This window comes from Pholis gunnellus (assembly GCF_910591455.1).
Source record: "Pholis gunnellus genome assembly, chromosome: 24".
NCBI lineage: Eukaryota > Metazoa > Chordata > Actinopteri > Perciformes > Pholidae > Pholis > Pholis gunnellus.
Genome location: NC_136551.1, coordinates 1,351,669 through 1,423,757, shown reverse-complemented (window position 1 = coordinate 1,423,757; position 72,089 = coordinate 1,351,669).

Genomic DNA, 72,089 nt, shown 5'->3' with positions numbered 1-72,089 from the left:
CTGAGGTTCATCCGCGCCGGCTCAACATCAAACAGCCGGGAGCAAAGGACTCCAGCCCTGGGGGACCCCTCCAGCACTGCTGCCTGGATAGGTAGATACACTCCCAGTCGGATGAAGGGGGGAGGGAGGGAGGGAGGGAGGGAGGGAGAAGGAAGGTAAAAAAAAAAAAATCAAAAAAGGGAAAGGGGGGTGGGGGGCGCAGAGGTAGATGAAAAAAGAGGAAGATGGAGGCAGGGAGAAGTTGCAATGTATCACGATGGAAAAGCTGAGAGGAAAAGTGTGTCCACTGGTATTTGGTGCGTCACAACTTTAATTTAAGTCACTTTCTGTGCAAAAGCTGCTGACTCATCTCTGTTTTGTTTGTACTCATTCCTGCAGCACTCTGTTGCGTCTCTCACTCCTTCACCTTTCAACCCTCTTCCTCTTCTGCGCTGACTTCCTCCGTCTGTCAGAGGTAGGAGGTAGTTGATGCTCCTCTCCTCCCCTCTCATGCCTCTCTTGCTCTGAGGTGTGTGTGTGTGTGTGTGTGTGTGTGTGTGTGGAGGGGGGGGGTGTTCACCCTTCACCAGTCATGTTTCATTACAAGGCCTCAGTCTTTGCCCCGTCTGCCTGTCTCTCTCACTGTGTGTGACGTTACAAGGTTAACGTGGACAGGGCGTCCTGGGATGTGGCAGTTAAAGGGTTAAAGTGTATCATTCTGATTATGGGGCTTCAGAGGGGAAGCTTTATGTGATGTGGCAACACACACACATCTCCAGATGCAAAGTCCTTCTCTCCATCTCTGTTTGTACTCCGGCTACACAAGTATGTGGACACTCGTACTCGGATGTTTCTCTGCTGCTATAACAGCCTCTGCTCTTCTAGGGAGACTCTCTGCACACTTTTTGGAACTTGGCTGCAGGGATTTAGTCCCATTCAGCCACTAGAACATTTTTAGTGAGGCCCGACACTGGCTTGTAGTCAGCGTGTCAGCTCATCCCGAAGGTGTTAGATGGGGTGAGGGCTCTGTGTGCAGCCCAGTAAAGTTCTTCCTCACCAAACTTTAGCTGGAAAGCCATTTCGTTATGTGCCTTCCCCACCATGTTGTCACACAGCTAGACGGACGCTATTTATCTTATTTTTAAGTAGGAATAAAACAGCCCCAAAGCCATGCACGCAAATGTACGTGAACATACTTTTATCCATCCAGTGTATCACTTTCATGTCTCTAATTGCAATATTTTAAGATGTTTGGCGATCTTATTGTTATACCCTTTATCAAAGCAAAGAGAAAAAGCACAAAAAATCAATACTGGCAGGGAAGTGCTGCAGCTAATACAGTAGCCCACGTAATAAGATGCACCAGGCTGAATGCTCCTCAATTAGCCGAGCAAAACTCTGGAGGATATTTACAGTAATCAATGTACAATCGTCAAGTCAACATTTTATAATTAATTCTCTTCAGCAATTAACTCCCTCAATGAAAAGAACACCCACAAAAACAGACCTCTCTTTGTGACATTAAGCTTACTGTCTCATTACCCTTCTTGGCTGAAACAAACGAGTGTGTGTTTTCAGTCTGTCGGCTAAAAAAAACAATTTTTCTCTCGGTGTGTATTCGCTCACCACGGATGGATTTCTGAGATAAAATGGGTCAAACTCGATATTAAGTTTTCGTCGCCTACCTCTCCTCCCACCATCCATACGGGCTCATGCATATGCATGCTCTGGACAGGTACGCCCAAAAAATGGGATTTTTGTTCTTTTGTTGTTGTTGTTATCCATAGATCCACAGGTCTGTTTGACTGCTTTTTAAAGCGCTGCTCGTGCGGTGATGAATTGCACGGAGGCGCACCGTTCCGTGGACGGCGGAACAAATGGAGTGGTTCATATCAGTCAGAGGGAAACAATAATCTCGATTTGTCGTCGCCCGTAAATGATCGTGGCAATTACGCTCACATTGTGAGGCAAGCAAACAGAATTACAGTGAGATTTTCTCTGTGATTGGGGTGTCACCCCCCCCTCCTATTATTGTTGTGCCTCCTGATTGATCCTCTCTCTCTCTCAAATCCTCTCCTCTCCCTTCCTCTGCCTGTCTTGTTTCATCTTTTCCTTTGTCTCACTCTCTCCCTCCACCTCGTTCTCTCTCCGGCTCGTTCTCCAGGCTAATGAATCTGAAGCTGGGGGGAATAGTCTGGCCCCCGGTGAGACCTCCAGCTTGCTCGGGCCTTATTTCCTCCTCCACGACGTCTCCCCAGCCCGGTCAGCCGGGGGAATACAGCTGTCCATCACTCTTCCTCAGTTCCCCAGCTAACACTTTTACTACCTTTAAATTAGCCGCTGTCACCGCCAACCATGCCTTGGCATCACACGTATCCAGATGTTGCTGGGCTGCTTTTTTTTTTCCGAGGCTGCCGCTGTAAATCTTCCCTTGGAAAGTGGGAAGGCAGGCGAGAAATGGCCTGGAGGACGAGCACAGCTCACCTCCTCCCATCTGTTGGCTCAGGCAGTCTCAAAGTCTCACTCTTTATATGGTGGGCTATGAGGAGCATGTCGGCTACACAAAGACGCGTTTTCAGCTGTGCATCAGACGGTGCACGTACGGTGCATCGTCTGTCTGGACTCCCGACTTCTGGATCAAACGTCTGAACCAAACGTCTGGGCGGAGACGTCAAAGAACATTTATTTACACCTTTATTCCTGTTTACAATCATATACTGTTCGTTGAAGACATGAAGAACTGAGAGAGTAGGTAATCGGTAAAGGTCTGTGCTGGTGCCCCGAGATGAAAAAGTTCGACTCGCCAGTGCAACCAATGTAAAAGTTGATCTGGAGCTCTGCCAGGTTCTTGTTCTTGTTGTCCGCTATATTTACACTCGGCTTTTTCTCCGAAAAATAAGTAAAATAAACAGATTCTGAAGAAAAGAGAGCTTCATCTCTTCCATGGCGAGGACGGATTGTGACCTGATTGCTCTTCGGACTGATTTCCACCTACTGGTGTTCTTGGTTGGAGGCCGGTTCATAGGTTATCCTCCGCCTCGACGCTGTATTAGCAGCTGCAGCTCTGCACAGTTGCATTGGGAGATTGTTGGCAGTGAACAAAACATAAAGTACCACCGCGATGGAGAGCTGCGAGGTCTAAATAACCAGCACACGTTGAAGCCACGCCGTCGGGGCAGTTCCCACTTGTTGCTGCAACGCCGCCATGTTTTATAGAGATGAAGCCATCAACGCAGCGTGTCAGGATAGCTGTAAGCACCCGACATTAGGTCAGCGTCTGTACGTGCTGCAGGGAGCAAATTATCATCCCAGGACGCAGAGAAGAACAGAATCAACTTTTGATTCACGTGTTCTGTGTCGTGGTTGTTGGCCTTCTACGGGCTGTTTGTGTCTGTGTTCATGATCTAAAACCCCCACATTTAAAGCCTCTATCTATTCTAAAGTCTTATTATCTCAATAGAAAGTGACTTTTTTTAAACCTGGAGTAAATGAAACGAGCATGTACGGGCAACATTAAGAGAAGAGGTTTAAAATACACCATCAAATGAAGTAATAACGCTCATCTGTGTCTCCTTTTCTTTCTTATCTCCTTTCCTTCTCCCTTCATCCTCACTGTTCTCATTCTCTTCCGTCCTCTGAAGCTTCCCTCTCCCCCGCGTCCATTCATCCAATTAACAACAGCCCTTCAGTTTTGTGTAATTTAGAACAGAACACAGCGGTTGTGGATGTTATTAGAAGCAGCATCAATCAGTCCCGGGACAGTAAGGAGACATCCCTAATGCCCCGTCACACAGCTCGGCTCCCGTATTTACGACCAGGGGCCTCTACTGCACGGCTGGCATCACCCAGCCATCATATAATAAAATAAATCAAAACATAAGAGTTTTGTCTATTTGCAATTTCCTTTTCGGGGTCTTGGAATATGAAACCAGATGTTTCCGGTATCCCAGAGATTCTTTTCATCTGCCCTTCCTTTCCTTTCTTTTCTCTGTCTGTCTCTCTGTTTCTTGCTCTCCCTCTCTGCCTCCCCTCTGCTTTCAAAATTAATGTAAGCCCAAAAAAAAAGGCTTATAAAAAAAAAGTGAAATGTCCTCTTTGCCCAAGGAAGTAGTCTGTTTTGCATTGATAGAGAGGCACAGGCAGCCCCTGGCCATCTGAGCCTGAGCCTGTTTTTCCTCTGCGATATCCTGCCGCCACATCTCTGCCTCTCGAGTGCGCCTCCAAGTAAAGCGGGCGGGTCAAAGCAATAGCGCTCAGCCCCCCCTCCCTCCCTCCCTCCCCCATCCCTCCCCCCATCCCCCCCTTTCTCCAATCCTCTAATTGGAGGTGCTCAGGTTAAAGAATGTCCTGGTTATCGCAAAGCCAGCAGAGAAACACAATTCAGCACTATAATTCCGCTGATGAGTGACTTGCATTTTCAAACATTTAGCGTGGCTGTTTACACAAGCTGTGTGTCATTATCTCATTCATGCACATTCAAACGTCGACATGAGTTTATACAGGAGAATTAATTCCAAGTCAACCCGAATGGGATTTTTAATAGATTCTGGTTCTATGTGTGGGACGTTGCAGACGTTGATACTGTGTTCGTGTAATTCTCTCGGTGCAGCAAGTGTGGTCGCAGTCCTCTCCCGTGTGTTAAGAGGTTGCCTGTGTTATGCTTCTGGCCTCTGTTCATTTTGACAAACCGTGCATGCTTTCTGCCAGTCACTTCCAGGCAACCGCAGTTACAATAAACACCAGCCATTTGTTTTTTCTTTTCTCCAGCTCGAAGGTCCATGTTTGATCCCGAGCAGAACCCCGGCCAGCTCACTTCCTCCTGGGGGCTTGAAAGAGAGGCCCGAGCCCAAACAAACAGGAACTCCGCCGTACACGGCAGCTCACCGTGAGCCGTGCACCTGCATAGTGTTACAGCGGACTTAACGGCTCCAGGTTTCGCCGGCCATGCGTTTCTGTTTGCTGCTAAAAGTTGCAGACAAGCAGCAACGGTTTCCGCCGCCGAGGAACTCCCCAACCGACATGATTCACAGGCGATCGATGCGGCGATTCTGTTGGTTTTTGAATTCATATTTCAAAGAGAAACCCAGGAAACTGTCCCGGCAGAAACGCTCCTTAATAAAAGGAGCTCCGCTGTATTCTTTTAATCTTTTGAGACGGTATCTTGAATGCCAGCACAGGCAGGAGGGAAGAGAAAAGACTTTGATTAGTGACAATCCTCAGTGCCTCATTTGCTGTGCGAGTAGGTCTTAAAAGTCTTGACATTTCCACTCAGCTACTAAAGGCGACAAAAACATCCCTTAAGTCTACAGAAATGAAAAGAACTCCCTCCTTTTTCGGGGGGAACACAAAAATGTAACCGCTGACAACTAACAGCATTTTACGCCTACTGTTAAATACACGAGTCCAATTACGGTTGTCCTCGTTAACATGACAGGATGTCAAACAAGCACTTCCTGTTAACTGCCTCTTATCTTAATTGGTCTAGTCTCTGTTGCTGGCTATGGCCACAGAGTCTGCCTCTCGTCTGGCTCAACCCAACGCGCTCTCATTTTGTTGTCATCAAAAGCACTTCGAAATGTCGAACTTGTGCCAGGTGTACAAACATCAGGAGTTATCTGGGCCGGAGTTCTGATTTTAACTGCAGGAAAAGTCAAATCATTTTCAGACTTACGGACGCTGCTTATGATGCTTACGTTGAACAATTACTCACTAAAAATGAAATTCAGCGGTTACAGTAGAAGCCTTTCCCTTCTGCGTCCATTGCTCGATGTCACTCAGACGTCCGAGTCTCGCCTCCTCTTTGGGGTTCTTTACTACGACCGAGAGCTCTTAATAACACCCAAATGCAATCTCCCCCTAACCCCAATGAGATGGAGGGGCTGCTCAGCTCTCCCATAATGCACTATTCATGCTTTTTATTAATCTCCTTTTCCTCCAGCCGTTTTTCAAATCACTTCTTTTGTTTACTCATGAATATTTGTCTGCCTTGTTGAGAGAGAGGGAGAGAGAGAGAGAGAGAGAGAGAGAGAGAGAGAGAGAGAGAGAGAGAGGGAGAGAGAGAGAGGGACAGAAGGAAAAGGAGGAAAAAAAAAAATAGCGACCATAAGCATGGTGTCGGAATGGGCTGGTGGCGCTCCATCTGTGGGTAATTTGTGGCAGGGAAGCCTTGTATTTCATCATGGGATAATCTAACCTTAGAGGTGTTTTACAGACTGCCTCCGAGCCCAAAATAGGTCACTTAAGCAGGCTTAGCAGGCGAGGCCAGCCTGATACGAGGGCCCTGCACCCCGGGGACACCTAGCCGCGGTAATTGGTGGTTATGGCCCAGGGTTTTTATAGGCGATGAACAAAGTTGGACATCTAATGTCACATTTAGGACAACGGCGTGCTCACACCACCAGTCATAGCATGGGCTCATTAACAAGCTCCTAATTACAGACGGAGTGAGTGGAGAGACTGCACGGAGAACCGCTCATTTCATCCTTTTTTTGGGCGGATTTGCAGCACCTCACTCTGTGCGTTTGATGCAAAAGGGGGTAGTGATCATATTAGGCAGTCTACAAAAGGTACCCAGCATTAGGCTAATCTGTCACCCATTTCCATTTTTTCTGTTTTTTTTTGAGAGGGAAAGCGTGAGGTTGTGTGCGCAGGGGAGGGGCGGCGTAATGAAAAGGGCCTAAATGACAGTGGGTTGACAGTGGGATTGGCTGGTAAATGACTGCGGAGTGGCTTGCCTGCGGAGAGGGGATGGAGGAGGCTCCCAGTAGGCCTGATTAATTCCACTCTCGCCGGCTGCCAGGGGAGAGCCGGGGTTAGCGGCTGCTGGAAGAGGAGCCTATTACCAGTCCGCCGCTGAAACTGATATAATCAGCTACACAGCGACCCGGCCTTCCCCGAGACAAACTTTTCCAGGGCTCGCTCCCCCATTCGTTCCACACGGGGACTTAAATACAACTGTGGGGGGGAGAAGGGGGGGAGCGGGGGTTAAGGTGAGGGAGGGCATCAGGTTTGGATGAGGGGTACAAAGGATTTTCTTTTGGAGAGATGGTTAGGGGAGCTTTGTAAGAAATCCTCTCTGCTGTTCTGACTCGCTCTCTCTCTCACTCTTGACTGTACCTCTGTATCTCTTTATCCCTATCTCTCTCTCTCTCCCTCGCTGGCTGATTTCCTGCAGCTTTGATAGCGACAGACCCTCCCCTGTGGCAGCAGCTTTAAGTCTGGTCAGATATGAATATGTCACAGCTCTTAATCCCAGACGCTTCTCTCGCAGCGCCACAAACCGCAGCGAGTACGGCGCGTTTTATCTGATGTGGGCTTTACAATGTGAGCGTTCTCCTGAACCCTGCTGCCTGTGTTTTTTTGTGGGATTGACCTAGAATATTAATTGGGATAGCGTGACATGTGTTCATCTAACTTATAGGTATACGTCTCATACTGCAGCTGGAGCTACGTCTTTCCAAATGACGTGCCCGGTGAGGATTAAAGGATTTGTGAGAGGTGTTTGCTTGCATTTTCTGACTGCGTTCTGATTCCAAAGAAACACATTTTCTCGGCAAACCTCTTTGCGTTATTAGCTTTTAAAATAGCTCTGCCTCCACGCAGATACAATCAGGGGTGAGTAGGGTTTTTGTGTGTGGTGCTCAAAGCGTTCTGTCTTTCTGGGAAAGTCTTCTGATAATACTTGGACCTCACTGCATTGGAACTACTTTCTACCAAAGAAGTAGTCCCGTTTGAAATCTGCAAGCTTCAGGATTATGTAGTGTTTCAGTTACGCTACGCTAACATGTTCTCGTAGAAACCCAAAATACAAGTTTGATTTGTCTCCTTCAGCGTTACAGCCTTGATACCGTAACGTTACCTACGTCTGGCGTTCCTGTTTTCTGAGTTTGTTCAAACTGTTGTTGCATTAGCAGCCAAATGACTGAAGAACACATCCTGCTAACATGTCTAGATCACACATGCACATCACCAAACAGGCGAGACATTGGATATTGGAATGATTGATTGATTTTGGACAAATAAAAAAGATCTGCTGACTAGATTCGGCTTGAGGTGTTGGAAGTGAGAGAATATGTGTTTTTGTTGTAATTTGGGTGAACCAACCGTTTAACCATGTGCCTCTTGGCCCGTGGATGTGCTCCTGCAGTCGAGGATGCAGCCACTCACACACCCACACATGTACACACACACATACACACACACACACACGCAGCCCATTTCCATTTGTGTCCATTACACAGTGCTATTCATGTCCCAGATGGAGCAGGCCTCGGTCTGAAAAATGTCAGCCCTCTTCTCCATACATCCAGCCGTTCCTGCCTCCCTCCGCGCTGATAAAGGTCGTGAATAATACATATAAAGCACTGTACTGAAGGCCGTAACCGAACTGTTAAAATATTGATCTTGGCCAATCATAATAAAGAGAAATTACTGAAAGCGATCCATCACCATAAGCCAAGTGTCTGCTCCTACTCCAGGCTTAACTTGCTCAATTTCCCCCCTCTGTGTAGCGCCACATTATGGCTCAATAATAATAAAGATGATATCAGCGCCGCAATTGCCGCTGTGTGCGCAGCGAAAGGTAGTGTGTTGTCATGCAAATTAAGCGACAACAAATCCATAACGCCACTAAATATATTTGGAGGATTACGTGCCGTTCATCTGTGGAGAGAAATAAATACTTTCAATATTTGCCAGTGCTCGCTCATCTCTGCTCTCCAGAATCCAAATGGTGCATGACATTTGGGTTGGGACGTGTGTGTGTGTGTGTGTGTGTGTGTGTTTGTGTGTTAGATGTGCACAAGAAGGAGTGTTTGTATGTGCATGTTTGTGTGTGTGTGGAGAGAATTTGCGAGTAATTCCTCACACTGCATGAAGATGTATTGTACATGCACACAGTCTTTGCTTGTATGAAAGTGTGTGAAGAGGGATTTTTTGTTTGTGTACACGCGTGTGATTCCAGATTGTGTATAATATTGTCTTGAGTAAGCTGTGTGTGCGTGTGAAGGAGTGTCTGTTTATATATACAGTATGTGTGTGTGTGATTCCAAACAGTGCATGATATGAATGCATGTCTGCAATAGGTTTCCTGCACAGGCACGTGTGTGTGTGTTCGTGGGTTTACTGTGTGTGTAGGCGAGTATATATTTTTTTTAAGGTGAAAAGCAGCAAACTGGAGGTTGGAGTCAACTCGAAGCAGCTCTGATCAGATGAGCTGCTCCACCTCCAAACTGGAGCTCACGCTGACATTTCACATGTCCGTGAATAGCACCTAAAGGTGAACACGCAAGGCCGCCTGTCCAACCAAGCGAGACGTTCCCGCACTTAATGAGTTCTTAAATATTAAAAGCAGCACACATCGTCGTCACTACGGCGAGCTCTTAATTTACCAAGCAATTAGGCGCGGGCCCTCATTTATCAGCGTGTGTTCATTTGCTGGAAACCTAGTCACTTTTTATTAATCGATGCCATAGAAACGAAGCGAGGTGAAATTAATGTGCGCCCAGCGGAGGTCATGCGCAGCCGTGCTAGCTAGCTGCGGCTCGGTGAGACTGGAGATAAATAGGAAGCGTGCTCCGCTGGTCACACCGGAGATGTGTCGAGGCGTCGGCGCGGCGTGTACGCCGGGGGACCGGCCTCTGCAGCAGGGGACATGAGGAGAAACGCTGCTTTTTTGTGACAATCTGGGTTTTTTTTATTCCATGCCGGAGGAAAATTAACCGAATGCCTTTTAAAGGAAAAACAATTATAGTTTTAACCTTACCGCATCGGTGGTTTTCTCTGCTTCATTTCCACACTACCAGGACACTACTTGCTATTCATATAGAAAAGTGGGAATGAATCAGAAGTATTTTTATGGAGAGCCTGGTCTTAAACTGACACCATGCTCCGTCCTATATATCCATGTCTAATGGCTGCTGATATTCCATTCAACGTATGCAGTACTACCACACACTCTAACTCTTCTCCATAGGTTAGCACACAGGTTAATACGAGGCCTTTGTGAAGGGAAAACATTGGCCAGCCTCTTAACAGAGATATATATATATATATATATATATATAGTCTCACTTAAACACAATCAAAGCTGGTAATATATGATGAGACACCTGCTCGGCTCATGTTTACAGTGGCATGCTAATGTTAGCTCCACCCTGGGATAGCTATCCGCTGTGACGAGCACAGGTGTTGTTTGCCGCGCCGCCGCCGCCGCTGTGCTGTCTGTCAGACCGGCCAATGTGGGATTCCTTAATCTCGACCGCCGCGGGAGTGAGCAAACATACTGTACGCCTGCAAGATAATTCCACGGCCTCATGTTGACCAAGTAGCGTCAGTGTAGCCGGGCGGCTCTCATCTGGTTTGTTATGGCGCCTTGCTATGCCGCACTCCCAAGCAGTGGGATGCACTTTTGGCCAAAAGCATCTGATGTGAATCGGTAGGCTCATATTTGAGTTCACGCATCAGAACTCACGTTTGGCCTCGGGCTGCAAGTATTCTCATTAGCAATGAATCTAGTATATTCATCATCACAACAATAAACTACCGGGTTTGAAAGGTCGAGTGCGCAGGAAACGCCTCCCACCAACCTGAGTCAGTTCAAACAGTGATTGTGGGAAAACTAATGAGCGGAGAAGTAGAATTAGACGGTTTAATTTGACCAAACTTTAAAAAAATCTGTTTGAATATCTACGTTTGTAGATACAGTATGAATAGTGTTGAATAGCTTAAAAGTTGTGGATAAGTCTGGATCCATTTCCCCACCATCACTGCAGACCCCCACCCTCCTCCGTCCCGGTGTGCCCCTGATCCACGACCCCCCAAGGGTGTTTGCAGCAGACTGTGATGCTGCTGTGCCAGGTTGTTGCTGCTGCAGCCCCGGCCCGGCCCGTCCCGGGCCCGGCACTGCGCTAATATGTTCCCATTCCTCATCCAGACAGTCCGTAAAGCACTGGGGCAAAATATTCTGTCTCCCTGAGCAGCTCCTAATAAATTGTCCTTTCATCGACGCGCAAGACAAATTTTGCCTTCTCTCCCTCCCTCCCTCTCTCCCTCCCTCCCCCACTACACCTTCTCACTTTCACTCCATGCTCTGGAGCTCCCTCTCTCCCAGCTCCTCTGCTCCCTATGGTTTCGTGAAACTGGCACACTCACTCTACCGCTCAATAAACTACACGGGTGCAGCTCAGTTGGCCAGAGCCCTCTGCAAAAAAAAGGGTGATGGAAAAAAAGAGAGAAAGAGGAGGCAGCTATAAGGGAAGCAGGGAGGATTAACAACAAGGTAGAGGAAAAAAGATAAAAAAGACCTAAAGAGAGAGGGATATTATTGTGCACAATCCACTCCGCTCTTTGCTTCCCTGTCTGTGTCCTCCCCACGCTGCCACAACGCAGTGCCGCTTCCGCTTTGTAATTGCGCAATTAGTGCCACAGCCTGGTTTTCATATATCACAAATGGCTAGTTGCTGCTATTAAAGCAGCCCCAGCGCCGGGCTAGGGGGCACGGCTAGCCGAGGTGCATTAAGGGCAGCGTTTTGTAAAATGTGAGCCAATTTATCATGATCTGTTTTTCGCTCCCACCCACTGCTAAAACGCCCCTACTCCCTTGTCTTTGAGCCTGACCTTGTGCTGGGCTTGTGTGTGTGTGTGTGTGGCAGCGTGCGGAGGTTCAATTTGTTCATTGTTACTTGCTTGCATAATTTCAGGCGGCTGGCTGGGCACAGAGCCTCACACTGAGCCACGCACACGCCCGCAGTTATATACGCACACAAACACACAACGTCCGTGCGCACAGGCGCATGCACACACACGCACACCTCCGCAAAAACACGCCGGCCACTGATTGCTTGCGCCGCCACTTTGCCTTCCTCTGTCTCTCATTCCACTGCTCTCTTTTCGTTCCCTTTTCCTCTCCAAGCAAAATCCACTCATTTATATGCCGAGGCTAAACGGTATTCATTTGTAAGATGGCAAGCGGTGTAACACTGGTAATTCCTCCTCACCAATTTCCAGCGCACTTTCCCCTTTAGCTGTCATGAGTAGTGCATTAAGTGAGTGAGGCAAATCCGCTCCCCGTCCTGCGCCATCTCTCCCTCTCTCTCCTTCTTCCATCACCCACTCGTCACCCTCCCTTCTCCACGGTTGCATGTTGCTGCTGTGAAGATTTACAACGCGTGCCTATTCACTCTGCCCCCCCCCCCCCCCCCATCCTCTCTCTCTCGTTCCTTTCATTTCGCCGGGTTGGTGGAAGCTGAAGATGACACCCTGAGCTCATCAGAACCCTGCCGGCTTTTCACCCCTGAGAGCCGCCCTGAGCGTCGGGCGCAGCACGCTGCACTGCAGATACCTGCCCCACCCCCTGCTGGGTAGCCTGTAGCCCAGGGAGAGGCTGAGCCAGAGGGGGGGGGATGAGGCTCGGGGTGGGGCTGGAGGAGGCTGGATGAAGGGATTTGAAGGTGGGGTTAAAGCTGGGGAAGGGAGCGGATGAAGGAGGGGGGAACGGGGAGCTGGAAGAGTTGGAGCGGGTTTTTGAGGCTGGAGGTGCGGAAGAGCAGTCAGATGCACTCACAAGGGTGGATTGCGAGTTTGAATTAGCCGCGGTGTGCACCGAGACGGGGAACACATTCTTGAATTTGTGTTGCTCTGGCTTCAATAGAAGGTGTGAGGCCTGGAGAAGGAGTCGGGGTGCTGGAGGCAAGAAGAGGTCTGACTCTTCCTCCCCTCTACTTTCATTCCGTCTGTCACTCGAACACTCCCATCACCACTCCTGGGTTTTCTTCCTCCTCTTTCATCCTCGACCTTGTTCTCTGAGCTTGTCCTGAAGGCCCTTGCTCCCCGGATGAGAATGGAGGGCAGAACCTGCTCGCCCCTCTAGGCTAGAGTACATGATCCTACCCACCACCCCGGCTCCGGTTCCTGCCGTGAGCTGGTCCCAATCACCGCCCCGTGACGGCGTCCAGCTCGACCGAATGAATAAACTAATGCTGTGTGTTGACAGCCCCTCCATCACGTCGCCTGAACTCACCAAACCGTTTAAGTGTCTCTGCTTTTTTGTGGGTGAAGGAACACAATTGTGGTGTTGCTGACAGCATAATGATCAGGTAATTAGTGTTATTTGCAGATAACAGGTGTTAAAGTTGTCAGATGAACACATTTCACCGTGCTTTCCGCGAGCTTTTCAACAAACGGCCACTATCAAAAGCAAAATGGTGCAAAAACAGGCTGAAACATGTGCTGACCAACCCTCTGCCACTGAGCTACCATTTCTCCCACCTTGGCGTTAATGCGTTTGCCGCTACTTGTCAAACACCCACTTGTTTTGAATTTTCCACAAGAGTCTTGGCACCGCTGCCTCGCAGCGCCGGCAATACGGACAAGAGAGCAATCATTGTTTTGTTGTTTAGAGTGCCACACGAGCTGCTAACTTTTTTTGGAGTGCTTGGCAGTGGTCCCTTTTTTTTTCGCCTCACCCCCCATTTTGAAGATAAGTGGCCAACTACGAGCTCCGAACGAGGTCAACGCAGGCTAACGGACTCAACCATTTCCCCCTCAGACAGGGGTGCAAATTGAGCAACTATAGCTGTTGCAGCCATACATCTACTCACAGATTCAAATTGATTCCAAACTTAAATTACATGCGGGGAACATCACGGCAAATGATCTGTTTGTCTTCTATGAGCTCCGTCTCTGTGGCCTCTGCATGCCAGAGGGGTTATATAAACCGGTGTTTGGCTCCACCAGACATTGTTTTTTGAGACTATTAGCAATAATTATATGATTGCAATGTTTTTGTTGGTATTCCAGATCTTAAAATTGATCTTTCTCTCAGGCTGGGAAAGCCTCTGAGCACTGACAATATTTGGATTTCATGGGACGATGAAATCATTTAGCATTCCGGCCATTTGTTTTTGGACCTCCTTGTCATGTTGAAACAGGAATAATCGTTAAAGAGTTGAAGGACTGCATGTTGCACCATTAGGATTTGGAACAAACCATGAAAAACAGCCCACGAAAAAAAGGCACACAAATGCATCTCCAGAGTGCAGACGACACCTACTGATGAATATTCAATAAGCCTTTTGTTTGATGTCTCATTGCCTCAACACGACCCCGTGTGAGTGAATCTATATAGGCGGCAGTGAGTCAGTTGTGCGTTGCCCTCGCCCTGACCTGTTAAGACGACGACGCATCATTATTCTGCTCTCGTTCACTTCCACCCGGAGAGCAGAGGTCAGCCTTCGGACCGGTCGCCCCGCTAAACACACTTCCATGCCGGGACCGACTTTATCTGTTTGTGGGTGAACTGTGGAAATTGTTATTGTGTCTCTGCGCCGGTCAATCTGTCACAGTGGTTTCCACATGTGGACGGCACATTGAGGAGCTCTTCAGTTACTTTCAAGGTCCTGTTTGGTGGCATTTAAGGGGGAAACCAAATAAATGCAAACCAGATAACTGAGCTTGTTGAAGAGACACACCTCAGAAAGTGACACAGCAGATAATTGAAATGTATTCCCAATTATACCACACAACAAACAACCCTCCCCGATGTTTCTTCCCCTCCTTTTAGTTCTCACGGTCGAGGAGCGCCGATAGCAGCGCCGCTTTCCTTCGGGAGGACTTGAGCTTCGGCGCTGGCGTGTAACAGCAGAGAGAGTTAATGTAGCTTAAACAGCCAAACTAATTGTCCCTGTCTCTGTCATATTTGTCTAGTCGAACACTCCTAAATACCACAGCGATTAATTACCTCGCAGCCAGGTATACGAGGAGACGGTCTATTCCCATCCTCGGCTCTTTGTGTGTGTGTGTGTGTGTGTGTGTGTGTGTGTTCAAATAATAAAAACAGCCAATGTTAATGGAGGTTGCGTTGAGTTTTGCTATCATGCATTCACGATTGATTCAGTCAAAATCATTACATGGCAAAGGTGAATTGTAGCGTTGTCATGATGCGTTCAAATGTGTGGTAAAGTGTAGTTTTTGGACAGTTGTATGAAGGAGATGTTTTCACAGCAATAGGAAGTAGATTTTGGAGCTGGCGTGTTTGTTGTTTAGTTTTTTACCGTGGTATCGAATTGGGCAAGTCCTCCTCCAATCAGGAAGCGGATGGACTTCAAGACGGATGATGATGGATGGGATGTTCTTTTATTTACACATTGCTGCTTCTTTACTTTGTGTCAGAATAAATGGGAATAAACGATGTAGCATCTGCGCGGCTGACTCTGTAGGATCTGCTGCAGCTCTCAGTCTGTTTGTGAGTATTTTGTCGGTGTGTGTGTTTGTGTACAGGTGTGCAGCGACCGTGCCTACGTGTTGGGGGCTTGTTTGCCAAGATCAGAGGCAGGCGCCCCGGGTGTGTGAAGTGTTCCCATCATGCATCGCTCCATGCCTGGGCAGCCCACGCCCACTCATCATCCCCACATTAGCGCTCATCTCTCTCCCGCTATCTCTCTCATGCACACGTGCGCTCTTTTCTTCTTTTCTCGTCCTCTCTGTGTTTCTCTCTCTCCCTCTCTGTGATCTCTCTGTTTATCTTTGACCTTTTTGCCGTTCTGCACCAGCTAATGATGGTACAGGGATAGCAGGTGTGCCGCATTAGCCGACTTCTGCCGTGGCGGAACAAATTAGAGGTCCACCGCCACCGAAGGCCAACCTTTCACCGCCGATGCTCCCGTTAGTGGCAGACACACCCGCAGATGCCCACACGCTCTCTCACAACACCCGGGCAGATATGCAAACGCACTGTACTGTTCCAGCAACACACACACACGCATGCACGCACTGTCAGGTGTGTGCAATTTGAGCGAAATGACACAACCCAGCCTCATAATCTTCTCACCTGGAAAAATGGAGAAAAGAGGACGGGGGAGAACGTGGAGGCGAGATGGGCTGTATAATAATGCTTTGTTTGAACAGCTAGCCCGGGTTTACAAACACTATACTCTGCTGATTTTGCATAACTAGACGACAGAGTTGCTTTTTTTTATTCCCCCTGCAGGGTCGTGCTGCGTGTAGAATGTGAAGAGAGATCGAAAGACTGAAAGACATACTCAGAGGGAGAGATCACTCATCCTTCCCTACATTATAATACGACGCCTCGTACCCTCCAACTAGCCGCTCCGCTCTGACTTTGCAGAGCCAAATACAAACAAGCCTCCTGAAAATATCAAAGGGGAACATCAGCTTTATTTGGACCCCTGCTGCTGCTGAGGATCTGTGTTTGTAGGTCTTCATGAATGCAGATGTATGCACGTGTTGTGTTTGTGTTGGAGGAATGTGCTGTTCTGTGTGGGTTTAAAAAGTAAACAAGGAAAGACTTGAGCTGCATTCATTTAGTAAGTTAATTTAGTTGTTCCTAATAAACTGGCAACTGTGTACATCCCTGTTTATGGCTTCTATGACCGTAATACCTGGCTGAGACGTGATCACTTTATTAGGCCAACTGTACTATAACACCTGGAGGTGGGGGGACAGGAAGTCTCGTCACCGCTAGAATTTAAGAAAGGAAGCGTCTGTGCTCGCCTTCATACGTCTGACAAAAAGAATATTCCTGTTTTTGTGCGAGTATTGTGCAGTACCTGTCGAACACACAGTGTGAGTAAAGGAATTCCTGGCGATGTAACCACAAGTTTTGACAAGATAAAGAATCAAACCGGTGTATGTTGAAGGATTACTAGCAATGGCAGAAGGAAGGCCTCCAGCACAGAACTTGTACAATCAAGTGAGATGTTAACAGCAATTGTAGCCTTCACAAACACGCGGCCCGGAGAGACGAGTAAAGAAGGGACGAGGAAAATTAAACATACACTTGATGGAAGGGAAATTGGGCCCCGCTTGCGGTGTGTCTCAACCGTTTCACCTCGACAAATGAGTACCTTTAGCTGAGGGGGAAGAAGAGAGACCTTTAAAATAAAACTGTAAATCTTTTTCCTTATTTCCTTTTCTGTCAACCTTGGCCAAAGTGCCCTTCCGTCTGTCTGTCATCGGGCTGGCTCTATTACTGTCATTACGGCAATCGGCCCCCGGTGCTTAATGTGTTTGTCTATGTATACAAGTCGGTGACGGCCTCGCGGTTCAATGGCGCTCCAATCTACATGCAGCGGGATTGCCTTTTTGGTTCGGAGGGAAATGGGAACCGGCCCTCTTCCTCTTAATCAGACATGTTTGATCGATCCGCCCCTCCGCTGCTTCCCGCGCTCACACTTTTGCTGACTGACACGCGACGAAACACCTCTCCGACCTTACGCTCCTCTCGTAATAGCTATAAAGATGTGTTCAATCGTAACGTCGAGTGCCGAGGACAACTGCGGCTTGACAGGCCCGACTCTTGGCCTTAATGGGCAAACGCACATCGCGGGTGAACGCGTCCGCCTCTATTTTGAGCGTGACTCTGAACCGCAGGACCTCGCGGGCTTGGAGATGAAAGGCAAACGGCAAAGACGGGCTTGAGGGGGAGTCTTTCACTGCTCTTCTTCTACTTCTTGCTGCTTCATTCTAAGGTTCAAGTGGGACGTTCGAAGACCAGAGGGGGGGTGGATTCGCCTCCGGAGAGTGTTCGCAATAAAAGTGCAAGAATCATCTGCCCAAGGCTTCTTCTTCTTCCTCGGAAAGTTGATTCCAAGCAGACATAAGACGCTGCCCACACTGTGAGAGGGATAGTGTGTGGGGAATCCAGTCCCCGAGGACTCCAGGGTTTTCCAAGCAGACAAGTGGGCTTTCCACAGATCTGTGTGTATCTGTGTGTGTGTGTGTGTGTTCGCTGCGTTTGGGATATTTTTCATCCACGCTGGCCTCAGGAAGCGGTGGTCTGGCCGGGGATCAGCAGTGCCGCTCTATGGGAGCAGTGTTTGGCCAACGTAACGAGTCTCGCACACACACGCTTCGTTTCAGTTGCCACTTCACGTCCGTACACATTCAAACTCGCGCGTAAATACAATGATGGACATATGCACACACACACACACAGATTTACCTCCTGACCACCATCCAAACACGCGCACACACACATGCAGCCTGACCGCAAACCATATATCGCATTACAGCGCCTCGAATCTGGTCTGAGCCCCTCCAGAGGACAGAAGCATATGTGATCTGGGCACAGGTTAGCATGAGGGCCTCTGGGGTGGAAGCAGAGACCCCCCCCCCCTCTAACATAACATATCAAACACCTAATTGCTGCTAAAATAAACCTACGACGAGTCTCTTTCCCAGCAGTGAGAGGATATACAATGCTATAAATGCTGAAGACGCGACGTGATTGTGTGGCTCTTCAAGCTTAACTCTAGCCACCATCAACATTAGAATAATTAATAATGATTCTGGACAACATCCAATCAATTGCTTCACTCTGGAGAAAAGTGTGTTTTTTTCGCGTGCACGGCTGCATGTCAGTCCAACAGGGCCAACAGATGCTCCAACAAATCAATCCCATCCCTGCTTTGGCAAGAATCATGCAAAGTGGCAGGGTTGCTGAGAAAAAAACACAAATAATCAAAGAAAATATAGGTGAGAGATGAGCGTGCACAACAGGCACTTACGCTCAAAGCAATACCCGTGTTTGTCTTTCAGACTGAAGTTGAAGAGAGCAATTTCTCTGTGACGCTCATCAAGAATAAAATAAACTGCAGTTTGATTACTTTTGTCCTGCTTCCGCTACCTCAACATGCAAAACACAAATGCATGCACAGCCCCAATATTGACACCACGCAATTGATTTTAATGAAAACGTATGGAATGCAGCTGCAGCGGCACATTCGTCCACCTCAAATGAACCAAAGCCGAGCGAGCGAGCGCTTTGAAATTAAACGCTGTGATTTGTTTGCGGACGCGAAACGCAATCCGCCTGATTGTGTGTTTGCTCATGTGTGTCGAAGACACAGCTAATGAGGCATTACTGGCGAGGGGGAAACCCAATCGATGGCGTGCTGTCGCCGGACAATGCTGATCAATTGTACTGTATTGACTGCATTTCCCCCTCATTAGCTCTGATGAGGCGTGTGTGTGTGTGTGTGTGTGTGTGTGTGCGTGAAGCGGGGGAGGTGACGTGTGTTTCGGGTAAACACACTCAGGTGGCGGAGCAGGCCTGTGCCATGTCTCTGCTGTGCTATGTAGGCTGGTAGCAGGCATGGGGGCACTGATTACTCTTATTAACACGGAGGGTGTCGGGCGTTCGTCCAAACGGCGCCGCGGCGACTGTTAGCGCACACACACACACACACACACACATTAGCAGAGCCCGCTCGAGTCTGGAGCCTGAGCCAAGAGTCCCAGCTGAACCCTGCCGTTAGGCCCTGTGTGCTGCCATGAGCTCAGGAGGAGATCTGTGTAGTGAGCTGTCAGAGTCTGAACTACTCATATGTTGCCGCGTCACTCTCTGAAGCTGTTGTGTCCGATGCCATTCCAAAGAAAGCAGGAAACAAACACCTGCGTTTTGCCAAATCCTGTAAGGAATACTGCAACTCCCCCTTTTTATATTTTGGGTTAGGGCTCTTCCCTCCTCCCCTTTCTTTCCCCCCATCCTCCCTCCATCCTCCCTCCATCCTCCCTCCATCCTCCCCACCCGCAGCTGACCATTCAAAAACCAACCCGTGAATCCGTTTAGAGGCTTTTTGGTCCACGGCCAAGTTTCTCAAAATGCTTTCAACTCTGAATTCACAATGTAGCACTCAGCCCGGCAGAGACAGAGCCAGGGTTCACACATCCACACCGTTCATTGTGTTGATTTCTTTATTATTTTTCATAACTGGAGGGTTGAAGAGTGCATCGCTTCGTCCTCCCTGATCTCTGCTCTCACTTTTGCAGTGTAATTTAAACAGCTACACAACACAGCTGAGTTTCCTTTGTTTTATCCGGGTTTAGGAGGCGATGGTGCTTCATGCCGGTCCTCCAGCGTGGCCACATGGCCCCCAAATGATGTTTTATTAACTTCTGTCCACAGCTCCTTCCTCCAGAACCAGTCTCATTCTTTCCTGTCCCGTCTCTTTATTCCGGTCAGAGCTGATGGACATTTGTTAAAATCATATTAAACTAATAATTACAAGACTAAAGTAAATGTCGACAGCGGTAAATATGTCAGATTCTGGTGCTATGCGGCATTCGTGCCACGTCTGCAGAATGGGGAGAACAGGAAACACGAATCACTCCAAGGTAATGGACCCCATCAGCAGACATGTTGTCACACCAGATAGAAAGGATGCTTGAATTAGCTGTTAGCGAAATTAGCAGTCCAGATGTTCCCTTTTTTCCTTCGTTTTCGGGAGCTAAGTGCATCGCTAAGTGTTATCATTGTCATTGACACTTTGCCTCAACAGTCGATATTGTTCTCTTCTTCAGGCACTTCTGTATTATCATTACCTTGGTGTGAACCTCATTACGAAGTCACAAACTGGTGATTGTGGGGACTTCCATATGGCGTGAATGTGGAACAGGGCTTCTTAAGGGGGACTCTCACTGTAGAAGAAACTTACAGACAATAAACAAAGCAGCTTCAAGACAGCTTAAATCCCTTTGCCAACATATTTAATGAGTTATCCTGAACTCTTTCACTACCACTGGACTCACTGAAAAGATGACTGAAGCTTCCTAACAAATAACCTGGAGCTGGTGCAACAAGTCCCGGCACATTGATTGTTTTTGAAAGGCACTCTGGGAAATGTAGGAAATCACTATAGCTCAAGGAGAGCAAAGTAGGTACAGCCGAGATTAAGCTTCATTACGAAAATAACTGGGGAAGCTCCCAGCAGGAAGTGTGTGCATCCGAGTGTGAAGGAGAGAGTTGCTTAAAATCCAGCATTGCATCGCTCAGCAAACACTGGAGAGAAAAGAAAAGAAGTATAAGATGCGATGTTCACCGCCTCCTCCATGTTGGATCCATAGTGCGTGTATCAGGAGAGCCCAGCTCCCCGACTGGAAGATGATTGGCTTCCACAGAACTTATTAAACATAATTGCAAACTAATTAGTACAGCGATGGCTTGGCACCTCCGTCTAGTGCCAGACACTCAATGTGGGTTTACAACATGCATTTAAATTTTACACTAATTACCAATCCCTGATTAATTCATGACTGGGGTGTGCTTTGTAATAGTTATTAATAGGGCTGTATAGATTAGATTAAGAATTAATTTCCAAATAAAAACCTGGCATTACATGCATGGGGAAAGCCATGTGTTGCAGAGCGACCTGTGCACGCTGATGTATGTGTTGTGTCACAACGCATTGCCAAAGCACTTTGATTTAGCAATCTGGTTTGCTATTGTGGAGCGGCAATTTGTATGAAATCACTTGATCTAATGAGGATTTGCTTCAAACTGCTCGTCTAATGAGCGTTACTGTTGAATCTGCTATTGAAACAACTGACTGCACCCACAAAAACATTGCTAATAACGCAAACGCATTCTTCACACTATACCTGGAACGGACCGACTAATTATAAAAACACGACATATCGCTGCGTCTGACGCCGTCCTCCGCCCTCGTTAGTGTCAAAACCAAAAAGCCCGACTGGATGGTTGACCTGCGAGGTTCTCCATCCTGCTCCTGAGGGATTAGTCCTGGCCCCACACTCCCTGTGCTTCTCTCCAACAACTAATGGTCACAGCATGGACCTCACAATGCTTCCCTAATTTCCACTAATTGAATGGTCGTTAGCAGCCACGGGCCTTGGCACCAGAGCACGCGTGGGTGTGTGTTTGTACGAGCGTACAGCATGTACGCGTCTTCATCTACACGTTTGCCTCCACACGCGCGTGTATCAGAGTGTATTTGCTTCTGCATCAAATGGCCTGGCACCGTTCGGAGGGCGTGCAGGGCACCGGTGGCACAGGGAGATCATTAATTCGCCCTGCCTCTCTGCACGGCTTATTTTGATGTTTTTGTAATGAGCGCCTGCTAGGGAGGGTAAACAGCGAGACTCGTCGCGGCCCCTTTGATGTCAAATGATGTGAGAGGCGACGAGGGTGGGAAAGGCGTGGAGGAGCAGGTCTCGGGAAGGAGTGGATGCTGAGAGGCCCGCGAGGAGCGGCGAAGATGATGAGAAATCGCTCCCGGGTCGAGTGGCTGCTGGTGATTTCCTGTCACACACACACACACACACACACACACACACACACACACAGGGAGGTGTGAAGAAAATAAGTCGGGTGTGTGCTCGTCATGGTTTCAGGAGTACAAGTGTGTGTCTGTGTGAGCTCTGGCTTCGTGCCCGCTCAAACTAAAAGGAGCCCCAAGATATGTCGAAGCTCTCGGATTTGGAACATTTAGGTCTTCAGTTGCTTTTTTAATTGTAAAATACGACGTTTTTATTGGTCGGTGGAGCTAAGGAAAATAGTTTCACGTGGTCTTCATCAGCAGATGGAGTGATGAAGACCATGTGATGTGGTTGTAATGCCCTGAAAAACCTAGTAAGTGGACCTTGAGTTGAGACTGTGAAATTCAAACTCAAGAACATGTGTCGTATGTATCTAGAGGAGCATCGCGGCCCGTAGGTGTCGTGTGAAAACTCATCAAATGAATTTGTTGCTGATTCCGCGCACGTCCTCGCCTCACTAAATTCAAAGTTCCAGGTAAAATTGCGTCGTGCGCCTCCAAACTCTTCAAGTAAACAGCTGCAGGGTGAGCAATCATGATTACTTAGAGGGACAATTTTCTAATGTTAAATTTGTTTCATCCCTTTCTGAACCCAGACTTTGCATCGGCGTCTCAATGGAGTTTAATTTTAGGTCGGAGAATATCAGCGGGTAAAGTGGGCTCTTGAGGCCGGGGTGACTCACCGAGAAGGCTTGTGAGACTCGGCTCTCCTTTCAATCACTCGTCTCTCCAGCCAAACACTCCTTTTCTCAGACATTTTGCTTCTCATTCCTCCCTTTTGTCAATCTGTCTAGTGTTTTCACTCAGTCCACTTGTATCTTTTCTTCCCCGTCTCCTCGTCCTAACTGTGCTACCGCCCGACCACAATTAGACCCCTCCTCCGCTGCTTACCGGCGCGGCGTGCCGCGGCCCCGGCCGAGGGTGACATCTTGACAGTTTCCTGTTACACCGTAAACAAAAGGACCTTTTTGAATGATGAGCTGTTATTATGTAAATGGCCTCTGGCTGATACTGTCTCAGCGCGGCAGAGTCCCGGAGTCCAGTGGACGGCGGCGGCGGAGGCTGATGCCGTGATAGCGATCATTTTCATGATTGCGGGGGCCTCAGAGAGGGGCGAAGGGGGGGGCGGAGTGACCTGGGGGTTACGTTGGATGAGCAGGTCTGTTTACTGCACAGTGACTAACCCCCATATGGAAAACATAGTGCTGTTCTCTCATCGTAATGACTTTGAGCAGTACATTTCAGACTAACTGGGCCCAAGGTTAAGAAGTTTCTGGCAATTTGTGTCATGGAATCGCTTGCAGAGACGGGCCTTATAGACCCTTTAACGGAGGCTTTGTCCCAAATCATTCAGGCTTGTATTAAACAGTATCATATCTGAAGGGGAACATCATGCATTTCAGTGTGTGTTGTGCCTCTGGAGGAGCTCTGTCAGGTCAGGATAAAATAACCCTGATTAGAATAAATTGAGATGGACATTACAAATTTACGCGAACGCACAAGTTTATCTTTGCTATCCTCTTCGGTGGGGTCCTAATTCCAGCTCGGCAACCAATGCTGCAACCTTCGGTTTTTGGATCGAAAGCTAAATTTGCAGTTGAGTGTGCAATTAGTAAAAAGTGCAACTTCTCTAAGTAGCACTATGTCTGTTTCATGAGTCTAGAATGAGATACCTCAGTAATGATAATATCGTTGCTGCATTCCTGCGGGCGAAGAACAAGTTTTAATTGATTTTCTGTAAATAAAACGTGGGAGGCCCTTCAGCAAAGGCCCAGCGCACGAGGATGTGCGTGCATCAAAGTACAATCTATCCTTCTGTGTCTTTACTAATGTGTGTGTGTGTGAGAAAGTTCTGTGTGTGTGTGTGTGTGTGTGTGTGTGTGTGTGTGTGTGTGGGCCTGTGTGGTTGCAGTGACTCACTCTCCCTGACCTCGGTGCTGCCCACACACAGAAACATAGAGAGAAAGCCCGCCGCTAGCTTCGTGCTTTCTCATCAGCCGACCTTTGACCCCTGCCAGCAGCCTCTCCGACGCGGAGCTGAGCCGTATTAACCTGGACCTCTTCTGTTTCCAGGCACAATCATGCGTCCGCGTAACAACCGTGGCCGCCGAATCCGTCGCACCCGCCGCTTTCCCCCGCCATCACGCAGGGGCAGATGTGTAATAATACATGCACGCTCACACCCTCGCCGCTGTACGGCACACCTTCACGGGGAGATCAGAGAGGAAGAGAGGGGGCGGTGATGAATTTGAGGAAGAGGGGTGTGTGTGTGTGTGTGTGTGGGGAGGGATAGCGGGTGAGAAAGAGGTGTTGATGCAGACGGTGTGTGTTCATATTCTTCACTTCATTGGGTCTCATTATTCCCCAGCATGGGTGTTGTGAGCATGTCCATGTATGATTCATCCACAAGCACCTCAGCATGGCTCAGAGAAACACACACACACACACACAGTGCACACAATTACAATATGTTCAAGAAATACTCTGACCAGATGAGTCCAGGTGATGATTTCACATTAAATCTGTTCGTTAGATTCACTTAAGTGTACGTTAGACGTGATGTGTTTTAATCTTTTTCTTCTCCACACCTCATCTTGTTAAAATGAGATCCGTCGGTTTGTCTTTGTGAAGGAAACGTTCTCATGGTTGTTTGCAGTTAAAGCTGCCAGTGTGTCGGAAAATGAACCCGGAAAACAAACTAATTTGTTCACCGGCGCTGCCTGATTCCATGCAGAATAATACTAATAATGATGATATAATCACAACATCTCTGCTGCTGGATGGATCATCTTAATGTGACCGTACCTTAAATATTCCATTATAGCACATGCTTCATATTTATGACCCAGAACGTGTTACATTATGACAACTGACAAAAAACCCAAACTGACCGATCAAGCCATCAAAACAAACAAATCTTTATATTGACGCCGATCGACTCCGTCCCACACAATCACAGCACTCACCTGCCTCTCCTCCTCCGCTACACATCCTACACTTCTTAAATTCTAAAAGCACACATGGACCTGTGACACACACACACACACATATACACTCTGCTGGCCAGACCAGTATTTATGAAGCTGCCCGCCTGCCTATCTCTTCCCCGGCCCGGCGAATGATTTTCTTTGAGTGCTGTAACTATCATGTCACACCATGTTGTCATTATAGTGATTGCCGGCGGCCCTGATAACCTCCCTGCGGTGATTTGTACCATTGAGGAGTAGTTTCATTTTTCTCTCCCTCTCTCTCTCTCTCTCTCTCTCTCTCTCTCTCTCTCTCTCTCTCTCTCTCTCTCTCTCTCTCCATACTCTCGGTCTCTGCTCTCATCTTGATTGCGGCAGCTCCCATCAGCCCCTGTTTGTAGTCGCGGTGGAGGAGATCTCTCCTCCGTGTGCAACATTTCATCTGCCAGCCGAGAGGAGACGCAACTCCATCACCCTCCTCCGCTCCCGCCTCCCATCCTCTCCCGCGTCACTCTTCCTCTGTCTCCCCCTCGGCCTCCCCTCCTCACTAAACTCTCTACCCTGTACCTCACATTCCCTCTGTCTTTCTCCGTGTCCCCTTTTCATTTCACAGAAAGCATCAGCCATCTCCTGGCATGATACGGCTCGCCATCAGCACTGTTTACCGCCCGCCTTTGATAGAAGAATCAGCTCTCCCCTCCCTTTTCTCTCCCTCTTTCTCTTTGTTTTCTCCCTCCTTTATTTCTGCCTCCCCCACTCACGTAAGTTGTCATTTGTTGCCCATTGTCTCGTGGTATTTAGTGGCGGGGAGATTAGGCAGCTGTGAATGGACTGCAGCTGTCTGTGCTGGATTAGGGGAGTTTAATCAAAGTATTTTCTAATGCGCCTCGTAATGATGATCCATAGGGACGGAGGCTCTTTAACAGATAATGATAGCTAGGCTGGCTGCCGGAGATGACTCGCTTGGAAGCACCACAGTCGCCGTCTTATTGTTGCTTTATACAAGCCCGGCTTTGCTGTAAGAATGTGCTACATAACAGCCAGTTAGCCCCAATAGTTGCCTTTCAGGAACCAGCAGGAGTTGGGTGTCAGGAGCTTTGAGGCTTTTGTTTGGACTCATATTTAGCTTTTTCTGGTTAAATGTCACTTTTGATGAAGCGACACCAGGTGTTGATTGGCTCCTTCCAGTTATAACCCCGGTGTTAACGACATGCGTCCTTTCGCTTTACACAACCAAACTGTTGTCTGTGTGCTCGGCTTTCTTCTGGACGTGTGTTGGAGACAGTCTCATCCACAGGTGGCCTTAGTCAGCAACAATGCATTTATTTAAAACAGAAACAATGGTCATTTATTTTCACATTTGACGTAAAGGAACTGATGTGTGAAATATTTGGTTCCTGGAAATGCCACTAACATCTGATGTGACTCGGTCAGCTGAACCTGCAATGTTGAAACATACAATGAAGAGTCATGTCTCCAATAAACAAGGAATATTTTGTACGTTTTGAAAGGATCTTCCGCAGCTTTTCTTTCCAGGAAATCCGCCCAAAAATCAATTTAGAAACTCGACACAATTTACAAAAGTCAAACGAGAATATTCTCTTTGTTTTCCTGTAAATATAACAGTGTACCAAACGACTGTGAAAGTGCTGCGTTTCATGTACAACACGCTGCTCTTGCTTGTTTTTAAACCCCTAATTCTCTTGGTTGTATCTGAAAAACATCGACGGTTTCATAGCCCTCAATGTAAGAAGCGATTGTGCTTCGTGTTGATGTGTGACAGACGAGAACAGAAGGCGAGGTACACCTCGTGAAGGCCGGCAGACTCGCACCGCTCGTATTGGCATAAAACACAACATGTTGTCGTGCGGATTATTACTCTTTATTTGGATGAATGGCTCTGAAATGCCACTTTACTCATCTTACTGCAGCCTCGCACACAGTTACATCCACTGCTATTAATAGACTCGTCTACCTCTTCAATGACACTCGGAGTTGTAAACACTCAGGATTCTCTTCAGAGACCGATTGTCTTCTTTCAAATTGAGGTTGTACTTTTTTTGCAGCGAGTATGAAGCTCCTGTTCTTAGGACGGGTCGTGTTTTGCCTCAGAAAACTGCACAGATCAGAAACATGGTGGACTAAAATCCGCCCAAACTGTGACTTCATGTGGAAGACTTGATACCATAAAATACATCCAGTGTACTGGGTTTCTGAGAGTCTTCTCCAATCCGGTTTTCATTAAAATATCTGAGGGCAAAAGCAAACTATACATCCCCAACGAGCTCCAAACATTCCTCAAATCTGACTCGCCACTTTCCCGGCCCGGGTAAAAGTGGATGAAATAGCTCCCCGACAGAGCCAGCATATGGAGCTGATCATCTCACAGCCAGCTGACTTCACTTTGCACCTTTATTACTAATCATTACAGCTAAAGAGAGATAATATCTACAGCAATGGGAATGAAATGAGGAGGAAGCGGCCTCTCGTTATCTGTTTGTGTGCTGCACTCTTTACCCTTATCTGACCCATACTGAGACCCACAGACAGCAGAGCTGCTCATTTAAAACTGGGGATGTATACTCTTGTTTCCACTCTGTGTCTTCACCAGAAACAGAAAAGAGGTAACTAGTGAGATTCCGGACCAGCCTCCGTTCGACTATCTTCCTTATCTACCTCCAGTGTTTTGACAGTGCGGCGCGGTGTGCCTCAAAAGAAATTGCGTCTGTGCAAAGGAAGTGGCGGGGAGCTGGCGTGTCTGGTGCTAAACTCACAGCAGAGCGCGTCGTGTTGTGATATGACCCGCCGCTGACTCGCAGATGATGGAAGACAAAAAAAAACTCACACTGAGACGAAGGAGGGAGAGGAGAGGAGAGAGAGGGAGAGGAGAGGAGAGGAGAGAGAGAGAGAGGGTCTTTTTTAAACTCCAATGTTGCCTCCCAAATAATGAGAAGAGAGAGAGAGAGAGAGAGAGAGAGGGAGAGAGAGAGAGAGAGAGAGAGGGAGAGGGAGAGAGAGGGGAATCGGAGATGAAGGAAAGCCGCCTCTCCGTGGCTTCCTCCTCCCTCCCGTATGCACGGAGGCCCCATGCTGCTCAAGACAGATGCTGGGGGAAACAGAGAGGCATGTTGCTACTGTGGCTTGTTTCTCAATCAGAGGCTTAACTCACCAAACACACACACACACACACACACAGTACCTTGGCACAAAGATGAAATTTGTGTGCTCGTACACACTCACACCCACGCACAAACACACACACACACACATCCAGATAATATCCGTTGAGATGTGAGATTACAAACGCTATAGCTCCACCTGTTCTTTGCCATAACAGGTGCCTGTGATAATTATTTCACCTCTCTCTGATGAGCCCGGCTCACACTAGACGGCGTGCAACTGTAGCAGCCAGAACGTTTCATTAAACTATTGCTTTGTAATTACTCTATTTGATTTCTATTTCTCCCGCACAAATACAGTTTTCCTGCCAAGGAAGGAGATCTATTTCTGCCCGAGATGCCAACAGATGGTCAAGTGTCAAAGGTCACTGTTTGGCTTTGAGGTAACAGCCGCCTTTAGAGGGTCAATCTGTGTGTTCAATAAGCCAGAGACCCGGCGAGTGCGTAAAATTGATTCGGTCCTCTGCGGCACGCCGCTGTGATCCGCACTCCTGTGGCTCCCGTCCTGGTCTTGGTTATCTGTAACAGCTATCAGCGCTAATCGGGAGTCAGCCTGGTGCCCTCGCAGACAATAGGAGTCGTGAAATCAAACCCGGCGTGCAGAAGAAGACAAAAAGGTCAAGGTGTGGCTGTCTAAGAGCAAATGCATGCACGGTTGCTAATGCAAATAGTCATTAAAAGTCATGGAGCAGGTAGGACTTTCTGATGAAGTGTTAGCCTTTAGCTCCTTTCTAGCATCTATTCAAACATTCAAGTCATTTTAATGAATGTAGATCCAAACCCAAAAGGTTTTAAGTTAAGTTCTCTCTCTGTAAAGACTGCTCAAACATCTACATTAGGACTCTCTGGTGTGCTGATCCATTTGTTTTCCGACTCTTCATCTTTGCCATAGAGGAGGATATTTCTAAGTGAAATGGCTCTGGTTTCCTGCAGGATGAACAGAAATAACAAGGCCACGGCTGTGTTCTTCTCGCTGACCCGCCGTCCAACCCGCGACGCTCTGAATAGAACAAGACAAAGAAAGACGATTGCGTTGGTGGGAGTTTGCAAAAATAATCTCTCTCAGGGATGCTGTATCAAAAATAATGACACGACCGGTTCTCTCCCTCTCTGTCTGTCTCTCTGTGGGCTGATGTCTGCACTTACTTTTGACTTTTTGGCTTCTGATAGCTCGGTGTGCGTTGATAGATGACGCCGCCGTCGCTGGCTGGAAGTGCACTCGCAAAAAAAGGGGGAATTTTTGTTACAAGCTGTAGCGTTGATGATATACATTATAGGACTAAGTGTGTGTGGAGTATGATTCTGGTGCTGCCTCATTACTGCAGGATTACATGTGCATCCATCGGGAGGGGGGGGGGGGGGGGGCTCAATCACTCCCCCTCTACTCCTCTAATTCACAGAATGATGTAATTATCCCCTTTTTCCCTCTCTGACACCTCACACACATTCTCTCAAGCACAAAAACGTTCACGCGCTCAGTCGCAGGTATTTCCTCTGCCCCTCTCGGTCACACACACACACACACACACACACATGCTTGCAAAGAGAGACTGAAGGCCACTCTGTGACAAAAGAGGAGCATTTTGTGCCTTTGACATGATCTCCCCTCCCCACAGTGGACGAGGGCCCACAAAGCCTGGCGCTGAATGAGGGTCAGCTGCAGCCTGGCCCCTGGGAGCCTCCCGTCGAGCCTTTTAATGAATGTCATTTTCTTGCATTAACCACCCCGATTGTTGGATAATGGCCTCCCAACAATAACATTTAACCAATTCCCCTGTCTTTTGGGCTGGCTCATTTGGGCCACAGCAGGGGGTGGTAATTGATTGTGTAATTCCAATCAGAGCTGTAAACAGATTGGAGGTTCCTTCGGAGCCCCCTTTTTCCAACATGCACCCCCCCTCACACCAGATTACATCAAAGATTCTTGCAGAATAACCTCCTTTTCCTAAAAGGAAACTGTAAAACGCACATGCATGGGATGGAAGTTTCTTTAGTATCTTCAGTGCAAAAAAAACCCAAAACGTGGCTTGTGCGTGACCCCGGCTCTGTTGTGCGCTAACACGTTCCACTGCTCTTCTCTTACCTCCCCCCCTCCTCCCTCCCTCCCCCCTCCCTTCCCCCGCTCTTCTTTTTTTTCTTACATTGATTGTATTTCTCTCTCATCGTCTGCTGCAGAGATCCACAGACTTAGGAGCTGGCTGAGGAGGAGGTGAGGGGGTTAACTGCACTCGCCAATTTAGATTTACCGTGAGACACACACTGGTACGGCTGAGGGGGGGGGGGGGGGGCATGTTGTCTCCATGGAGATAAGGGAAAAACGGCACATTGTGTGTGTGTGCGCACATGCCCAGTTCAACTTATTGTCACCACATTTACTAATTGGTGTTCACAGTGTGTGTTTGTGTGTGAAACATGCACATTTCGGACCTCTTGTACATGTGATGCTTCTCTTTTCGCTCTGCGAGTGTGCAGGTGTGGTGCAACCTTGAGGGCTGTGAGATATCTGGTCTGAGACCTGCTGTTTGTCACAACCAATGGGTCATCCTGTCCCAATATGACGCGACGCAAGAGAGCGCGTTCCTCAGCCTGCCTTGTCTGCTCCACTCGTTCATTCTTGCATTTCCCAGGATGCCGTTTGTCAAATGTGCACTTGTTGCTTTCAGCTGTGAGGCCTCTCGGTGTGTTTTAGGCCGTTCCTGACTCCCTTACATTGGATTTCTCTTCCTGAATGATCACAAAGTTTTGGTTGATCACAGCTCATCATAGATGCGCTGTACATACCTTCACATCTGTTAGCAGGTGGACAGATGTGAAGGTATCTTTGTATTCATCGGGAGGAGTTTGGTTCAAGCATGAACATCTATTCTGCCTGTTTAGCTGATGTTTTGTACATTCATTGTTTCAGCGTTCAACCACACGTTCCTCTGACTGTGTAGGAGGCAAACATCAGTCAACCATCCAGATCCCTCCCAGATGCTTTCTGGGTAATGCTTTTCCTCACTCGTCATCAAAACACTGGAGTTAGGAGATCAGCAGATCAACAAAAGGCCGTCCTCAACTTCTCAAAGATGATTATATTATTTTATTACGCATGGAGGACTTGATGTGAGCCTGGAGATTTATTCCGGCACCCAATCTGCCGGCGCTTTAGTTGGATCTGGGTTCATTTCAGCCTCTGCCTCCGCCCGTCTTTCTGCTGACGCCGTGCGATCCGAGAAGGGCGAGTAAATCTAATATAAAGGCGTTATTGATTCGCAGGTCCTTAATCACTTTGATTTGGCCCAGTTTTCACTGACCCCCTCTGCAGCTCTGAGCTCCCCGGGGTGGGCCTTCAGCGCCTCAGACGGGCAGACACTCGGAGGCAAATGCAATTTTTATCCGATGCCAAAGAGATTTAGAAATCCTATCATCAATCATCTCATCACTAATATTTATACATGTGGTGTGGCGATCAATGCTTTTTTTTTTTTTCTTCAGCTCATCAGTGTGCTGGAGGAGCTTTATGCATGAGTCTGGTGTACGTGTGTGTGTGTGTGTGTGTGTGTGTGTGTGGAAGCTGCAACAACCTAAATGACTCCTGAACCAGAGGACAGTTTGGTCTGTTTTGAGATTTTTTTGGCTAAAAAAATAAGGTGATGGCCAAAAGTATGAGGATATTTGCACATTAAACCCATGTAAGGTAGCAGCTGATCACCTCATTCCAAAACCATAGCAGCCTCCACTTCTGTTTGAAGATTGGAGAAACTGGATTCAGGGATTTGCCTTTCAGCCACGAGAGCATAAGTGAGGTTGGGAACTGATGCCGGTTGGGAACCTACGATAAGACCCGGCTCACAGTCGGCATTCCAGTTCATCCAGATGGCTCTCCTCCACTGGTTTATTATCTGCTCCCGAACGTGGATCTGGTATATTTATTTATTAAGTATAACATACTTTATTTTCATACACGCTCTTCTGAATGTTTCCTCTTTTAATTGAATATTTAGTTTCTTTCTTTTTCTTCTGGAAATGTTGTGATTTCTTTGCTCTCTGAACTTCCAAATGCTTTTTTTCTACATATGCAGCATAGCATTAGTCCAAGCAGGGGTCTAAAGTTGCAGTTTTATTTATGCTTCACAATAATTAGCATTAAAGATTTCATGCATGATCAAGAGGGAATTAGTTCTCCAGTAAAATGATCTGTTCAGCAGAGCCTTTTCTACCAAATCTCAGCCTGTAACCCTTTGCTATAAGTGGAGAGTCAATGTATTGACATTTTTACGTGATGGAGCTGAAGTTTTTATTTATTTTTCTTCTTAAATCTGCTAAATACAAGAGTGTGCGTGTGTCAGGACTGCACAGTGGCTTGCAACACTATAATGTTCTGTTGGAACTTTATTTTGTGTCTCTATAGTTGCATGTATGTGCGCTCATGCATGGCTCTGGAAAGCATGTATTTTATTTGTCTAAGTGTGCATTAATCTATCTGTTAGCTCCCTGAGCACAGAGAGCATTTATGCAATAAATTATACTCCAAAATCTCAATTTTCCTTAATTTCAACTAAGGGTTGTGGCCCAAACCATCAAAAACTGCGACGCAATAAAAGTACACAATAACATATTGTGGGTAAAATATAATCTCGCACCCAAAACATTCACACAGGTATGTGTGTTGTGTGCTTCGTGGATCTAATAGACTCGTGCTGCTATGTGCTGGATATCATGAACCAACTGTGTCGCTTGGTAAACAATGCTAATTAAGAGAGACAGTGGGATTGCCTCGGTGACCCCTCTCCCCCATCAGTCTTTGTTTGTTTTTATTGTTCATGCTAATTAGGCTTAATCCCCTGTTCTCTCCGTGTGGACTCTGACCAGCGTTGGTCGTCCAGCCAATCAGGTGCGGCGATACTGCAGGGTTGTGATGTAGAGAGGAGAGGAGGGGGAGATGCTGAGCGGGTGCATGAAGTAGGGCGAGGAGGGGGAAGTTAAGCTTATAGCTGGACTGGTATGTGTGTGTGTGTGTGTGTGTGGTGGGGGCGAGGGGGGGGGTATCATGTCGGGTGGGGCCCCTGGCACCCGTTGTCTCGCAGTACAATGATACGGCTCACAAGTGAGCAGTGGGCCAATAATGAGGAGGAGGCCCCACTGAACAGCGTGTCCCTGCCAATTGTTCTGCCGCCACAGTGGGAGAATGGAGCTGTCCACACACACACACACACACACACACAGTACACATCTATACTCTAACACCTTCCTTGCAGTATGCATACTCCCACTCTCCTCTCTCCATGCCACACACACACACACACACACACTCCCCCCATCTCATATCTGTGACATGGGGAGTGTGTTCACTAATGGCTAATTAAAACAGGACTATTAATGAATGGCCAAGCAGCAGACATGATAAGGAAACTTAGAGGGGTGAATTAACACATCCTTAACATGTCATGCTAGCCAGCTGCAGCCCCGTGTGTGTGTGTTTGTGTGCACATAGCTTTTGTTTCACACATAACGTATCATTTAGACAATGGAATACATATAAAAACATATATAACACCAGCCGTGCTGCTCCTATATAGCAGGTTTCCCACGCGCCCTGGGAAACCTGGAAAACAATTATTTTCTCGTCATGGAAGACGCATTGAAAATGAGAGGAAAAGTCAAATGTCCTGGAAGAATATATACTTTCCTTTGGCAAAACATTGCATCTTGACATGGCTACGTCGTATGGAGTATGTTGACTCGACGGTTATGTTGTGGAGAAGCTGGGATCAAAACCCACGAGTCACGTCACACAGCACATGCAGGTTACAACGTAAATAGCTGAAACTCCGACTAATGTAAATATTAGACACTGCTGGCTGGTAACTAGTTTTCATTATTGTTGTTCTGTGGTCGGTTTTGCATGATTAATGATGATTTCATGGATAGGTTATAGCCATAAACATCTTTTGAGTCAGACTTAGAGAGCAACATATTAGTCCTTGGGTTTGAGGAGGTATAAAGGTGACAGTAATGGAGTATGTTTTAAAGCCGCTCACTCACTCAGCCTCGGGGGGCTGCCGTGCTGCGAGGACCGGGGCGAGCTTGATGGGGCGTGATGGGTCGCGGCGTGGAGCCCGAGAGGTCACCAGAAGCCATTACTGAGGGCAGGAAGTGGAATTATGCACGACTACCTGTGGGTTTGTCCCGGTGGCTCGGCAGCGGTCGGCGGGGGTCACTTCGCGCCTCAGTTGCTGCCCAGTGAGCCCCGTCTGCTGGACGTGGTCGTGATGAATCAGGATTGTGCGTGAAACGTAAAGGAGGAAGTGGTTTTTTCCAACTGTGTGTCACTGTTTATTAAGAGGAAATGCACATTAACAAGTCTGTCACCTCCGGGATTTAAAAGCTTTCCTCTTTTTTTGGTGGAATTGAGTGTTCCAGTTGAAAGAGCGGCACGTTTTCTGTCTTTTTTCTTTGCTGCCTGTGAGTGACACGTTGGGAGAAGCTGGTGACTGCTCTTCATATCGAGGCTGGCAGCAGGCGGTGCTTCCCGTTCTCAGAGCTGCTGTGTTGCACAGTGGAAGTACAACTCCTCCTCGCCGCTGCGTGAGGTTGTGATGGAGGGAAACGGCGAAGGCTGGGAAGCAGAGTTCCTTTTTTTTTTTTTTTTTTTTGGCGCACGCTCAGCAGATTTAGAGGTCATGCAAGGAGGTTCTCAGAGCAGAAATCCTGCTGCAGAGTGCACGCACACCAACATGCATGCACTAGTTTTTTTTCACACACACACAAAAAAAAAGGTAGGCGAGGGAGCAGGGTCAGATGGGGAGGAGTCAGGGTGGATGGAGTGAGAAAAGAGGAGTAAAAAGCGCTGAACAGATGAGAGGAAGATGTGTAATGATTAGCTACCGAGCCGGCCCGCATCAGGAGGCAGTTTGGGGCTTTATGGTCGCCTTCATGCTCCGTCAGCCCCTCTGAACGACAGGAAAGCCCATTTCCTAGCCTGTGGCTCTGTGACCAGTGGAGGACAAACTCACTCACAAAGAAAAATACACCTCACTACATGCTCTGCTAAAACATGATCTGTGTAGAAACATCAATGCATCATTGTCAAGTTAGTTTGTGGTACATTCAGGGACCATGTATACCGTAAAACTTACCGCAAAACTTCAAAAAAACACCGACATTCCCTCTTCTTCCAGCACCACGTTGTTGCTGAACTCCTGTTGCTCGTGTAGTTATTTCTCCAACTTGGTTCGTTACAATTTGAGAATTGTTTTTGTACTTTTAACGTAATGTCTGTAACAAAAAAAGAATTCTCAAGACAACATTTCACATAAATCGATTTAGTTTTCGATTTTTAGATCAGGCTTTAATTTCCAATATATGTCAGCGATAGTCTAATTTGTTTGCAGCAACTAATCAGATGAAATGCATTACGGTAGCACCTTTAAGCATGCATGCAGCAGGCCTGTGACTCATGCACACACACACAAGCTGACATACACACAAACCTGTCACACTTTCACACCTCATATCCCAAAAGTACACACTCCCACAAACACTAACAGATTGGCCGGAGATTGACGTGCACTTCTTCCTGATCAGTAAAGCTGATGGATTTAGGCGGGTGGCTCCCCAGTGGCTGTCCTGTGAGGTTCAGCTCAGCAGTATTAGCTGACTGGCTGTTATTCGGAGGTCAAAGGCCGCTGCTGTCTGTCTGTGCTCTCCTCAGCAATCTCCCTTTCCCCGCCGCGCGTCCCTTCTTCATATTAAATCACACTTGACACACCTGGAGCACTGAGGCGGCCTCATCCATATTTTATCCTCCGTGCCGTTTTTTTTTTTAATGGCGCAGCACTTTTTAGGTAACCGGTATATTTATTAACTGACCCGCGCCGTGGCTGCGTGCGCCATCGCGGGGGAGAAATCATCAGGTTTGTTCTGGAAATAAAATGAAAAGGGAGCTGTGACAAGTTTATGAAGTAAGCACAACGGCCCTTCATTACTCTCGCGAACCCCCTCCGGCGTTTTCCCGATGCCGGGTTGCGCGGCGCACCGGCGGCGCTGCGGTAAAGCGAGCGAATTGTCAGGGAGAATCTTCCTCGCGCTATAACTTAGCCCTTAAAGGCCTATTATTCCTGAGGAGGCCCGCTGCCGAAACCAGTTTACTGTCATAACTCAGGCAAGGAGGCCCTTCCTTTCAGCTGGCAGGGGGGAAATGTTTATGGAGGAGGTAAATAATTCAATCGGGTGCTTTATCGTGCAGGGGCCTCGCTGTCATTCACCCGTTTTTTTGGCTTTTTTTGGGGCTTCATCTCCACACTCGGAACAGTGAGAGAGGATGAGCATGTGAGTTTGCCCTTTTTTAACCACAATTTAGCAGAGCGAAGCCCTTTAAACATTAGTAGAGAGGCAGGGTTAAGTGGGGGAAAACAGTGAAAACACCCACTTGCGTGGTGTGTATTTGGTGTGTAAGGATACACACTTGTCACCTGCTCACACATCGTCACCCTCACAAAGTGCTTTTGGTTGTTTTTTTATATCTAAATATCCGGCTTGCATTGTTGCTCCCTGTGTTAACTTTCACAGATTGTACTCTGCTTCCTCAGCATGTTGAGTTGTTGTTTCTTTCTATTAATACAGAATGGTAAGTTTTTGCAAAGTTAAAGCCTGACTGACCTGTTTGACTAAAAGTGCGTGTAGAAGTAGGGACTTAACTGTATTTTATGACGCAGAAAGGTCACGTGGATCGGTTAATCAGCCACTAAACGGTGATTTTGAACCAAGCTTTCCTTCATTCATCCCCTGAGCTCTCATTTCCTCCCTCGCTTCCTGTATTTCATCTCTGCTCTCCATTCTACCCACGACTGCCCTTTACTATCCCTCCTCTCCGTCCCCACCACAGACTTCTCCTTCATTCCGCGTCTCTCTGTGGGGAAATATAACCAAATTAAAAATCCATAATCATTTAAGAAAGACAGTTTCACACACTCTGAAGTATGCTATTTAACAAACCAGCCCATCGAAGAGAGACCTCAGAAAAGCTTGTTTTCCATCTTTAATTTGTTTCCTTCCTGCTTATTCTTTGTCATATTTTCAACACGTCATATTGTGGCCAGCTGAAACAGTTATGTACTTTGTAGGACAAAGCATGCATCTGTGTATAGTATGCTAAAAACTACTATTACACTAAGATCTACGAAGCCTATGAAGCCTCCATTCCTCCTCCAGTCAGACGGGCAGGCTGAATTATAGAGAGTGTGTGTTGTGCGCCTCACCGTGCTGCCGTGAATGACTTACTGCCCCCACCAGGTGTGTCATCCTCAAAGCAAAGCGTGTGTGTGTGTGTGAACTGCTTCAGGTGCAGAGTGTTGCGCGTGGGCTACAGGCGCGCACAAAATTTATGAATGTGCGTCTGCGCGCATCCAAGAAGTGCCGGGAGATTGAGAGAGAAAGTGAGGACTGGCAGCTCCCGCCTCTCTCCAACAGTTCTCATAAATTGCCCGATAAATTGTGTCCGCTGCTCTAACACGGGCCCACGTTTGTACTTTGGCCGCTCGCGGTGCAGCCATCGAACTCTTATCAGGCCATCAGCTACTACTCTCAGGGCAAAACAACTGCAGGCATATTGGAACTCTTTATGTACTGTGTGTGTGTGTGTGGAGACACCGGAGAGTGAGGAGAACAAACTACTGGCCTGTGAGAAGGACAGAAAGACGCCGCCAAGCCGAAGCCTCGCTCTGAAGGGAAACGTGGCCGTGTTTATTAAAAAAAAAGAGTTCCAGACAAACAGCAGAAGGGGTCAACGGTGTTTGTCCACTTTTAAAATTCGTGCAAAAAGTGTGACCCAGCTGAGGCTCGCTGAAGGTCGGGGACGTTTGTCCTCTCTCTGACTCATCCTGTAAATTCTATCCAGCAACAGACTGTGTCAATCATCCTTCGTTCACTCCGTCCTGATTGAGCTAATCATAATGGCTGTGACGTTTCCTTTAGGTCATTAAACTGCTTGTCATCGCGCCAACAGAATGTGACAGTTTTGTAGTGAGATCCGGAGCAGACATGGGTTCACTTCGGCAGATTGTGGCGCTTTTGATTGTTCCCAAAGGATTTCTGGAGGAAATAAGAAGAGTGTCTGCAGAGACTGTGTGGATTAGGCTCAATATCCAACCTGGTTTGGTTGCTCCTGACTCATTTTAGAATCACAGTTTCTGCCAGATCATTTGTCGTTTGACTGCAGGTCCTTTCTCTCTTTCTTTCAACAACGTGGAGCCTCTGTTGAATGAACTTTATTGGGAAAAGGCGACAGACTTCGCCTCCACGTTGTGCTTCAACGGAGCTTCTGGCCGAGCAGTGAGGTCAATATAGAGTGAGTTCCTCCTTCCTTTCTCTCTCAGTATCCTTTTTCATTAAATTACTCTCACTTGAGTTACAAACCCTTGCCGAGTAGACTCATCGTGAACTTTCCATCTTGCCGTTTCTAAACGTCCCCTCTTCTCTCTGCCACACGTCTTTCTTTGGTTGACTTCTTGCACAAATCTGCAGCAGGATTCCAACCAGACCTGAAGGTGACACACTTGTTTAAACCCTCTGCTAACTGCAGCGGACAGCCGGGACCGAAGGGGGGTTGTGATGACTCTTTTTTTCCAATCAGCAGGCATTGATTAATTGGATTAACCTGAAATGATCTTAATCACTGATCAATTTCCATTAGACATCCTGAAATACGTCTAAATGGGATTGGAGGAGTATGAAGTGTATATGTGTGCAGAGTTGTGGTAAGATGTGTGTGTATAATGTGTTCGTTTATGTCACAATATATGACTTAAATTATAATTATTGGCTTGTGTACGAACTCCTGAGAAAAAGACGAGCCTGTTGGAATCTGCTTCTATCTCGTGAGGCCTACAGCATCACAGAGCGGGCTGAAAGTGAAAAAGGGGAATGATGCTTTATTTCATTTCCGTACATCTGTAACCCTTTGACTTGGGGCCGCGAGCATTACGCCACATTAATCACACCTGTGGGTGCAACGTCACCCTGTGCACACGTATATGTGTGTGTGTGTGTGTGTGTGTGATGGACTGCTGTGTGACGATGGATGGTTTCAGGTTCACTTTGGGTCATAAATCATCACGTCATGCTTTGTCCACATACTTTAGGCCATATAGTGTATCTCTAGCTAAATTGATGTTTTTGGGTCTTGTCATTAAAATGGAATCTCATTTTGTTTGCTGTACCTAACTTCAACTGTCCCTAGATACCATCCAATACCCACCTCATCTCTCCCTCCTCTTTTTCTCTCTCCCACTGTCTCTCCTCCCGCCCTCCCTCCCTGCCAGTTCCTCTGTGATCCCACTGTCTCCCTCTGTTGTTGTTGTTCTAAACAAGCAGCAGGGGGTTGTGGGTAGAGGCCTACACTCACGCTGGGTGTGTGAGTCACCGGAGGGGGTGATGGGAAGGGAGACGGCGAGGAGGGTGTGGAGCGAGGCTTCCCTGCATCAGTCCTTCCTTCCTCTCTCTCTTTCTCTTTGAGCCAGAGGTCACTCTGACTCACTGTGCACACGTCACATAAACACATGATGTTAAGACTTTTTCTGCAAGAAATGAACACAGGACAGGAGGCAGATGCACACTACTCACATCTGGCCATTTTATTCACACACTGAATAAAATCCCCTTTTAATTCACAAGTTTAATTGCACATATATACACATTACGCCGAGTGTAATCGGCCTCAAGGACACATTCATCAGCAGAGACACTCAAGCATAAAATAAAGCAACACGCACATACAGAAGAAAACCATAAAGCACCATAAAAAGCGCACTCGCACATAAATCTTCAACCTGGGAGCGCTCGGGCGTAAAAAAGATTCCTGCTCTGCCGTGTATCGAAAGAACAAATTCATATGCCATAACCCATAAACATGTAAACAAACTCCCACACATTATAAATAAACAAAGGGATGCATGTATGTGTACGTTTACATGCAGCCAAAGTGGGTTTCCCTGTGCTGAATATAGGCATATAAACCCTGGACGCACGCCTACATCCGGAAATCTGTGCGTTTATTGGCAGGGGAAGATATTCTCTGATGGAAGAGGCAGGCAGGAAACAGAAGGGGACCGATACTGAAGGAGACGGGGGGGGGGGTTGAGCTTAATTCGCGCTACATGGATGGAGATATATAGTTGTATCAAAGCTCTCTGTGTACAAGCAGGGAGGAAATGCGCAGCGTGGATCCCAGTTGTACGCAGCTGTACGGTCCACATCTCTGGTGGAATACTCAGCCGGGGGATTACGGGGCCGCCTCCATTTGCATAACTCCATTAAGGCATCTTTCGCTCCCTCTCTCTCTCCCGCTCTGCCTCTATCTCGCTCGCTCACGCAGAGACACCTGTGCGGGGAAAAAAGCCATAAAGACGTTACCGCTGCGGAAGGCAGAATTACATTTTCTTTCACGTTTGAGGAAGACATAATCCGGCGGCACGGCTGTGAAAATTGTGCAGTGATACAGAAAGAGAAGAAGTTGGCGAAGAATAAAAAAATGAAAACAACACAAACGTTTCTCAGATTCCGCTGCTCTGGCCCTGACCCAACATCAGAAGGTCGAGGGTTGAAATGCAAGGAAAAGTGACTGTTAAATGTTTCTCATATAGGAAGCGAGAGAAAAAGACTGGCTTTCAATTGGATGAAGTCTCAAAAAAGTGCCTTTGTGCAGAACCCGAGACCATGTGTAAGAAAAACCTTCGGTTGAATAGTCAAGAAACTGATGTCCGAGCAGGAACATATTCATTTGCCTTGAAAAGGAACAAGGATGAAGACGCTTGGTTCACCTTCAGCAACAGGTTAGACTTTGTATTTTGAGCACAGACGTGAAATAAAGTTGAACAATATTGTGATGAATAGCCAAGCCATTGAGAGAAAAGAACATTCCAGATCGCATATATTCTGATATTTCTGCTGCTTACGATTCCTCTGATGCTGCAGGCTTGACGATATTAACGTCTCTCTGTCTTCCTCCAAGACAATAAGATCAATCCGGCTGCGCCCGGCAGCTATAGATAGCCGGCTGTGTGTGGTGCTAAGGAGAGCAATGACCCTGAGGTCGCCTCCTTCCTCTAGTGTCTTTATACTGCCGGCCCCTGCAGTGTCCCCCTCCCTCCTCCTCTTAGCCACTTTCTCTTCCCCCTCGCCTTTCTTACTTCCCCTCTCTGCGTCTGTCCTTCTCTTCTTCAGTGGCGTGAATCATGAAAGCGAGTCCTGTGTAGTCGATGGGCCTTTTTCCTCGGCGGTGCCTTGTTGCAGAGAGAGAGACAGAGAGAAACGGGGGAGAGATGCGGTATTGATTTGAGAGCCTATGGGAGCAGAACAATGGGTCCTTTACCGAAGCCACTCAGAAGCACAAACACCTTCCCTGCAGCCTCTCGGTGCCACAGAGACACCACAGAAGAAGAGAGAGCAGTTTAAAAAAAAAGGCTTTGCTTTCTTTCGCTCCATCTCTCTGCACTTGCAGCTGATTGTTAATAGCCCGGAGGAGAGGAAGGATGAAGGGGGGGAAGAGGAGGAGGAGGCCAGACCTTGGCACTACCTAATTCCCTCTGGACCCACTAGCTGCACGGGTCGGGACCCCGAACCCTCTGAACCCTGCCTGCGCAGAACTGTGACACGCAGCAGTTCTCCGGTTCAAATCCAATACTTGGACGCCTGAAGGCATGCTGAACTTTCTTGGCATGTAAACCCAACCCGCCCCAACTCAACCCCCCCCCCCCCCGCTCACCAACACCCACCCGCGAACATCTTCAGTCCGGACTCGACTGTTTGTTGGAGAAAAAAAAGAAGCTTTTATCCAACATGACTGATTCATGATGGAGGAAATTGAGCGAGCAGAGGGCTTGGCACATGATGTCATCGCAAAAAAGTGCAAGTGAGGTTATCGGCAGTGGGGTGGATGACATCATCAGCAGAAGTACCTCCTCTGTCTGCCTGCTTTATGAGCCGGTTTGTCCAGGGAAGCCGTCGTAGTCAGCTGGTGTGAAAGAGGGCGTTCTTTGCTGTGATCGTTGGGACGACGGCAATAAATCATCGTCTATAATCACTGTAAAAAATGATTACGAATTTGGTACAAACCACTGTTACGTGGTTGAAATAATAAATAACGCATTGCTTCCTGTGTTTTATGGAAACAATTCGAACAGTGGTGCCCATTTCACAGGAGTGATGTGTTCGAATATTTCATGTTCTGTGCAATAAACAAACTGATGAGAGAGAGAGAGAGAGAGAGAGAGAGAGAGAGAGAGAGAGAGAGAGAGAGAGAGAGAGAGAGAGAGAGAGAGAGAGAGAGGCTCGTCTATCAGCGGTGCCAGGTTGAAAACAGAGGCGGGTCAGAAAACGCCTGACTTTACCTCTTCTCCTACACAAACACAGGCTGGCCGAGGCAACGCGCGGGTCGCCGGGGCTTGTATACGCTGTTTATCTCATTATGCAAAGCAGCCGAGGGATGCAAGAGGCCGTGGAATAGCATAATCTGTGGAGTTCATTTAGAGTCTCTTATACGTCTGAACATTGTATTGATTTGTGTTCAGAGGGATCCCGATGCTCTGAAGGATCACCATGAAGTCAGCTGAGGTCTTGTCCGTTTCAAACTTTCTGTTATATTGATTATATTTCTCTGTATAGAAAAGTTACATTGTGCTCGGTGGTTTTATTTTCTGCATCCTAGCAAACATGAGCTTGATTGAAGAAGATATATGCAAATTACAGACGCGCTCTGATATTAAATGCAAGTTCAGGACGGGGAGATACGATAAATCCAAACTTTGTCCAAGAAAGTTGTTTCTTCTTAGTTTGTGTCTGTTGTGTTCGGTGATGGATGACCAGCGCTGATTCATATCACAAAACCTATATACTCTTGCCCACAATGCACTGCACTCCTCAACAGGAAATGAGACAGACTCCCCTCCGATGGCACGCCGCGGCGGAAAAAACAATTTCCAACTTTTCAATTTTGCCACAGTGTCACTCCCTTTGCTTTACTGCTCACCCCCTGCAGGCGACTCATGTGAGGACTCGTAATGAATGTGTTTCATAAACGGGAGATCAAGAGTGGCCGCTGCAGCCGTCAATTTTTAAGTTGCTCCTCTGTGTATTGCCCAATTTCTTTTAAACTTGTGCTTTATCATTGTGAGTATAAGCGGCAACAACCAGCATCTCGCTAACTTCCTCCGCCTGCCGTTCGGCCACGAGGGCTATTCGTTTGGTGCGATGCTGTTGCTCTTTATTGGGCGTCGGTGCTGTCGTGCCATATCTCAGCCGGATCTCCCCTCTGCCACTCCACCAGCTCTCCGGTTTCTCCCCGAAGCTCCGCCAGCAGGGAGAGGCCGTTTTGAAACCCCTCTTCCATCCTCTATCTTACTCTCACTCATCTGTCTCCCTCCTCCTCCTCCTCCCCGCAGGTTGCCTAGGCACGTACAGTATTTAATAATGTTCAGTCCTTTGCTCACTAACAACCACACCAGCAGGCACCTAACGGTCTTAAAGGGACCCGGGGGGTCATTTCCCACTTTTTCTCTTTCAGTTCACTGAGGAAAAACCTCTTTCATCCCTCCCTCCCTCCCTCCCTCTCTATCTGTCTGTCACCAGGTCTTTCTATCTCGTCGTCCTCGCTTGTGGCTGCATCACACCGTCAAGGCGGTGCTGGGAGAATTTTAAATGCTCAGGATGAATGGTTTGTCTTAGGCAGGTGAGTCTAGTTGCAGCAGGTTTTTGCGCAAAAGTTATCCAGTGATGCAGCGATGCAAATCGCCACAAAAAAAGAGCGGCGTGGAAACTCGTCTTCTTGCGTCCTCCATCATATGGAAGGCCTTAAGCGGGGCGGGGCCGTGATGGAGAGGTGTGCGTGGGGAGGAAGGGGGGGGTGGTGGAGGGGCGATTGCAAGGCAGAGACGGGTGGGTTATTAATTTCCACTATGCAGTATCATGCAGCTGGTGGCTCCAAAGCGAGGTTTGGCGGTAATGAAAATGGCCTGAGTCGAAGATTAATGGCTCATAAAGACAGAGCGTTTAGATGGGACGGCCGCCTCAATCTGGACGGCGGTGACTAATCGCAGCAGACGCACGCACATGCTCGCTCACGCACACACACACACACACACACAGCTTCCCCGTTACCTCGCCCACTCCCTCTCCACCCCCACTGCTTCATCTCTGCGTCCCCCCTCTCCTTCGGGTGTGAATTGTGGCGAGGTCAGAGTTCAAGGCGTGCAGAGAATTATCTTGATTTATGCCCCCTAAACCCGGTGCTGGTCGTGGTGCGCGGCGTGGCAGGCGGTCTGTGGACTACGGGGCTGGTGAGATGTAGGGGTGAGGTCCCCCCTCGCCCCCTATTTTTTTCCCTTAATAGCAGCGACGGTGACAGGGCCACCGTATCATCAAGCCGGACAAATGGGCTCGCCGGGCGCCAGCCATTTTTCCTCTTTTGCAGCTGAAGCCTGCATCATATATCTCTAAAAACACCCAATAAGGTTGTGAGAAGCGTTTTTTTAACACAAATTGATTTGGATGCTTTACGATGTGTGTGTGCGTGGTGTAATAGCGGCTCGGGAGGATGATGCAGTTGTGATTTCAGCCCCAGAAGCAATGGCAGCGCAGGCCATAAAACAAGTGATTTTCATCAAGACAGAGAGTCAATCCTGTTTTATTCTATTAGGTTGACGTGTGTACACACTATATAAAGCAGACGTGGGTCATATGCTGTTTTGTTTCGCACTGCTGAACCGGACACGGAGGATTTATCACATCAGATCAGCTGACAATCACAGAAAAGTCGACTAACTTGATTGGCTGCAGGTCTTAACGCAGATTGCAGCTTGAGTTTGTGTGTTAGGAAGTAAAAAGAGAAAACATGACGCTGTCTCAATGTCTAACTGATTAATAGCCTCGTGGCATTGTTAGACGTGTGTGTGTAGCCTTTGAGAAGCAAATCTAAATGTGGGTCTTGGCCTAAGACTAGACTGAGTTTAATCCTCCGGTCTAAACATGCAGACTGCAGAGGAGCCCCATCCAACATGACAGCATGGGAAAGAAACAAAACACCGCCAGGATAGGCATACTGGTGCAGGTGCAAACGTTCAGAAATCATGAAATGAACAGGTATGTGATGCTACAAGGGGGCAAATCCTGCTCACTTGACCCTCAAATTGTTGAAGTTTACCTCTCACCTTAAGTTACTTGATAAACGTCACTGTGATCAAATCTTTTCCACGCGTCCAATCCGCGCCGCTGTCGCATAATCCCCTCATGGTGGAGGAACGTAATCTTCACATTATCCGCATCCACCGTTTCATAATCCACGTTTCCGAGTCCGCGCTCGTTTCACATCGCTGTCGAGCGTCGCGGAGGGTTCAACTGGCGTCACGTGCTGTGTTTACAGTGTGACACGCTTTGCGTCTGGATCAGCCTGTATGATTACCTCTACACCTGTCTGTGTTTGCTCCCGAGTCGCACCTCGCCGTCCCCATCCGTCTGATCAGCCGTTGACACCTGGGTGTCAGATTTATCATGCCTCCGCCACGTCGCCTATTTCTCCCGTGAACCCTGGCTCGCCGTCGCCGTGCCTGCCCATGCACAGATGTGTTTGAGGTTGGGGTGGAGGTGTTAGGGAAGGTGTGTATATTCTCATCAACTCAGTGACAGCGTGACATGAAAATGTATTTGTTTTTATGTTGTAAGAGGGACACCATTTGGGGTAAAGGGGGCGGTGGCGACCCCTGGAACCTAAACTCCATCCAAACCTCATCTTCTTCACTCCTACCCCCAACAAATTGGAATCCCCCCTCCACACTTCCACCACCTCCTTCTTCTCGTCTTGGCGTGCCCTTGCAGCTGGCCCCTCTGCTGGGGCCTGTCATCCATGCTATCTATCTCTTCTTCAGTGGTCCCTGCATGCGGGGGGGGTTATGGGTCAAAGGGCTCGGGGTGCGTCGCGGCGCCTTTTGCTGTTTACCTCCGGCTTTGACAGGAGCCTATTTGCTCCCGCTGCTGCCTTGTGCGACTTTACTTTGAGCCTGTTTGACCAGGAGACGGTGTCGAGAAGTGGCGAAATGGTCGCGTTGACACACGGAGAGAGGCTGACGACACGGCTTCCTCCTCGGCTATGGTGAGGGAATCCGCCTTTGCTGATGAGGGGGAACAGAAGAAAGGAGGGGAGGAGGGGTTTGAAGAACAAGGGAGTCAGGGAGGAGGAGAAGGAGGGACATGAGGCGCTGCTGATTCAGCACTGCAGTATAGATTCCCCCCCCCCCCCTACCCGCTACACTCCCTTCACAGGCTTCTCCTCCTCCCCACGCTCTGCGAGTCAGAGCCAGTCCTCCCAAATGAAGTTCCCAGTTCGCAAATCTAATTTCTCCCCTTTTTTCTGGGGAAAACCTATTATGGGGCATTAGATTTTCCCTGCCACATAATATCAAGCGAGCAGTGCCTCTAAAGAAATCACCCTCTTGAAAATAAATGACAAATTGGGTTTGGGTCCTGTGGCGCTTCTGCATGTGTGTCTTGCCTTTTTAGTGTGTGTGTGTGTGTGTGTGTGTGTGTGTGCGCGCTACATGGCGTGCGAACCCTGACCCGGCTGAATGAAGGTAGAAAACAATTCCCACACATTTACTCAACAGTGTGTCGAGAACTTTTCATCCTCGTCGGAGGAGGTTTGGGGGTTAAGGAGGCCTGCAGGGAGAGATTTACAGAGTTTGGAAGAAGCTGCAGCTTTGGCACATCTGCAGATTTACACGTGAATTCCTGCACACAGAAAAACACCTCGTACATCACACAGTAATATACATACAGGCCTGTAAACATATGCAACAAATGCACACACACACACACACACCTCCCTGCAGATATGCAGGATCTAAATCCCTGATGGATAAGGCCTCCTCGCTGATAACTGAGCGGAGACTCTGCTGTCTAATTACCCCAAGCGGGAGCAGCGGTGGGGCAGGGCTATTCATTTCCACGCTAAAATAGCCCCGATAAGGCGCCTTTTTTTTGTGTTGTACAGTATCGCGGGGGCCAGTGATTGAATTACAGAGCATCCCCCGGTGACTAAGAGGCGGTAATTACGGCGTAATTTAAGATTACATTATTAACCGGCTGACTTTATTAGAATGTAACTTCACCTCCGCAGTTAGTTACATCCTTATCATAAAATAGGAGATGATTAAAGGGAAAGAGGAAATTGCCACAATTGTCCTTTTGTAGCTGCGAGTGCGCCGGGCTTATTAGGGGGCCGAGCCACAGGAGGATTTCAATGTGTTTCTGACCTGAAAGAGAAAACCCACCTGCATGGCGGTCTGCTGCTGTGGGTGATGATTGTTAATGTGTGTCTGCTCTGCAGTTCTTTCATATCTAGTTGTGATTTCTGGAAACGTGAAGAGGCCAACACACACACACACACACACACACGAGCTCTGACCTCACTTCCTCGATATTTGTACATTTTCCACGTGTTCCTGTCTTCACTATACCCTCTTTTTGTGATCTCGCTCTCTTATCAACCGTGTTGCCTTTTGTCTTCTGTGACAAAGCGGTTTCTTTAAAATGCTTTAATAAAGAAAACACCTGACGTGACGACACTTGACCTGCTGATATTAACGCGTTTGACTCATTCAGCATCCCGTCTCCTTTTCTCCTCTGTTGATTTGCTGCAGTGAAAGGATTTAGTTTGAGACAGTTTGGCTGTTTCTTCTCATGATCAGACAGTGTTTTTGTATTGTTGTACAATTATATGAAGGATGGATGTGCAGTTGTGTTGATGCCTGTTCGGGTCACCGAGGAGGAAGATCAAGGAGCAGTGAGTCAAAGTCAGACCCATCCATCATCCATCCATCCATCCTAGAAAATGCATCTTTTTCTTTCTGTGTTGGCCTTCAGTTCCTGCTTGGTCGACCTTTTTTACACACCCAAAAAATGCTTCCGCCACCTCCTAAAGCTCAGATGACTTTGCCATTATAACAACTGCCGACGTCTCAGTGAAGCAGCGGAGGAGTTGCTGTTTGTTCAGGTGTTTTGAGACAAAAAACTGAAAGAAATATGTAAATGAGAAGCACTCATTTGTGGGTTCAGCTGTATTAAAACACAGTTTCGGCGATGATGGAGGGCAAGAGGGCACAGAGCGGAGGTTTAACCAGCTGAAACACATTTGGTTGTTTACCGACCGCAATGCGATGAAGAAGGTTTAACTATCTTCCTGTTGTCAGGTGTTTCAGGAAATGGCCTGAAAACAACACTGTGTTAGTTTCACATTAACAGTGTTTTACAAATGTAGCCAGTTTAGTGTGGATATTCTAAGTGCATTAGCAATTTAGCAGTAATTTATCTGCCTTCATTTGCAAAACGCTGCCTTTGTGGAGGGAAAAGAATCTGAAATCCTGACCAGACAGAAACAAATCCACACTTGAAAATACATTAAAACACTCCCAAATGGACAAATAACTTCCACATTTGCCCTTATCCTCTCAACACACACACACACACACACACACACACACACCAAACAGTCCAACTAAACAGCAGCACTGTGTCAAAGTTGACCTGAAACTGAAACAAGATTAACCACACGCAAATCCTCTCAAAGTGCAGAAACATGGGCCAGGCCATGGATAATGATTACACGTCCCTTCATTAGCATCATATCAGTGTTATGGATTAGACTCAACAATAGCGGCCATTGTAGAAGCAGCTATCAAGCATCGACCACACAACGGGCTGAGGACAGTCCTCACTCGAAGGACAGTAGCTCAGTCACTCGTAAAAGAACATGTGTCTAGAAACCAGAAGGTACTTTATTGGCTTGAAAGTAGCATCAGCCTCACTTGTTAGTTAACTTACCTTTGCAAGCTGTTTTGCCTGCAGTAATTAGTGGGCGATGCCCCACCGGCTGCACACAGTCACTATTTCACGTAAATCAGCTGCAGAGGTCCAGAGTAGAGAGGGAATGGATGGGGGAGGGAGGGGGAGGAAGAGAGAGAGGTGGGCCGATGGGTCGGGCCGTGTCAATAACTCTCCTTGCAGTTCAGCATGTGTAAATTGATCTTTTCCAATTTCACCTAGTGACAGTTGGAAAAATCACTGCACCTGTACGTCGAGAGGTGAATGTGGGAGGGGACAGAGGATGTCTGGGGACACACAAAAAAGAGAAGACGATGCAAGAAGGAGAGGAGAAAGGGAACGTATAGAGTGCTGCAGGGATGAGTCCTAAAACCAGGAAATGACTCAGCATTGTCGCGCTTCCTGTTACGATATAAAATACCTCAGTAAACGCCATCACTAGAACACTAGTCCTCCTTTGTCATGTGGTGTCATTCATTTATAGCCGTTAGCTTTGTACTTCTGCCAGTTGAATCCATGCTTCAGGAATCACAAAAGCGGTGTTGGTTTGTGAAGGTTATCGTGCTGAACAAAGGTTTATCAAAGACCTTGTTTTCTAAAGAGAACCCCACATCCAATGGAAAGGTCTCATTGGATTGTTGACGAGGGAACCGGTGCAAAGCTGACTTCCTGTTGGACTACAAACCCTGCTGCAGTTCAATGTCCTGAATGAAATCATGAACTGTCCTCTGACGTTGAAATCATCTCCGTTTCATAACACAAACGCATCAATTATTGAGAAAACTGTTTCTCCAGCACCTCCACTGATAACATGGTGAGCTCTTCTTTCTCCAAAACAGGAAAAGACAAACTGAGAATGCGCTTCACAGTAGCTGTTAGGAGTGATGTGTGTGTAGGCAGTGGTGTGTTTGGTCTGTGCTCTGTTAGCTGGGTTTGTCACCTTCATACGGATGTGTGTGTTTGTGTGCATCCTCCCTCTCTTTGTCTCACTCTCTCTCTAGTACAGTAGCTATCTCTGCAACTCTGAATGAACTCTAGCTTGTCAGAGCTGCGGGCATCAACAGCTTCTAAATATTTGGGGAAGAAGGGGGAGGAAGGCAGAGACGAGTAGTGTGGGGGGGGAGGGGGGATGGTTGGGCACAGATAAACAAGGCACTTGTCCGCTTTTGAACACATAAATAGGCTGGAAGTCCATGCAGGGAAGAGCAGTGTGTAGATGTGTGTGTGTGTGTGTGTGTTCATCCACCTCTCACACCTGTGTGCCCATGTTTGTCTGTGTGAATGCAGCCTCTTATTAATGCATGAACGCTGCATGTGTGAGGGCCCGTGGCTCTGTAAACATTACCTCATCACTGTCATGCTGCGGGGGCCCGGCCCCCCCCCCCCCCCCCGTCGGCCCCCAGGTCTGTGGGAACTGAAGCCCACTCTGCTGGCTGGAACAAAGGGCAGCCCTCCCTTGCCCCTCGCCCCCTGTCCCAGCCACCGCTGCCCCAGCCCACCTTGCAACAAAAGGGGCCACGGGGCCTTAATTCCCAGGCAACGATATAAATGGTGGCCCCCGACTCCCAAGGACGAGGCAGGAACGAATGGGCCTGAAATCAGAATGGGAAGAGGGGGGGGGGGGGGGGATGGCAAAGAAGTCATGAAAGAGGTGCCCCCCCCACCTCCTCCTCCTCAACCACGAGGTCCTTTTGTTGGTCCGGGCGAGGGGACAGGAGGGTGGGGGGTGAGGGGACCGGGGTGAGCCGAGACAAAGGACAGGTCGGCGAGAGTGGCAGGGGTCAAAACTGCCAGCCGCCCCCTCTACACATCCAACAAAGTTCCCTATCAAACGCAGACATCCCATCATACGCACGCTGGAAACGGACAGAGGACACAAACGTGCACACATTCCTAAACGTGGTGATTTTTGAACACTGGAGAAGTCTATCTGCCGAGCTTGTTTCCCACTTATTATAAATAAACTTCATTTTGTTGGGTGTAAAATGTGTCGCTGCGCTGATGGATTCTTCACATGTAAAACATAAAAGCTCTCTTAATGAAATGAATACTTAAAGCCCACAAATCAACCGTTAGCAGCGGAGTTTTTGGGTTTTTTTTACAGTGTGGTTGAGGCCGGGAGTCCGCTGGGCTGGTGAAGTGGCTGAGGGAGAGTGCAGGATAATTGGGGCTATGTTGTATCTAGTGTCTGTGGCACTTCAGTGCTGGGGGTCAGGGACCTGAAAACACTGGCTCAACAGTTACCAATCATTTCAAACCCCCGGCCGAAGAAAAGCATTGTGGGCCAGCTTTCTCTCAGGGCCACAGCCTGTGGAGGTTCAAAGGGACAGTGAGGCTCAGGCCAGTGTGTGTGTGTGTGTGTGTGCAGTCTTTTGAAGAGAAAGACGAGCTCCGAGGCTAGAAGCTTGAACAATTAGAGCAATTTTACTTCACCCTCCCTCCCTCTATCTCTTCTCTCACACACACACACACACACACAGGCTTTCCCAAACAAAGATCGCGGCTCTATAGTCTCCACTTCTCTCATTCAGCAGACAATATATTTAACTTCTGAGCATGTCGATGACATGCAGCGTTTTTTTCTCCGTCTCTGTCCCAAAACTAAAGACGACGTGATAATTCCCTCTTGAGAAATACAAATGTAACGTTTCGGGTTCATCTTTAAGCTTTAAACATTTTTATCGCCACAAACGGCAATAAAAGGGAATTTCGACGCCATTTGCCCCGCGCGCGGTTTGTGAGGCATTATATTCTTGCTCCCAGGCAGGGGTTTACTGAGGACCTGTCCCCCCCCCACCCCACCCCAACTTCTTCTCCCTCTTCCTCCGCATAGCAGTGTGGACCACAGATTGTGTGGAATGCAATTAGAGCGGCTAAATTAAGTAGTAATGGAGAACCAGGTCTCCCTACCAGTGTTGCCCTGGCAACGAGCGCTCACAACACCGCCTCTAGTAGTTTTGCTACTTTATCTGCAAAATGCACAATTGAGCTTTAAACCAGCTCTGTGTCTGCAGGAGCCAGGCAGGCAGGGCGGAGGGGAGGATAAAGGATGGGGGGGGGGGTGAGTGAACAGCTGCGTGCTCAGAGGTTTCTCTGCGTCTTGTGATATTGCCGGCCGTCAAATATTTATTCCACAAAACTGTCTAATGCGGCGTGATGCGCTCCCGTGTGCGGATGAGGGGCCAGATTTCAAAGACGCCCCTCAAAGGATGACGCGTGTTCGGCGAGCTTTGATTGCGCGTCTTTCCCCCTCCAGTCGCGGCGCGACGTGACAGAGAAGGGAGAGCGAGGCTCGGCTTTGTAAACAGCCTGTAGTCGCGGGGGCCTTGTTGACTAATGTGACAAAAGCTTCTGTGAATCAGAGACGCGCGGTGGATTTTCATCACGGGCTGCAGGTTTTAGGGAATGGGATTACATTTGAATGAAGTGGAAGGTGCGATCACACCTGCCGACTTTGGTCTGAAGTTTACTTTGCCGATGTTTGGGTTCACACTTCTCAATTTACAACCAGGACTTGTGAAAAGTCACATGAACTTTTGACGTCCTGCCAGGTGAGAGGTTTTGGCATAATTTAGCCTCTCCGGTGTTCAAAGCAAAGTAACTGCTGTCACGAGCTCTCACTTATCTTCCAGAAGATCTGAGCAGTTGCGTTGCCGCTGCTGGCACATGCTACTCTCTCAAGTTAGCTGCAACTTAAGCTACTTTTTTAAATGCGGAAGGTTAAAGAATATGGAGGAAACTGTGTCAGAGATACACAAAGGCTATGAAGTTCCCGGATCCATCCCTAGAGTGCAGAAGTATTTTAGGTAAAGACGATATCGTGATATGAGGTCAAGCTGATTACTCACTACCAGCCAGGCGCTTTTCTCCTTTTCTCTGCTGCAAAACATTTTCCTAATGTGCCAAATGTGAAGACTGTTCGCTGGAAAAGCTCCATCAAATCCTGTGTCTTGGTAAAGAGGGAACACTAGTTTACACGAGGACTTAATGGAGAGAGTTTGACCTTGAATCGCTCGTGCGTGCGAACAGGTAACAGGTGTTGTGTTCATTATTTCGCTGGCAGTCAGCTTTGAACCGAGCGTTCGTGCCCAAAGTCAGACTTTGTTGCAAATCAGACTTAAGTGACGATAACTGGGCCACCTCGGTGTCCTCGGGGGGCCTCGGGGTCCCACAGATGTCCGCGTGATGTAGTTTCACATATGCACGCACATGCAACCCAAACGTGTGCGCACACACTGTTTGGTTTTTTCCTCTTACACTTTCACACAGCAGCTGCACACAGGTGCTGTGCAAACCTCTGACTGTAGCCGTGCCAAGAGGATGTCCCAAAAAACACCCAACAAGTGTATGGCCCACACATGTTGCAGCAGATTAGGACTCCACAGCAGACAAAAATATATCTGAATCGGCTCCATGTGCTTCCACTTGCTTGGAAACGGTGGTGATTTGTACTTTAAAAAAAGGGGGCTCGGCTAAACTACTGTGTCAGTGAGAGCAGCCAGGTGTGTTAAAGTGGAGCGAGGATGTTGTGAGGTAATGTGTGGATTTATCCGTTAAGTTTCATGGGTGCATATGTTGAATTTGTTGCTTATAAGTTAATAGGTAAGTTGACCGATGGAAGAAACTTATTGGTGTTTTGCACTAAGAGATTCTCACACCTTATATGATGCTGCAGAGGTGTGAACGAACAGACTGCTGTCCACAGTGCAGGTGGTAAGGCTGGAGGTGGTATTAAAGGCAATGTGAGATGTCTAACACTTAGCATCACCGATGTTGTGACATCTCTGACGTTTGAGGCGTATAAATATACACCGCTCACTATTTCGGTGTCTGCTCATCTGGCTAGGTGAGAAAGGGAAGGAAAGCAGCAGTGGAAGAGGAAAAGGAGGATGAGGCGGTGAGGAAAGTGAAGGAGAGAAGAGAAGCATGCTGTTTTGTTTTTTTTGCTGTTGGAAGCTCGGCAGGACGGGAGCCAGCAAAGCCGGCCAAGGTGTGTTGTTGTGGTCTACCGGCGCAGCGATCGCGGGGGTCTGCTGGAGAGAACATCACACCGCTTCATCGGCGTGGCAGCAGCCAAACCACAGGGGCCCGTGCCAAGACGCTTGGCCAGCAATCCCACAATCCTTTGGTGCGTGTCACTGATGAAGGAAGAGACCTCCAGTCCCAGAGCTTTTGGATCTGCATCAGTTTCGGGCGGACTGTCATTTGTTTTGATAAAACATCAAATGCATTAGAGAAATGATCACACATTTGTGCTGCGCTCTGTTCGGAGCACCTGATGCAAGAATGTTGTTTTCCCTCTTTAGCCCATCGCTAGCTTTCCTCCTGCTGGCCTCCCTTCTCCTCATAGAACCAAAGCATGAGGGGCTTCGTGCACTCTGAAGCCGACAGTTCATTCACTTACTTGCTGGGTTTCTTAACATAAGAAAACGCTTTTTAAATATATAACTGAATGCTGCATAGCGACAAAAGAGGCTAAAATCCCAACCTGGAAGATATATAAGTCGTATCCCACAAACAGTTTACAAATGAGAGTCAACATCTCGCCTCATATGGAGGAGGTGTGAGGAGGCATCAGGAGGTGCAGAGAGGCTGGAGAAACAGCACGAAGGAGGTGTGCGCAAAGACGGACAGAATGTGCCGCTTCTTCTTCTGTCTTCCTGCTGCGGCGGCGCTGATCTAGTGGGGAGTGTGAATCGTGTGCGCGCCGGTTACACACTTTAATAAAGGCAGCAGTCCGGGTGTGAAGCGGGAATCACGCACGAGAAATGCACAGAAAGAACTGCAGAAACACATTTGGTTTTGATTTGCTTTAATGACACGTGGACAAAGAAAACTCCGCTGACACACCAAGAAATCTGGAGTGCAAGTCGCTCTAAAAGTTTCAAATTATATTTGAAATGTTTTCTTTTTTATCCACAAACCAAACCAGAATTTGCGTTTTTTCAAAAGACAAAAATCAACTGAGAGTTTTCATCCGCTGATGTTCAGTGTTTTTGACACCGCTGTTGGTTCCAAACGGCCTGTAATCGACTTTTAATAGATCGAGAGGGACGAGAAGCAAGGAAGCGGAAAAGGGAGTGAAATGAGAGGAGGAAAGAAATTTAGTTTATGAAGTTTGGAAAATATAATTGCCGGCTGCCGAGGGACGCAGCAGAGAGGAAGTGCAGCAGAGTCCCTCACACACACACACACACACACACACACACACACACACACTACCTGGGGAGTGTGGATACAGTGCTCTCCTCTTTGGCCAGAGGCTGGTAAATAATGGATGTGTTGGTGGAAGCGCAGGCAGTTTGAAATGTAAATGTGACGGATCATGGGTTCCTGTGTGAATGTGTGTGTGTGTGTGTGTGTGTGTGATGCTGTCACTTGTGGCTGCTTATGTGTCTGGAATGGTGATGGGCCGTCCTCCCTGAAGGGAGAGGAGGAGAGGAAGTGCAGGAGAGAGAGGTGTGCGAGTGCTCAAAAGGAGTGGACGCGAGGGAAGGAAGGAAGGAAAGCAAAAAGAGAGGGACGGGGAGGGAGAGACAGCAGACGGGGGAGGAAGGAGAGGCTAATTAGCTCTGCTTTGACCCTAGAAATCCCAAGTAGTCAAGAGGTGGATCGAGAGGTAAAGTGATGATGGAAATGATGTAGAGTGGTTGTGTCTTACAGTACAATCTTCTGGACACGTGTAGAATTTCCTTCTGGATTTATATGATGTCTTATGTCTTATAACGCTCTCAGCCAGAGCCAACATCTTCTGTGATCCATTTTAATGTCCATCTCAGCTGAACACTGACAACAAAGATCAAAATGACATTCACCATGTTATGTAGTACTAAACGCGTCTTCATATTGCTCCCCTGTAGCAACTCGTCCCTCCACCAACTGCAGGCTGAGACATAAACAGTTCACCCATTCACACGATCTTTAACTTCTCACCGATGAACCACATCCTCGAACAGACCGACCTGCAAGCGACGGCTTGATGAACTTCTGTTCAGCTGGGTAAAGGCTTCCATAAAGTGCACTTTTGGGATGTCCCTAATGAATCGCTGGACCTAAAATGGCACTCTGAAACCAGTCCACGAACATCCGATTAAGAGCTTTTGGCGACCGAGGAGAACATTTTGACAGCGGCGAAAATTATAGGCCAACTTGTGATACAGAACAAAGTAGCCGAGCCAGCTTAAGCGCCGCTTCAGCTCGTCTCAACGTGCATTTCATTGAACTGCAACTGTGCCACATAATGCATCGAGGGAGTTTCTAGTCCCTGATGGATCGTTTAGCTCCCAGTGAGAGTGCCTTGTGTAAAAACTACATCCCTGGTCTAATGCAGTGGTGGAGGTCAGCTCCAGCATATGGCTCAGAGTGTGTGTGTGTGTGTGTGTGTGTGTGGTGAGGAGTGTGAGATGCCAGCTGGCCAAACATGACAGAGACGGAGGATGGAGTGACTGAAAGAGAGAGGAGGGAGAGATGAAGGAAGAAAGCGAAGGAGATGGAGAAGAGTGGAGAGAGAGAGAGGAAGGGAAGGAAGGAAGGAAAGGATGCACGGATGGACGGAGGGGCAGACGGAGACAGAGATAGATGGAGAGAGGTGGGAAGGTGAAAAGCATGGAGGGAAACAAACGTGGAGAAACTGGCATCTGTTGCCCTCCCAACCCCCGCCATCACCACTGTCACCACCAGCTCCCGTTGGTGCAGTGCGTGTGTGTGTGTGTGTGTGTGTGGAGATAAGACAGAGGAAAAGGCCCAGATGGTCTGAGGGGAGAGTGACAAGTGGCTGTCGGGGGATTGGCCCTCTGCTGCCCTGCTGGCTCACACACACACACACACACACACACCCTCCATCTCTTTGTAGGACCTCTACCTCCTGTAGGCACCTGTTCACCCTGAGCAGCATCTGTTTGTGGAACGGACGGACATTTCTTAGGTGTCCTGCAGAAACGGGGATGGATATTTTCACACCTTTTGAGCAGAATAAAGTGTTTTTTACTGGGTTCACCTCACACAGCTGTGTTTGCATTAGACTGCTGGCCTGAGATGAAGGCGAGAAGCGTGTCCGTGTGTTGTTAAAGCACTGGGCTCATATTTATTAAAGTTGCTTTTAAAGTCTTTTATTACGCTGCCACAGCCTCTGAAACAGTCCGATATTAACTCATAATCTGAATAAGGGATTATAATTACTTTCTCGCACATATGGCATTCCAACTGTGTGACAGCATCGGTGCTGCTTCTCTGCAGGAAAGACGGATATCGTTTTTTTTTTCAATTACACGAGCTCTTTACCTCGTTAACCTCATAAAACACGTTGTATCTACGATCTGAATGCACTCATGCGTTGCCATAAAATGTAATCCTAAAGTCCCATTTATCAGTAAAATGAGCATTTGATAGCCACAATAGCAACAAGCCGTTTTCAGTACTTGAGGGAGACTCTGGCGTTGTAGCATCGGGGTGTTTAGTCGCTCTGCTCCTCAGAATATAAATATCTGAATGCTGTCTCGCTCTCTGATATTTGTGCCAGATTCTTTGTCTTCCTCTGTCCCACTTTTTCTAAATTTCTCTTTGACTCTCTCCAGTGTGTTAACACTACATGTGCGCTGACCGACTGGCCGTCGAGGCCGACAGAGGGATTGTTACAACCAGTCAGAGTGTGTGTTATCTGTCATGTCTGCGCCGTGGGACTCAGTTTAATGGATAAAGCCTGCGGAAAGCCCACACCTCTTTATATCTTTATGGGTCATACACTCATCTTCCCAAACACCCTTAATACGCTTTATCTCTTACTCCCTCCTTCTCTTCTTTCTCTCGCTGCGAGTGGACACACACACACACACACACACACACACACTCATCTTAACTCAGTTGCCCTTGATTTGTGTGATCCTGTGATTCTTTTTTTTTCCTGCTTGTCCTTTTCTGAAATGAGAGGAAATGAAAGATGGGACTTTGGGGCTCCGAGGCCGCGACCCTCGTAGTCCCACAGCAAGGCTCCCTGGGATATGTAGGCGCCTCCGGACTCGGGGACACCAGGGGGGCCTCCTTCGTCGGGCAGGATGGCATGCGAGTGTGCGAAAGGAAAAAGAGCAAAAAGAGACAAATTAACAAGATAAATGGGGTGTGAGAGGAGAGGAGGAAGGAAATGTGTGTGTGTGTGAGAGAGAGAGAGAGGGGAGCGAAAGAGTGTGTGAGGATGACAAAAAGAGAGAGTGGAAGGAGAGAAATTGTGCGTTAGTGAGAAAAAGAGCAAGTGTGTGTGAGGGACAGCTCGTCCTTCAGGCTCACCTCGGCCCCCCGGGGTCTTTCTTCTCGGCGGCAGCGGCTGCGTTTTACTGGCCCCGGCTGACGGACATGAAATGGCCTGAAATTTACTGCTCCGGAGCTCACGGATGTGAAGGCAGAGTGAGGGACATCTTGTCTCCTTCACTCTCCCTGCTTCCTCTCCTTGCATCCTCCTTACCCACTTCATCAGGAGTGTGTTTCCTTCCTCTTCAGCTCACCATTAGTGGCGCACAAAGCCGAATGTAAGCTCGGTGATTGGATGTTCTTTTCTAAAATGCACCTAGAGAGTCGTAGTATATATCTACATTTATCCTCCCTTTACTTCTTTATCCTTCCCTCCAACACTTTAACAAATTAGATAACATACAGTACATTGTTGGTGCACTCTTTGTAAGTCCTTTACTTATACCATATATCACATGACCATATACAGAAACCTGGAGAAAACGAAGCACGACAAATAGTGACCAAGACAAAATAACTCTCATATCGTAAAGGTCAACGTTCAAAGCTACAGATAACAAATTACTTCGATACCATCAGCAAATTCTCATGTTTGCCAGTGTGTGTGTGTGTGTGTGTGTGTGTGTGTGTGTGTGTGTGTGTGTGTGTGTGTGTGTGTGTGTGTGTGTGTGTGTGTGGCCCTGCTGTACCATTCACAGCCAGAGAGCCTTTCAGCGTTAGGGAGTAGGAGGGGAATGTAAAAGGATTAGCAGTTCCAAATTAATACTTGGAGAATTGTTCATGCAGAAATGTATTCACACACACACACACACACACACATGCTGCGTATGCAAACACACAGACAGACTCTATACATTCACTTAAGCTCGTTTCTGAACAGTATGCACGCACAGAAATATCTATGCTATTTGATTTCAGCCTAAATGTGAGTGAGCTGTATTCCTACCCGGACTACTGCAGACACACTAAGCTACTACTTCATCTCATACAGTCTGACATGTGGGAAGAGAGCAGTGTGTCACTTTCCTGAACGGTGCAGCACCATCTCAGTAGAATGTCAGACTCTCACAGTGTTTGCTTCTACAAGCGCACTATACACGAGATGTCACATTTCATGGGATGTAGCTCCCGGTCCTCAGCAAATAGCAGTAAATACAACATGCAGCGTAGGAAGAAAAGACAATAACAACTGTGTGAGCAGGGACACAAGCAGTCAAATCATATGTTAACAAAATAAAATTAAACAAATGCACAAATAAGAATTTAACATTTTCAAATTATTACCCGATATTTGAGTTGTGAATGTCCATTTCAGACCGACTTCCAGGACCGACTGTACCTGCCGTCACACACAGTTTTCCTTTATAATAAAGCATTATTATTAATATTCCAGAAGATTTAGACTTAAGTCAGTAAAATAATGACCTGAAGCTTGACTTCAACCATACGGACGTGAGGTTTTTCTCCTTAAAATCTTGACTTTGAGAAGTCTCAAAGTCCTGGTAAAAATAAAATACAAAAACAATGCAGCATCAGGCAGACCGTGCAAGGCCAAGCATGTTGAAATGTATTTATTCATATGCATGAAAAATAACTACAAATAAGACCATAAACACAACTTTGACAGGAAGATTTCGTCGTTTTAAAGTTCACATTCAAACGCTTTTTGTCCAGTAAGATGTGCAACTTGAATTTGATTGTGCTTTAAAGAATTACTGCGTCTTAAATGACCTAAGAGTTGAATTTGACTTTCTTTAAAAGACATAAAAAAGAAAAGGGTCCGATGCAATACGCCCTGCTTCAAATAAAAAGAGTAAGAAAGTGTATGTGTGTGTGTGTCGGTAGTCTCCAGCATGTCAGCCGTGAAAGGCCTCTACACGCCGTTTGAGCTCTCCTGAGTGAGAGAAGTGTGACAAACAGCTCAACAGGCTTTGGCACGCCAGCTGTCCAGAGGGGGACGCACACACACAGGCTGGAAACTCAACACACACAGGTCCACTCGCATGCACATCCAAGCCACGCTAATGATTGCACACGCACAAACATGCACGCAGTCTGCCATAGCGCACACGCACTCATAAACACACGCAACATGGGAGAAAACACACAATAAAACAGACACACTGCTGCCAAGCATGGCGCGGTAATCTTTAGTAATGCCATCGGTTCTGGGGGCAGAGCATCTGAACGATGCCAACGGCCACACAACATCAGAGCCTCGGCGCCCTGCCTTCCCACAATCCCCCTCTCCGCGGGGCAGCCAATCCACTGTCGGACAGGGAAAAAATTGTCTTTTCCTGGCGGCGCTTCACCATTTCAGCTCTTATAAGGGACGCTACTGAATGTCACATGGGGTTCATGTACAGGTGGCATTATTGAGAAGGTTCTACTTTGAATCACAGCTTAATATCCACGCAGTTAAATCAGGTTGAAGCTGCAATGTGTGTAACTTTCCGCATGTTGTCTCCTAGAATCTCTGCAAACATGGTGAAGCATCAAGAGGAAGTGTCATCGAGGGAAGAAAAGCATCATCGACCAAGCAGGTATCTCAAACTGCAATATAGAACATTTTAATATAACACCAAATCGATGGCTTTATCAGTGTTGATTGCATTCTAACACGCTACTGCTTTAAAGTGGGACCCTGTAAAAGTGCCACTTACTTGTACGTGCTAACTGGTAGTGTAGCAGTAGCCACCATGATATAAAAACTCATCTCTAATGTAAAGTAAATGGGTCGGAAATCAGTGGAATTATTTAAAATGCAGCACAGAGGAGCCATTCTAGAGGAAAGTCAACTCAGTCGTATTTTTTGTTTACATTTAATTGCAGATTGCCGGTTGCCTCGGCCTCAGGCTGGACACCGAGTCAAGGTTGACAGCTCATCAAGTTGAGTGACAAGCGTTGGGGCGGGAACTCCGCCAAGTGAGGGGGAGGAAGGAAGGTAGGCCCGGTGAAAACACCTCACTGGCTCCAGGCGGAAAGCTGCATATTGTAGCTTGAAATCTTCTTCACCTTCTCCGATCGGGTCACGAATCCGGCTGAGAACTGTCATCTTTTCATTTAACTTTAAAATAATTGCAGTTAGGCTTTCATGTAAGGCAGGAAAGAGAAGATTCCCCACCTTTCCTTCTCTTTGAGGTGCGTTGGGCTGGGAGACGTGGGTGGTCAGTTAGTGAAGCCATCAGTCGTGGGAGGTTACTAGTTATTGTAGTAGTCAGGCGGGGGGATGGGTGAGGCGTTCAGGCACCCACCGTCCACGCCGCCGCATCGCCCACGGGGTGAACCTCAGCTGTTCTTTCCTCCCTCCTGACCTCCCCTCCCTCCTTCCTCCACCTCCCTGCTCGTTTCATCCCTCCCTCCTTTCAACAGTCTGCAGGAGCTGCTGGAGCGGGGCTGTCAGGGAAAGGAGTGAAATGTGTGTATATGTGTGTGTTTGTGTGTGTACAGCTGAGGGAGGGGTCGATATGATGAGGCTTCAGTGTTGTCGAGATGGATTAGCTGAATGACTTTGAGGGGTTTGTTCTCTTGTCTTTGAGCACACAGCCAACTCGCTGTACTCTCTCTCTCCCCATCTTTCCCTCCAAATCTTCACGTCTCCCTCTCAATATTTGTCTCCATCCTTTTCTGTTGTTTTTTTTTATAGGATACCTCATTAAGGCTGTGCAGCCTCAGTCTCGCCATCCCAGCACACACACACACACACACCTGCTCCAAAACATCTATTCCCCTACTTTGGGATGGCAAAAAGTGGACTGACTTATTTATGCAAAATAGGGGGATACAGTTTCCAAAATGTCTTTTTTGATTTGTTTTTCTTATTTGCCACACTTCTTCCCTTTGTCCCACTGTGAGTGTAGGTTGGTGTCTGGCCTATTCACTTGTGTTGTTGTCAATGCAGCAGCATCAGAATAAGGAATAGCTTTATTTCACTTGTTGTTTGTGGTCCCGCTGTGATCCTTTGTGTTTATTAAAGGTATTTCATGTAGCGTTTTTAAACACCAATATATCATCGTCTAATTAGCTGTTATACCTTGAGATAATTATCCTGAATAGATGATGATTAGTAGCCTCCATCTCACACCAGTAGTATTGTTACTGCTCCTCTTTGTTTGATTTAAAACCACATTTCCCACAATTCCATCAGTTGTGTCAGCGACAGCAGCAAAGTGTAATTCGTTTCGGCTCGAGGTCGGGGTGGATGGGGGGGTCAGCAAAGCGCTGCAGTTTGTTTCCTGTTTCCAAAGCCTGACATGGATCGTTCCTGATCCTCAACCTCACGTTCATTATTGTTGCCCCGTTGCCCCGTTGCTTCCGTGCCCAATTTTTGGTCAATTTCTTGCCACTTTTAGTAGCGAGGAGCTCTAAACTCTCAACACTTCTTGCCCTTTAGAAATGATCTGAGGAGGTGGAAGTGATGTTTTTCTGAAGACAGTAGCCATGTCAGAAAGAAATCATCAGAGCAGTCTTTGTCTTTTCTTTCAACCTGCCACTTCCCTTCTACTTTGCACTCCTTTGACATATTTCTTTCTTCCTCTCTCCTTGTTTTTTTTCCTGTATTTCTCTTCCTCTGCCTCCCCTTTTCCCTCGTCTCTGCTTTCTACCACCTCCCCGCCCGACTCACAGTGTGTGATTGATGTCGCGAGGTAGCATTAACACTTCTCACGCTGCTAGTACATGGAGGAGGGGGAGTAGGGGGTGTGATATACATGAACAATTGATTACCTCACCGCTACGAGCGGATGACTGCTCCAAAGATGGCTCCCCTGGAATCGATAACCTCTTTCTTTCCTGTCCCCCCCCTAAACTTTCTCCCCCTTCTTAATTCTCCAAATCAGAGTCGAGGAGCTCGTGCAGCAATTATGAAGGAAAGGCACATTTACATAGGGAAAAATAATTAAAGCAAACAAAGTGAGGCTGGGACCCCCTGGAGAGGGGAGCGGGGAGGAGCTGGGGAGGGGGAGGAAGTGAATAATGTGGGCAAAGGAAAAGGTTTAATTGCTCCAAGCCGGGGTTGTGCCATTTATCTTCAACTCTCTTGCTCTGACGCAATTTAATTTGTCACCTTAGCACAGATGAGAGTTTTCGTAGGTGTTCTCTGGATATCTGTTTTAGGGTAAAGCACCCAGACACACACACACACACACACACGCGCGCAGAGATGCATTACACTATGGTACTTTGAAGAGACAGGTGCGCACGCCGCGCCGTCAGTGTGGAAAGATGACTCAGAGCTCTCCAAAGTTAACGGCATCCTTTCTCACTTGCACACACATTTTGTTGCTTTAGTTCATAGCTCTATAAAGAGGCGTTACATAAAAGAGTCCAGTTCTCAGAGAGAAATGTTCTGCTCTTTTGCTGTCTGTCTCCCTCAGAAGCAGTCATTATGTTCCTGGAGCTCCCGCACTGACTGCTTAGTTCCTGCTCTCTTGTGTGTGTGTGTGTGTGCGCGCGCATGTGTATGTGTGTTTTTGTGCGCTCAGATTATCGTACACATGTACTGTGTGTGAGTTCCCATGGTTGTCTCGTGTGTGTGTGTGTGTGTGTGTGTGCGGTGCTTTTGAGCAGGCTCCCCGCTGACGCCGCAGGGGTGCGAGTCGTCACGCGCTGAGGGCCGTCCGCTACGTTAGCGCCGCAGTAGCTAAAACTCCATTTTCAGCAGAGTGTTTGAAGCCAGAGGATGAAAGTCCCTCCTCTCTCTCCCCCTCTCTCTCTCTCTCTCTCTCTCTCTCTCTCTCTCTCTCTCTCTCTCTCTCTCTCTCTCTCTCACTTCTAACGCCTCTGATGGACAACTCAGTGGCCAGCCACTTCTTTAATTAAAGGCACAGTCTGCCGAGTATTGACCTGATGGGGCTCTTGGTAGATAAGGACGATGTGAGTGTCACTGAACTCAGTTTGGTCTGTGTGTGTGTGTGTGTGTGTGTGTGTGTGTGTGTGTGTGTGTGTGTGTGTGTGTGTGTGTGTGTGCTGTAGATGCACATATGTGTGTGTGCTTTAGCCACATAGGTGTGGGGGAATGTGGCTAAAATCAACACTAATGCAGCACAAATGCCGTTTCATTCATTCTAGAGTTAACTGCAGTGTCTCCACCCGGGCTGAGGGAGATGTCATTGGTTATTTGGGCAATTTGGATGTAATTTGCGTAATTGTGAATCAAAAATCGATTAAACTTTCCGTTTAATATCATATGAGCCGTTTTATGAGGATACGTTGCATTGTGCCACAACGCAACACATCCGGCAAGGCACGTTGTGTTGTGGCACAATGCAACGTATCCTCATTGGGCAAGCACATATTCCAACACCTTATTTCTGCTGCTGCTGTTGCTGTTGTTGACGACTTTTAATTGCATTGATCTGTTATTCCAACTGGGCTAGAACAAGAGTAAGAGTTAGATCAATGATTAAAGTTTAAAATTGTGATATTTCTATTCCGCGTATTAACCTAAATGAACCGTTTGCATTAACCCTATCCTGTCGAAAACTTCACACTCTGCGCTCCTCAACTGGGAGGAAGACATGTTGGCCTGAGACCGACAGTCACGTGACAGAAACTGTGTGAAACTTGGACTGGTTTGAGTTGTGTTTAACTTGTAGACATGATTGTGCTGCTTCCATGGAGGTGGGAGAGAAACATCAAGGCCACAGAGAATAAGATATGACGGGAGCAGAAATATGCCCGGAAACTGCTTGAGGTTCAGAGGGTTAACTCAGAAGTATAAATGTACAACATCAAATTAAAATGCCGCTCCTTTTCTGCGTGTATAGTGAAGCTACATCTTGGTTTCGGAGCACAACAACAAAATTAGCTGATTTAACCAAAGCTGGCATTAAACTCTACAAGACTAGAGTGAGCGTGCATGTTTTTTTTTTTTCCCTTTTCAGATATTTGTAGTCGACATTAGCATGCAGCCAAAGCAGCCGAGTTTACCCTCTGTAAGGAACTCAACATCATCTGAGCTGGCTGTAGCTGCGGGCGAAAACAACAAGGCTTTAAACGCACCCTGTCGAAGAAGAAACGCTTTCAGTCTCTCAGAGCTCATTCTAATCGTGTGCTTCCTGTTTTTGTTGCTCTGCGTATGTGTGTGTGTGTGTGTGTGTGTGTGCGCTCGTGTAAAACCCTCGCTGTTTGTGAGCTGCGCGACACTGCTGGGTGCTCTCTGCGTCTGCTCCCTGGATATCAGGCACCCAGGGATCCTCAGAAGCAGGCATTACCAGTTAATGCACCTCTGAAGAGAGCATCTGCACTTAAGACAATTATACCACAGATGGGTGTGTAGGTGTGTGTGTGTGTTGTGTGTGTGTGTGTGAGGGAGAGACAAAGAGAAAAGAGTGAGTGAGACAGATGGAGAGCATGATAGGAAAATAGAGGGAAGAAGAGCTTTCTATGCCTTCGCGTAAAATCCGATCTGCGCTTTATTCCCCTCTGAACCAAAATCCGTTTTCCTCACCTCTCTTCTGGGTTCAGAGCGTTTGAGGTTTATTTTCAGGGCCTTGCGTTCGCACCTTTTCTGCAACAAAGTCAGCACACACATCTATAGCTATCTCACTTTTTGTAGAATCCGCTGTGTCTTTTTAAGGCGGGTACCCACTTCTTCTTTTAGAAGTGGAGAACCACCTTGATGTATCTGATATGAACTTCAAGATTAAGAACTGGTCCAAAGATTCTGCTTCTGAGAGGCCTCTGACCTACTCTGACTGAGGAATCATCAGACAATGTCTGGTTTGGAGTGCTTTGACACCTATCTTTGCAACCTATCTTGCGACCTGACGCGGCGCTCCATCAGGACTCAAGAAAGTCCACATGGTGTAGAGTTCAGCATCTAATCCCGTGCGTCCTGTTTTTGTTGTTGAAAGCTATGTAAGCCAAGAAACCGACGGCGTCTTTCTACATCCAGATACTTACTGTCCAAGGTCCCGGCATCAAGGCTCGATGCTTAGTCAGGGTTTAGTCTAGCATCTCCACAGCGCTGTGTCAGGCTCCACACGCCACACGTTGTCTTTCTGGTACTCCAATATGGCTGCCAGAGGGTTTGTTGTATCACCTGAATGGTCTCCTACCAGGATAATTAGCACCCAATATTATATTAGCGCATTCTAGGGATGTCACAAGAGCTGCTACTTCCAAAACCAAGTCGATGCCAAAATTCTGAATTTGGTGTTGATCCTAAATTCACATCGTACTCAAACTAACAGAGGAGTGTTTGTTGAAGCACATTGGATTTATTGTTTTGATTTTGTTTTTACTGTGGTATCAAACAGAGAATCGTGGAATGTGTGACATCCCGAGTGCATTTTGGTTTAAAGGTTTGTTCGGTGTTTCCCCCTCCAGAGGACAGCAGGACAGACGCTAACAGATTAAACCCCCCATGCGGCAGGCCAGGCCCAGTCTGCCATAAATAAACTGCTGCCTACTCTGACCCATGCCTGCTCCGAGCTTGCACCCGACATGTGCTGCTGCTGGATGGGAAGAGCTCAGCGGGAGGGTAGGGGGGAGGGTTCCTCCTTCCCCTCTCTGCTCCCTCCAGTCCTCCGGCTCCCACTCCTTTTCTTCTCTCCCCTCCGCCGGAGTCAGCGGTCCATCTCGCGCCGCAGATTGCCTGTGACAGCCGCGCTATTTCAAGTCGGGGGTTTGAGCTAAATTGGAGTGAGCAATACCACCTGTGCCTGCTGAAGGGCCGCGCTGGTTCGCGCTGTTGCTCCGCAGAGAGGAACCGGGAGGGGAGGGAGGGGGGGGAGAGAAAAGCTGCTACCTGCAACCATCAAAGCAGAGCTGGATGTGCTGCTCTCACTCTTTCCCCACTTACATTCCTCTCACTCTGCACCTTGCTCTTTCTCCAGGTGTGTATCTTCCTCTCTCTCTCTCTTTATTCATCCATCTCTTTCACGTTTCCCCTCCTCTCACATGCCAGCCCTTTCTGCTCCTCTAAAACACCATCTTACATCATCAATCCAGCGACAGCTGATTTAGAGCTGCAGCAGTGTCAAAAGATTATGACCAAAGAAACAAACGTCAACAAACCAACCAATCAGAATGCAGCCTGCAATGAAGCAGAATGTAGTTGATGTGAGTTTAGTCTATTCGGAGTTTGGTAAAAAGGACAACTCTCCTTCATTAGTATTACTCTGCCATTAACACTAGTGTGACTGTGCTAACAGAGGCCTGGTGTTGCTGATCTTCGGGAAACCAAATATTCATCCTTGGATTTTTGATTAACCTTCAACGTATGTTCAAGAACTTTTTTATTCTATTCTATATATTTACGCAAGTAAAATTAGCAAGTTGCAGTATTTTGTTTGCAGAACGACAGACTTTTTGACAAATTCTCAAATTCTCAATCAACACATTTTTTTCCTTCTTTTTAACAAACTTGTTCATCTTGTGTTTTTGCAGAGTGACCTTAGAATAAGATATTTACGACAGCAGGAAGTTGGCCCGTGCTTGAAGCCATACCATAATTTAAAGTTTGACAGCTAAAAATGTTTTCAGTTGAATAAGTATATTTTTATTGACATTCTGATTTGACAGCGTTCCAAAGCCCGGAGGCCATTTACTAAGTTGGATCATTAATCATTACAAACTCATACATGAACACATTATTCAAACCCACACAACTTTACTGCTTTTTTTAATTCCACATCCCAAAGTTTTCTCACTTTTTCATTCATCACTTTTAGATTATTTTGGTGATATAAAAAAGAGAAATCTCAGGTTTTAATATTTTATTTATTTTTAGTCTAATATGGCTGCAATAAACAAACATATATCAAAATAATCTCGGCTCAAAGGTCCACTTACTAACTTTATTTTTTCAGTAAACAGTCGGCCCAGGAAGACCATGACATGCTGTTGAAAGCTCTGAAAAGCTAGTAAGTGGCCTTTGATCTTATTTATCTAGTAACAAATACAAACATGTAGGTGAACTTCATGCTCGTATGCAACATATCTCTTGACACATCGTTAAAGCCAATGAAAACTTAAAAAAGTAACTATAGGTGCATTTACTCAAGAACTGTACTCGACTACAATTTTGAGTATGTCCATTCAGATTAATAATATAAAATGTAGTCATCAAGTTAAATATGATGGATTATTGTAGGAAAGATGGGTGGGGAGTCTAGGCCACCATCTTCCTCCTCCTCCTCCTCCTCCTCCTCCTCCTGGGCAGGATACAGTAGGCATCATTTAGTGGGGAGAGCGCTGGAAACAGTGCGGGGTTAGCCACGAGGTCGCCACACTTACTGCACGGCCGAGCTCATTTCCACTGCTGTCCACAGCTCAGGCTTCCCCTCAGAGAGAGAGAGAGAGAGAGAGAGAGAGAGAGAGAGAGAGAGAGAGAGAGAGAGAGACAGAGAGAGAGAGAGAGAGAGAGAGAGAGAGAGAGAGCTGCAGCCAGTGAAACGGCTCATTCACTTTCTGATCACAGCCTGCCACTCTCTCCCTCACACACTCGAACCGACACACACACACACACACACACACACACACACACACACATCCCAGCCCGTCTTCATTGTGCGGCTATTTGTTGTTTTCGTCTCTCACTTCCTCCGATGTCATGAAATATTTCCTCAGCTCTGACAGTTCACTGTGTGATCGCCATTACTTACCAGAATCACCAGATTTCATTAAAAATAGACTTTTTGTTTTTTTTAAGCCATCAGTGCATCGTGTGTATCAGGATCAAAACATGTCAAAAATAGTATTTTTCAGTATTTTGAGCAGCTGAATAAACCAGTATACAGGCGGCTAGTATCACAACCGTGTTAATCCCTTTCTCAAACTAATCTGATAAGTAGAGCTAATGATATTTCACTGAGTGAGTCTCTAGCTGTCATACACTGAGAGAGTGTGTCTTTTTCACAGGAACACACACAACTTTGTATCTTTTCCCCAGAAGGCACGGCCGCGCCGAACCGATCCGCTTTCGTTGACTTGTGCCTCCGCCAACTCTCACTATGACGCCCGTCTGATCAGCCAAACGGTCAAACACCTCACATGCACAGCGCTGACTTGCACGCGAAGCGTTTAGCCGCACGCCGTGCCATGAGCGTGAGCAGATGTACCGGGAGCTCGACTCAGGAGCACATTTGTAGGATGTCATCGGAGGCAACAGCACAGACGTGTCGGTCCAAACGAAATCTGTACGATATAAGAAGATATTTAAGTCCTGGTTTCACTTTGAACTGAATCACTGCTGGGATTGTTTGGAGTCTCAGCACTGACAGAAGATGTGACCAAATATCAAACAGGTTTTTATGATTTGATAAGAAATAGTTGTGATTGAACATTAGCAGGTGAACCTTCTTCTGCTGCTCTCAGAAGGAAAGGTGTTTGCAGGAAACGGGGTTTAAAGTCACAAACCGAAGCTCCACAACCACACAGATTCAAGTCTTTTTATTCTTTGTGCTAACCCAGCCATCACAAACTGAAGCTAGAGTGCACAGGAGGTGAAATTAGGCGGCCATTATCTTTCCTCTCACCTCCTTTACTCCGTGTAAGACACACACCTCCTGACGGACATGTTCAGGCGCTTAATAAGACGAATACATTTTCATAAATCTCTCCAGTTGTTCCCTCTTCTCTGAACCAGAATCATTTTTGTTCTGCACAGGAACAGAAATCTGGCCAAATGTTTCCTCCGCCTGTTCCAGTTGGTTGCAGATAGCACAACAGTTGCTGCAGCATATTTTTGGGGTTTTTTATTTCTTTAAATCTTTGTAGATTCCAGACAAATGGAGTCAAGGGTGCCGGAGTGGTGTGAAGCAAAGTGTTAAATATAAATATGCACTCGAGGAGCAACAGAAAGCGTGTGACGATATCAAAGGGTTCAGGAAGTGCCTGTTTCAATGTGTTCCTTTTGTGTTATTTACGTTCACACACCAGCCTCGATTCTCCCGAGTTAAAAATCACTTGATAACTTGTCTCCGATACAGTTTCCCTCCGCGGCCCCAGTGTCTCATCCAGGGATCAATACCGCCACACACCGCAGCCCTTTACTCACACTCCAGCCTGCCAGTAAGGGATTGCAGGGAGCCGGCGGGTCAATGGCCGCGGTCCCGGTCGGTTGATGGCCGTTCGTTAAAGAGCGGGTCGACATGGCGGAGCTCGGTGTTAACGGTGTCGGCCCCGATACTCCCGGCGGGGCCCCTTCTCCTAATGACCAGCCAATCAATAGCCGTCTGCCCTCAGCACTGACCAATCAAATTGACATCTCTTGTTGAAACGTCGGACCGGAGGGGAAGTGGAAGGTTTAGCCAAGTCCATTTCTGTTATGAATATGTGGAAGTACGTGACAGTATCGCATCATAGACACTAAGAAAACACTGTTGATTAATTAGGACGCTTACAGTTCTGCGCAGGGTGATAATAATGGGAAATGAAGAGTGATGTCCAATATGGTGGCGTGTCTGAAGTTGTGTTTGCTGGAGAAGAGAAGATGCCCAATTTGAAGGAAAGGTGTGTTATTTATTTTTTCAATCATGCGAAAGGTTTCTAGTCTCTTCTGTGTGCAGACGCAGACTCTACAATCACACTCTGTATCTGTTTTTGGCACTATTTTGTTTCTGCGACAAATTCACCTCTGTCTCTGCCGGTGAACTTGTTTCTTTTTTCCCTCTTTTCTTTTCTGGGGTGAGATATTTTTATCAGCTCCATGGGGTTTCTTTTTCTCAACCGCACAGTCTGTACTCCTGCCTCTCCGTCTCTGTGCTCTTGTCAGCTCTGGGCGTTTGTATTTTGCAAATAAACCAAACCAAAAATATTTATGTATAAATAAGACCAGGAGCTGTTTGATAGTGGTTATCGTTGGGAAACGGCCCGTTCTTGTTCCCTCTAAACGCCACGCCCGTCCCTTGAATCCCTCCACGTGTCTCCACGGCGGTGCGCTGCATCACGGCTCTGCAGGAACAGGAAGTGGACGAGTGGTGGAGATGAAAGGGAATTGAGGCCACGTGGCGGCGGCTACACTGGAGCCTCAGTCCTCTGTGTCTGTCGCTGAGTCGTCCCGTCCGTCCATCTGTCCGCTCGCCCTCAAAGGGACGTTTGTCCCCCCCACAAGGGTCATTCAGAACACACACACACACATATAGAGGGAGAAAGACAGAAGCACACCCTCTTCTGACTGGACAAATGGACACTCGGTGACTCTGAGGGAGGCACTTCACCACCACTTTAATCACCACGCACAATGAAAGTAAAGGACTTTGTTTTAAAGACGTGAGAAGCGAATGCAGAGACACTTGGAGGACAAAACAGACACGGAGCAAAGCTTCTGTTTGGTTTTTTATTGTGCGGTTGGTTACATTAAAGCAAGGACTCAGTTCATGCAACTTGATGAGCTAAACAACTCACAGTGTTCTTTCTGGAGTCCATTGTTGTGAGGAGCAATACAAACGATACTTTTCTTCATGAAGTTTGGAATTTAAAACCCCTTTAAATACAGAACATTATGACGTTATGACACAGTTGCAAAGCTTGACATCTACCATGACATTGATGTTTTCATACCCCGTACAACGTATTCATAAAAAAGCATTCTTTTATACACTTTATTACAATCGAAAATCACATTTTACATGACTCTAAACAAAAACTGGGAATCGGGTACATGATGTAGAAAATGTCCGGTTACATAAAGTGATAAGTCCCACCTCAGCTCTGCCAAAATACCTTATGAAACAGTATATCTGAGAGGAGCTGGCGATGGAGTGTTTTCAGTAGGAGACGTGACAATGTGACATCATGCCGAGGGGAAATGAGCAGAGAGATATTCAAAAAAAGAAGAAAATCTACCGGCTCTATCC